At 59.2% G+C, this 60545-nt stretch overlaps 1 protein-coding gene across 7 annotated transcripts; it reads right to left on the reverse strand.

The window, feature by feature from the left end:
• Positions 1-755: 755 nt before the first annotated feature.
• Positions 756-58320, reverse strand: MYT1 (myelin transcription factor 1). Of its 7 annotated transcripts, none has more exons than XM_070051344.2 (23): positions 57825-58307; positions 41724-41824; positions 34299-34353; positions 33361-33391; positions 29751-29813; positions 28924-29168; positions 26315-27214; positions 24726-24860; positions 24045-24135; positions 23275-23388; positions 20788-21002; positions 19466-19590; positions 18825-19094; positions 15529-15683; positions 14672-14734; positions 14492-14560; positions 10701-10763; positions 10260-10343; positions 7350-7571; positions 5338-5429; positions 4773-4876; positions 2885-3028; positions 756-2545 (listed from the first exon to the last, which is right to left on the reverse strand). In XM_070051344.2, exons 3-23 carry the CDS (start codon positions 34351-34353, stop codon positions 2405-2407), a joined length of 3381 nt encoding a protein of 1126 aa, XP_069907445.1. In that variant the 5' UTR covers positions 41724-41824; positions 57825-58307; the 3' UTR covers positions 756-2404. The 7 variants fall into 7 exon arrangements, 4 of the variants coding, with proteins under 4 accessions (XP_069907445.1, XP_051685011.1, XP_069907444.1 ...); XM_051829051.3 differs by having other exon boundaries at positions 19466-19671; XM_070051343.2 differs by lacking the exon at positions 14492-14560 and having other exon boundaries at positions 19466-19671; positions 57825-58309.
• Positions 58321-60545: the final 2225 nt, after the last annotated feature.

Raw genomic sequence — 60545 nt, forward strand, 5'->3', positions numbered from 1 at the left:
TCACTGACACAGTGTGTCTCTCTCTCACTGACACAGTGTGTATCTCTGACGGAAGCATCTCTTACTGAAATGGTAAGTTATGTGTTTTCAACAGGCACTGTTCTTGATAAAGTACAGTCTGGAAGTGGCAGGTGGGAGGGCCTGCTAGGGTTCAGAGCCAGCCGCATCCAGAATCTAAGACCTCAGCCACTGGCAGAGGACCAGACAATGTGTGGTTATTAGCAGGGGGTTAGAGTTCCACCTAACACAAACCTGAAAAGACTAGGTGCCACTGCAAGACCAAAAAGTCGATTACAGTAGATCAAGCAAAAAGTAAAGGTGTGTGTTGAGGGGGACCCACTGCCTCCCACAGCTAAAACGTCCATGGGTACACGGCCCTCAGGTGTGGCTGGATCCAGGAGCGCTGAGGGGCTCATTGGCGAGCTCTCTTTTCCTCCTCCTGCCACCTCCATTTCTCAGCTCTGCCTCTTCCTACAATGTCTGACTCTCTCCTACCACAGATGGCTTCCTCCCGTGTCCAGGAAGATGGCCTTGGCAGCCCCAGTTCCACACCCCAAGCAGAAAGGCAAAACTCCTAGGAAGAACTCTGCTTTGTACATGCCCAGTCATGGAGAAGGGGCAGGGGTCAATGACTCAGGCCTTTTAGAACCACACCTTGGGGGCAGAGCTGGTTCCCAGAGGAGAAGCTAACTGAGCCGACACGGGAAGCACCCCCACCCAGCCCACTCCCCACAGACCACAGCACGGACTCACAGTCAGAGCACTTTTATTAGGAAATCACCCTACAGACACGCCACGAAGTGCTGTGGGCTCAGCGCGTTTCCTGAGGAAGGAGGGTCACAGTATCGGAGCTGTCGGGGGTGGGGCAGCTGTGAGTGCGGGTGACTGCTGAGCTGCCTGTGGGCAGCACCCTCACAGCGACAGGACTCAGCCGTGATCACCGACACACAAACGCGACACAAGGAACACACCAGAGCACACACTTGCGCTACGCTTAAATAATGACAAATACAGAATCCCGTTTGCTGTCATCTGTGCGGGAAACAAAAGAAACTCGAAAGGGAAAAAGAAAACCAAAGTGTCTTTCTCTCCATTGGACCAAGGGGGAAAAATCCCCAAATTATCAAAATTCCTCAGTTACAAAATACTTTTTTTAAAAATTCTATTATTAAAAGAATAAATAACAAAATGTATAAAAAATAACTTGGTTGCATCAAAATTATAACTAGAAGTTATATTGAGATTTTTTTTGTGGCTTATAGTCAAATAGTTATTTTTCCTTTGATTTCACTTAGTTCCCTCTTATGGTGCCCTAATGTGGGGTCGAGTTGAAATAGTATAAAATTAATAAATTAATAAAAATGTTAAATAAATAGCAAACATGAACATATGAGGTTGTGAATATAAATACTTACATCTTGACAAACTTAAACAATTTACAGAATAATTAAACTAAACTACTTTTAATTTCTTCTGGGAAGTGCAATTTCTCTACTTTTAAATACTAACTCAGAATTGCAGTCACGCTTGACTTGGACTCTATTTACACGGCAGGAACATTGTGTTTTTAACACACTGAATTAAAATTTACCTTTCTTCAAATCTGAGCGGATCTAAGAAGTGAAACCGTGGTGGTCTCCCAGTGAGTTTACCCCAACCCCCTCAACACTGTCGACCCTGACCAAGTCCAGCCAGGACCCAGAGAACGCGGCGGCCATCGGTCAGGGGCCTGAGCAGACACCGCTGCTCTGAGGCCTGGCCTGGTGGTCCGGGGCTGCAGCCCAGGAGGAGGCCGTGAGCTGGGGCCACACCGGTCTGCCCCTGCTGCCCCGAGTGCAAGGCTGATGCTGCCACGCTGCCCAGGCTGATGAGAGCAACGGTCTGGAAGGCCTACCCCTAACTTTGCCTCTGGAACATGACTTTGTTCCTCTTAACACAAAACTGAATTAAACGAAAACAGAAAACACACATGGGCCTCACTGAGCACAGACACGGGGCCTCGGGCGGTCACCCGTTCCCCCCGACACCCGCCCACTGTGCCCACGGCTGCCCTCCCAGCCTCGACAGACAGAGGAATACTGTGGTTGCCAACTCCGAAACTTCCCTGAGAACCTTGTCCATGAGCTTCACTGGAGACTGCTGGGCTACGCTTTCAGAACACAAAAATAAATGACTTTGTGACACTCAGCGTCCCCATGCGTCTGCGTGGCGAGGTCTCAGCCCCGAGCCCGGCAGGGGCGTCGCGGGGGACCCTGACTTCCAGGCAGCCCTTTGGGTAAACCGTCCAAGGCCGCAAGCTTCCAACTAGGAGTCTGTGAGTTAGGAACCCCCCAGTGAAGAGCAGGAGGAGAGAGGTCGGCGGCGGGGCTGGGCGGCCACCCCTCAGCTGCTCAGACCCGGGGGCCTAGACCTGGATGCCCCTTACGGCCTGCTTGATGCTCTCTAGGAGGTCCTTGTCCTCGGGACTCTGGTAGCACTCCTGGTTGGAGTACATGTCGGTGAGGGTGCTCACATAGGCATCGAAGTTCTGTTCACATATTGGCTCCTGGGGAGTAGAACCAGATCAGCAAGCCCTGTCTATGCAATGGAAACCCACGCAAGCCAACACCAGCCTGCACCAGCCAGGGGCAGCACAGGCAGTCACCCTCATGCCCACACCAGCAGCCACCAGTGTTCTGGTCTGTAGCAAGCCCAGAGACAAACTCATTGCCATCAGAACCAACACTGTGTTTTGGACCTGAAGCTGGTCAGGAGGGCTATAGCCATGGTGGCCACTACCTGCTGGGCCAGTCAAGCAGAGAGCACTGCCACCAAGGGCACAGGACACCCCACCCCATCCTTCCTGTCCCCAGCTCAGCTCAGAGGCTCAGAGGCAGCTGCCTACCATGTGCGGAAGGCGGATGTTGGCGAGACTTTGGATGAGGGCCTGGCTCAGGCCAGACAGCTCCAGAAACAGGGCTTCATTCTGCTCCTCAATGAGCTTGTTCTCTTCCTCAATGCTCTTCAGGCTTTTCTCCATGGAGCAGATCTGTACCAGAGACAGGGAGCGCTGCCCGCCTGTGGCCTGTCCTCCCAGGAGCACACAGGCCACATCTCCCTTCTGTCCAGGGGAGAGAGCCCTGGAAGTGGGGTTCCTGCCACCAGTGGAGGCTCTGGTAGGGCCCAGGTCCATGGAGGGAGGAGGGAAAGGCAAGGCCCACTGGAAGCAGAGCCTGAACTCAGAGACACCACGAAGGGGACACCGTGAGGGGGTCAGGGGCTGCATATCTGTGCCTCACCTCCCTAGAAGGAGCTGGGCTCAACCTGGCCACCTGCAGCTGAGCTCTTCACTTGGCCACACACCCACAAGATGGGGTCAGCCACACCCACCCGGTGGCTGGTTGGGGTGCCAAGAAACGGCCTCGCAGCTCATCTTCCACAGGCCAAGCACAGGTAAGTCCTCTCACATTCCCACCCGGCCATGAAGAGGCTTTGGGGTCTGAGGAATAGCCCCAGTCTGCCCACATCTTCCAGGAGCCACAAGGCAGGAGCTAAGCTCCCACAGACAAGGTGTGAGATGTGCTTAGACGGGAATGTGGGGTCCCTGTGACAAAGGAGGGAGGAGCGCACACATTGTCCTCATAGGGACCTTCTCAAAGGCAGCTTCCGAGTTCACCCAAAGGGAGGCTGTGGAAAAGGACTCTGTCTGCATGATGAGCACTGGCAAACCCAGGGAGAGCAGAAGCGCCACCTCAGGGAAGACACTGACGCGGGTCTCTGGCACTTGGAGAAGGGGAGGAGCCGGGGCCCTGCCACACCTCTGCCGCTACTGCCTGTGGGCCCGGGAGGACACTGTACCAACTCCCCCTGCCCACTGGGTCGCTGCTGCTTTTATACAGGGTCTTGAGCAGCAAGTGGACAGAGTGAGCCTGTTGGCCAGTGGGGAAAAGAGCAGAGAGACAAGACACATGGTGGCCACAGCCTCCAAGAAGGGGCCTCACCTCGCCGCCTTTCCATTGTCTCCTCTCCCTGAAGAGGCTCCACCCACGAGCCCTGTGTCCCCAGCCACTCCCTTGTCCTGTAGCTCCCCCTGCCGTCCAGGGCACAGCTGTGTGTGACCACGGCCCCGCACTGCCTGCTTCACTGCAGCCCTCACCCGCAGCAGGGGGTGGGCTGCATTCTCATTCTCAGAAGACTTTCACTGTTTCTTTTCTGATGAGAAACTCTCCTTTTAGGGAAATGGGAGAAAGGCTACACACAGGCTTGCAGAACCTGTAACCCTTTCCCTCTGCGGCAACAGCAGCTCTCACGGACTCTGGCTCCCTGCTGTGTTAAATGCTTTGCCCTAGAAACGCATTGGTTGTACAACAACCGCATGGAGTAGAATCCCAGGATTAGCTCCATGTTACCAACGAGGACCTCAGGGAACAAAGAAGCAAGAGATTTTCCAGCTCCCTCAGCCAGTACATGGTTGTGCTGGGGTGAACCCAGATCCAGAGCCAGGCTCTGAGGCCCCACTGCAACAGGACAACCAGGAGTAACAAGACTAGGAACACGAACGGGACCACTAACCCCAGCAGGACTGCGCCTCCTGGTGGCACCAATGCCATGGGACGCCACCAAAACCAACAGTCACGTTAAAGCTGCTTGTGACGTCACAAACGCCACCATGTGGGCAGGCGCCAGCTGCCAGTGTGCACCAAGTGCCCCTGTGAGAGGGTGCTGCCCTAACGCACAGGCAGACATTCGGGTTGGGAGGGCAGAGAGCCTGGGATGGGGGTGGTGCCACGCACCTGGGACTGCAGCTGCACCATGGCGGCCTCCATCTCCGAGTTGGACTCGTTCAGGTCTCGGATTTCCTGGTTCAGCTGCTTGATCTCCTCATCATTCTCCAGCACTGCCCCAGGAAGAAACAACGTGGGAGGGCCTCCCGCCTGACTTCTGAGCTCACGACTCTTAGGACCTGAATCCACACTGGGATAGTGCCTTAGCAACTACGAGCAAGTGTTTGTGGTCTGCCCCCTCCTGGGTCAGGGCGGGAAAGGCGCAGTCCCACTGGGAGGACAGAGGTTTGTGCAGACAGTGTTCTGGGGGAAGGAACCACAGCTCTCCACAGACCCACAGACACAGCTCCTGTGCTGCCAGCAGGCTCTTTGACCCCAGTGGCCACCAAAGCCCCAGGTTAGAGGAGGCTCAGGGGTCACACCATTGGCTCAGGGCAAGGGGTCTGTTTCCAGCATGAATATTCCAGGGGCTCTGCTTCCCTGCACCTCCCACATGCACGATGAGGTGCCAAGCCCTGGCCCCCACCCCGGTCCCCACAATCACAAGCACAGGCGTCCCTGGGAGCACCCTTACCGTCACTGGTTTTGAACTTTGGGCTGAGAGCCTCATCCCCTGAGAGTTTTCCCTTCTTTCCAGCAAAACTTGCTCTGGGACAGCCAGACAAACTGGAAGCAGAAGTCACACATCATTGACTGGCTGTCCAGGGGCACACATGGGCCAAAGGCCTGTCCTGCCTTCCCAGATGACTGCCGAAGGCCTCCCCGTGGTGGGACTGTATGCAGCCCCTGTCTGCCCTGCCCAGGGGAAGTGGCTGCAGCCTGGGCCAGGAAGGTCTCCAAGTGCATGCTGCCTGGCGCTGCCGGCCCCACAAGGTGCTGGGTGTGCATCTAGGCATTGCTCCTGAGGCCCACCCGACACACCGTGAAGCCCTGGCCCCTGAGAGTCCTTGGGAGGCAGCTGTGGCACCATTCATAGAGGACTCCTTGGACATAGAAGCCCCAGTAGAGAAGTGCATGAAGATGTGTGGATCAGTGTTCTTCTATTCAGTTCATAAATAAAATCGATTGAGGAAAGACATCCCTGGGAAGCCAAGTGCACCTCCTCTGCCCACATGGCCCAGGGCCCACAGCCTCCTCACTGGCCTTCCCACAGGCTGCAGTTTGCGACCATCCCGCCTACACACGTGGACCCAGTCTCCATTCTCTGCCAGGCGCCTGGCTCACAGTGAAAACTGAGTCCACAGCAGCTGGCAGAACGCTCTGTCTCACTTTCTCCTACCCCTGGCCCTGGCTGCAGCGCCCCCCAGCCTGCTCCTCCAACCTTGCCTAGCACTGGGACTGGTCCCAGCTCCTTTCCTAGGGCACTGGTGTCCACTCACACCCTGGGCATTTGTTTGCTCCCAGTCTGTCCCTCCTACACTGCCCTACACCTTCCACAGGGCAAGGGCTGACTGTCTTTCTGTTCTCTGTTCTACTTCCAAGGCTCAGTGCAAGTGGACTCTCAGCAAATGCTTCTCTTGAATGAATGAGTTAATCTTAGAGGGAGAGGGCCGGCGCCGTGGCTCACTAGGCTAATCCTCCGCCTTGCGGCGCCGGCACACCGGGTTCTAGTCCCGGTTGGGGCGCCGGATTCCGTCCCGGTTGCCCCTCTTCCAGGCCAGCTCTCTGCTGTGGCCAGGGAGTGCAGTGGAGGATGGCCCAGGTGCTTGGGCCCTGCACCCCATGGGAGACCAGGAAAAGCACCTGGCTGCTGGCTCCTGCCATCGGATCAGCGCAGTGCACCCGCTGCAGCGCGCCGGCCGCGGCGGCCATTGGAGGGTGAACCAACGGCAAAGGAAGACCTTTCTCTCTGTCTCTCTCTCTCACTCTGCCTGTCAAAAAAAATTTAAAAAAAAATAAAATAAAAATAAAAAAATCTTAGAGGGAGAGAAAGAGAGAGCAAGGAAGGGAGGAGGGAGGGAGGGAGGGGAAAGGGAGGGAGGGAAGGAGGGGGAAGGAAGAAAGGAGAGTGCAAAAGACAGAGACAGAGAGACTTGACATTGGCCCTAAACCCAGACACAGGGTTTCTGATGGGACCAGGCACTGACCGCTGGGCAGTCACCACAGCTGCCCAGCCCAGACAGGAAGACAGGAAAGGGCCCGGGCAGAGCAGGACCTCCCTTAACACTGGGGCAGGGGTTGGGGCAGAGCCACAGACCAGAGGGCCTGGAGGTGCATAGGTGGTGGAGGGGGTCTGGTCCCTGGATCGCTGCAGGACCTTTGTCTGAGTTCAAAGAAGAGGATCATGGGAGGAGCAGGGCATGAAAGACAGGAGACCGAAGTCCCCAGGGAGCTGGCAGCTGGTTAGAATGGGAGCATCAGGACAGGGCTGTGCTCACTCCTGCAGGGCCCCCATCGGCTGCAGGTGGGAGGCCCGGGGAGAGCAGACAACCCCCGACTCACACCACTGTCCACCCTGACACAGCAGCTGCGGTCCTCGCCCCCGCCCCCATCAGCTGCATGTTTAGGACTTGCTTCTCCCTGGTCATGCTTAGGCCAGGCTCCCTAACCTGCTGCACGGAGAGCCAGGCTCGTGGGGACAGTTACCTCCGGTGAGTGAGAAAGCTCCCATTGGCGTGGCCAGAGCCATCACAGCCTGGGGTGGGACAGGTGGGCCCCTCATTCTTCAGCGACTTCCAGGAGAATGACGAGCCGTTGAGGGACCCCTCTTTCTGCCGCCGGGCAGCCAGAGGACATCCAGATGCGCTTCGGTGAGAGGCGTATTTGCCGCTGATGTGACCGAGCCCCACACAGCCAGGCACTGGGCACCTGGACACAGAAAGGCCAGGTGAGTACAGGAGCATTGAGGATGAAGAGCCTGGAGAGCCCCGGCTCCAGCCCTGGCCACCAGAGAGCCTCAACCCTGGAGCCCCGGGGAGCAGTTGGGCCTTCCAGATGGACGTGGATTCTAGAGGCTACTTTCCCACTGCCACGTGACCTCACAGTGCACGCCACAGCAGGCCTGCAGACCACAAGAGCAGCCTGCATTCCACAACCTCCCGGCAGAGGCTGGTCCTGTAGAGGCCACAGAACTCTGAGAAAAGGCACAGCTCAGAAACACCGTAACCACGCCAGCCTTGGTTCTGGGTGTACAGGTTTGGAAATAAACACAGTGTGCAACCACAGGACCCGGGGCCAGTCCTGCTGTGGCTGGCTGGCCTCACGAGAAGGGAGTGGTGCACGGGAGGTGGGGAGACAGCCTAAGGTTCTGTATGGGGAACCAGGTCATCCAGGAACCAATGCCTGACCCCGGGCGAGATCCTCAGGCTGCAACTTTTTCGCCTCCTCTCTCCACTCAGTGCCTGCTGGGTGCTGGCTGGCACGTTTCAAGACGGGACAGAGACCCCTGAGGGCATGGCGAAGGCAGGGCAGGGGCCCTCAGGAGGACAGAGGCCACCAGGAGAGGCTTCTGCTGCCTCAGGGGTGGGTGAGGCCTCGGCAGGGAAGGAGCCATCGGCCCACCACCCCCTCACTCCTGGCCGCCCCTGAGAGTCAGCCGCCCCAGTTTCCCAGGCACCTTGGCTGGAACCCTGCTTCCTGCTCAGCCCTCTTGACCTCTGTCTTGGCTCTGTTCCCTCCTTGTCCATGCTGCCACCCAACCTCAGGCACTCCCAGGGGGCCACCGAGCCAGCCAGGGTCAAGTCCACCAGAGGCCAGAGCAGAGGCATGGCCAGAGCTCCACGGAGGCTTTGGAAGTTTCACATTCATGCCCTGCCCTCAACACCTGGGGTCCCCTGGCTGTGGGAGCCCAGAGACACAGTGGCCAGGCACAGCGCAGGCTGAGGTGAGGGTGTGGGAACAGATCGGATGGCCTCATGAGCAGCTCTTCAGGCATTGCACCCGCTGGACCTGGATCCGTTTTCAACCACTTTCTCGCAAAACTCCCCATCAGGAGGGATGGCTGGCATTGCCCGGAGCTGTGTTTACAGGGAGCATCTCAGACTCAGCTTCTTTCTCTCAAGGCCCAGACTTGAATCTTCAGAGCCACCAGGTGGTCACATACGTGGGGCGTGGAGTTGTTGGAGCTCCCACGCTGCCCAGGCACGTGATAGGGCCCAGGGGCCACGTGCTGTGATGGGGACCAGGGGCCGAGGTACGCTTCCTCTGTCAGAGGCCAGTGTGACCGAGGACAGCCTCGGGCCCCCTCTCAGGGAAGTGACCCTCACGCTGGAACCTCTGCAGACTTCCACGACCAGTTACAAAGCTGTGGCCACACCAACAGCAAAAAATTCACTGCAAAGTTTGATGCAACTTGATCCCAAATGGTGCAAACCTGAGACACCAAAGCAGGAACTGTGCTTGGACAGACCATCAAGGTCACGGCTCCTGCTGCTGGCACAGCCCTGAAATCCTGTCCCCAGAAGGCCCGGGGCATCAACTACGGCTTCTACTCCGGGCTGTAGCTGTCATTATCAATGTGCTTAAAGGTTGTGGGGAGCCCACGAAGCGGAGGCCCTAGGGGGTCCCCATCTTGCCAAGGAGCCAACAGGTACCTCACCCATCCTGCAAACATCTTCCAAAGGCACAACCCCACTTGGCTGAGGAATTCTTGTGTTTTTAAAGCAAAGTTGACAGCACATCAGAAAGAGGAAAATCATTCTCCCAGTAACTCTGAAAAACGCCGATCTTGATTTCAATCATCTGCAGCACCCCTTGCAGCAGGGTCCTCGCTAGCCAGTGAGCTCCGTGTTTGGGCCACCACAGGCGACCCCTGGATTCTCCGGAGGAAGACACTCCAGCAGCTGGTGTGCAGCACTCACAACCAACAGCCATGTAGTCTGCATTGTTGGTCTAGAATTCACTGCCCTTTCATTGTAAAACTTAAATTAACAAGATAAACAAGCCTCATCAGACCAAACAGCTGGTGGGGCTGTCCACCTCAGAGGACATGATGCTGGCCAATTAAGGCCCTCCTCTGCAGCCAAGCAGCCGCTTGGGCACAGCTGGAGCAAACTCTGAAGAGCCACCAAGTCTCAGGCCAAGTGGCCCCCCTGCAGCATGAGCGTCCAGCTGCCCTGGGCCCAGCAGGTGGCACAGCCCTGCTTCCCGTGGCCTGCTGGGCCCCACCCGGACTGAGCCAGCCCAGGCTCTCTGCTCCCCTGCCAGAGGGGCCTGGCACTCACTTTGCAGGTGCGTAGACGCAGAGCCTCTTTCCAGCCACCTCCCCGACTAAACAGCTGCACCTGAACTTTCCTCCCAGGCAAAGCCATAAACATCCCAAGGCCTCTGAGCACCGGGGGACACCTGCAGCCCAGGGCCCCACATCCAGGTGACCAAGGGTGCAGGCAGTGGGGTGCTCTGCTTTTCCAGCCCCATCAAATACCCAACCTGAGATGTCGAGCACGGGGCCAGGACTAGTGCCCCAGATACGAGAACTTCTGCATAAATGGATAGGTTTGGTGGGAGGAATGTTTTCAATCATGAAACACAGTGAGGAAGCCTGCATGGCCCACGTACTTCATCAGCTCCGGGTCCTCCTTGTCGTCCTTGGTGGGCGCCACCTTGACTCCACTTTTCTTGGCACGAGGGCAGCCCGACAAGCTGGATTAGGAAGAGGAAAAAGCCCCCTTAGTCCCAGAACAGCAGCCTGCCTGGCCTCAAGCTCCACGTCTCCTAGGGAGTGGCTGGGCAGGTCGCGCAATCTGAGGAATGGCATCTGCAGACACAGAGCCTCTCTGGGGGAGCAGTCAGCAGTGGGGGGTGCTAGCGTGAGCCCAGACTCTGACCCTGCATGGACTCATCTTCCTGCGGAGGGCACCCTAATCAGGTTCCGGAAACATGAGCAATTCAGATGACAGAGACAGAAACAGGCTCAAGATGTTGGCAACATTAGCGTCTTGCTCGGGACTCTGGAAGCCGCCCCTGCCCGCCCAGGGCCCCAGGACGCGGCAGGCTCACCTCCGGTGTGAAGCATAGTTCCCTGTAATGTGGCCAGAGCCATCACAGCCAGGCGTGGGGCACCTGTGGAGAGAAGTGCAGCTGGGACCATGGCCATGAACATGTTCAGCCCCTGCCCAGGGTCCTGGGACGCTCCAGAGGGAAGGCCTCTGGACTCAGCCCTCCAGTGAGCCCTCCCCACCTTCCCCAGCCTGGGGTCTTTCAAAAACCTCCTTAAGCACCTTCCACAGAGAAGTGTTACCAGAGCATGCCCACACCTGCCCACTGCTAGCAGTGGGGGTCTCTGGTGCTGCCCGCAGTTTCTCCAAGTGGGTTCAGGAAGAATGAGAAGACAGCAGCCAGGGGGCCCAGCTCTGCACCCCAGTACCATGCCTGGGAATTGTGGCTGGGCTACTGGGACCATTTTATCCAAAGGAGACAATGCACTCCCAACTTCGCCTTCTGCAGGGTTCTAGGCTGGACTGGAAGAATCTGGAACACCTTTGAGCCCTAACTTGAGACCATGCGCCCTTGGGTGGTGGCAGGCAGCCAAGCACAGAGTGGCTCTGTGGAGCACCTGCCACTCCAGGCCAGGCCCATGTTTGCTGAGTGCAGAATTCATGTATCTGGGGTCTTTGGCAGGGGAGACGGTGCCAGCAGGTTAAGGAGGGGAGACACAAAAGCCCACTTAGTACATCCAAAAATGTTTGATAAACTCAAAGTGATAAAATTGCACTTTAATTTTATCTGCATGGATTTTCTTAAATCACTTTTTTCCAAATTCCACTGAAGGCAAACATAAGCTCCTGCTGGTGCCAGGGTGAGGAGCAAAGATGACCTGATTCTGTCCCAACCCTCTGTTGTGCCTGCTGCTCTGCACCAGTCAAGAGCTGGTCAGGTATGTCAGCCCACGGCTGGCAGACCATAGCACGGGGGTGACCAGGCCCGGGGACACCTTGCTGTGCTGTGACCCTGGCCGTTCAACCAGCATCCACGGCATCTGCAGTCTCCTCATTCGGAGGACAGAAGCCGACTCAGCCTGGCATCCCAAGGCTGTCATGCACAGCAGGGCAGGCCCACCTCCTGGCCTCTGGCCCCTGAGGCACTGTCCTGTGCAGCTCAGCTCCCCTCATCCCTGCCCTGTGTCTTCCACATCGGATGCCTTGCTGGCCTGTCAGATGGCTGACCTGTCAAATCATTTTCCAGTCTTCATGGACTGTGCTGTGGGCAATAGGCCCTTCTGCTTGAGGACATGTCGCCATCATAGTGGCCAAGTCCACAGAGCTAAAGATGGTGGACTCCTCCTTCCTGGGTGGACAGCTGCTCAGGTAGGCTCCTACTCCTGTCCCAACATCAAGAAAGCACCCGTCGGCCGGCGCCGTGGCTCAATAGGCTAATCCTCCACCTTGCGGCGCCGGCACACCGGGTTCTAGTCCCGGTCGGGGCGCCGGATTCTGTCCCGGTTGCCCCTCTTCCAAGCCAGCTCTCTGCTATGGCCCAGGAGTGCAGTGGAGGATGGCCCAAGTGCTTGGGCCCTGCACCCACATGGGAGACCAGGAGAAGCACCTGGCTCCTGCCTTCGGATCAGTGTGGTGCACCAGCCGCAGCGCACCGGCCGCGGCGGCCATTGGAGGGTGAACCAACAGCTAAGGAAGACCTTTCTCTCTGTCTCTCTCTCTCTCTCACTGTCCACTCTGCCTGTCAAAAATAAATAAATAAATAAATAAAAATTAAAAAAAAAAGCACCTGGCAAAGCTCAGGTCCAGCACTGAGTGTGCTGGCCAGTCAGGTAGCCAGGGTGGCCCACCCAGCCCTGATGGCCATAAACTCAGCCCTAGGCCATGAACGACACCAGCTGGGGGCACAGATACACTCAGCTGTGGGTGAGTCTCAGGTGTGGGCCGCCCCACAGGACTGACAGGTGTCTGACACATGGTGCGGCCGTCCTGTGCTCCTCACCAAGGTCTGACATGGGGACAGGGAGGATATTTTACCTGGTCAGAGAAGCAGCTACGTCAGCTAGTGCTCACGGCCCCACAAACCCACAGGCTCAGCTGCAGGAACCCAGAGCCACCTCTGCCCCTCCCATCACCCACTTCTGTGCACCTTGTCTGAACAGGAGGAAGAATCCCGTCTGAAGGCTGTGCTCTGCCTCAGGGGTACCTGTGTCCCCGAACAGTGTGCAACCGTACCCCAGCTCCCATAGGCATAGTGAGCAGAGCGGCCTGAGGCAGCTGTGTCCCTGCAGCCCCTTGTCAGCCCTGGCTCCAGATCTGCCGCTGTGTGGCTAAGCAGGAGCAGACCAGTGTGGGCCCCACAGACAGGAGAGAGAGGGAGACAGGGCGTGTTGGCACCCCCAGGAATGTGGGTCCAGCCTCTGGTCTGAGGTGACTTCCCTGGAACGGCCCTGGCTGACCCAACCTTGCTGAGGCTGAGGTGTGGTCCCTGTCCACGCCAGGAATACTTCTTGTTGCTGTTTCTAAACAGGCTTGGGGTAAAGTCCATCCCAGGCTCTGACCCCACAGACGGCCTGGAACCAGGTCTTGCCAAGCGGGGTCTGGAGGGACAGAAAGGACACTGGTGACATCACCAGCTCTAACCCTGCTCTGGCCTGTAAGCTGGAAAGCCACAAACACTAGCCATAGTTTAGAAAGAGAGCAGAGTTGGGAAATAAAATTGGAAAAAAGAATAAAAGGAAGACGGCGGGTCGGGGCGGGGGGCCTGCGGCTACAGGACCCAGCCTTTCAGTGCTGGGCTTCCAGGGCCTGGCACAGAGCAGAGTGAACATGGGGGCACGTGTGTGACTCTGCCGTGCTGATCTGAAAGCTGAGAACCGGCAGGCAGAGCCCTGCCCCAGCCCGGCTGGGTGTGGCTGAAGGCTGGACATGGGGACCCACAAAGCCTCCACGGAGGGACAGAGTCGAGGCCACCGGGGCAGATTGAGATTTCTGTCCTGCCCCAAACCAGCGGCCAGCTCCTCACCTTAGAGGCACCAATGTCCCAGCTCTGTGCGGCCCCCAGGTGGTGCCAGGGAGCCTTGGCTTGGACTCAACACAGAGGCCCACGGGGGAGGGACAGCCCTGCGGAGGGGCAAACTGAGGGAGTAGAGAGGGAGCTCCTTCCTCCAAGGCCCTGCCTCTGGTGCCCAGGGCTGCATGGGCTGCGACGCCACAGCTCTCAGCTGAAGGCACGGAGACCACAGGCAGTGACAGTCGCCGACTCCAGCCCCAATAGGACACTGAGACCTGGAAACCTCTGGGTGCCTGCACCTCGTTTGTGCCGCTGTCAAGCAGGCTGGCTGGCGCCCTGCCATGGGTTAGGGCAGGGAAGTACAGAAGCACAAGCAGAAAAGCGGGATGTGGGGACAGAGCAGCACGAGCAGAGGCGAGGCGGGTCTGGGGGGCACTGGGATGGGGGCAGAGGCTGCAGGAGAGGGGAGGGCAAAGGGCCTCCTCTGTCGCCTTCAGCACCCGCTTCGTTCAGCCAGAGCCACACAGCCAGGGCCACGGACCGGCCACAGCCCACCCAGGGCTGTTCTCCAGTCTCTAGGGCAGTGGAAAAGGGGCCTGCGGAGAGGCTGCGCAGAGGCGGGGGGCAGAGCCGTGCAGGAGCTGCAGCAGCCCTGGCCCCAGCCCTGCCCTGGAGAGAGACAGGCAGCAGTGCTCAGAGAGGGGACGCAGGCAGCTGCCCCAGCAAGCAGAATCGGCCCTTCCCAGGCCCTGCCCCTCGGCCGGTCCTGGGGGCGGGGCCTTGGAGAAGGCCGATTAGGCGAGCCTCATGAAGAGACAGGAGGTCGGGGAGCGCAAACATACTTGAGGTCAGCAGAGTGGGCAGCCATGAGGTTTCTGAGGCTCTTGTCAGCAAGAGGGCAACCAGAGAGGCTGAAAGAGAAGAGACGGACATCGGGGTGAGCCAAAGAGGGGAGCAGAGGAGGAAGGAGGAACACCCACCACAAGGCTCCGGGCCAGGCCGGACCCGAGCGGGGCACGAACCTGCGGTGGGAGGCATAGTTCCCGGTGATGTGGCCGCTGCCGTCACAGCCGGGGGTGGGGCAGCTGGACAAAGGAAAGAGAGAGTCAGAACAGAGGTCGTCGGACACCGCAGGCTTGCCCAGGCCTGGCTGAGGGTCAGGGCCCCTCCCCACAGCCCTTGCCTCTCTGAGCACAAGTCTCTCCCTCACAGTTAACTCCAGGAAAAAGGAACCAAATTACAGTTGAACTTGCGGTCAGGACAGCTCTGCGCTGTAGGTGCACGTATGTGTGCCTGTGAACACGCATGAAGGGCAAGGCCTCCCTTCCACAGCCCCTGAAGCAGCAAGTCCTCCCCCAAAGGATGAGGTCCCAGACCAGAGCCCAGCCACAGCTGTCCCAGGGGAGGGCAGCCACAGGTGGAGGAGACCAACGGGACTGACCCCGAGCGCAGGTGATGCTGTGGTCCCCTAGAAAAAGTGGGGGCCAGCGGCATGTAGTGATGGCTGACTTGGTCTGCCTGTTCAACCACCTCAACCTCAAGGGCCACTGCAGGCCCCCAGGCATTGAGCCCAGGCAGAAGGCTCCTGGCTGCGGCCCTGGGGAGAGCGCCCTGCCCCCGGGACCCCTGAGGCTTCTCCCCGGGCAGACCACTTCCTTCTCCTTGGCCCTGCCCCTGCTCTGCTGTCAGCTCTGAGGGATAGCCAGTGGCTGCTCCCTGCTCCCAAGCATGTTTAGAAGGTTGAGTCAATCCCGCCATGGCACCGAGATCACTGGACAGCCCCATCTCCTGGCCCAGCAGCCAGACCAGGGCAGGGAGGCAGGGGATGGGGTGAGGACCAGGACCCGCTCCTTCCCACCCCAGGGCGGCAGCGACTTACGTGAGCAGCTCCTTCTTTATGTCCTTGGAGAGGAACTTCAGCTTAAAGTTGGTCAGGGTGACGTCCCCGGGGTACTTCCGCTCCTCGAGAGTCTCTTCGGACACTTCCTGGTCATCTGCTTCAGAAGAAGCAAAAGAATGGGCTGCTGGCTCTGACTGCAAAAGACCAGCAGGGAGGTGTTTTAGCCAGAGGTGGGGAGGCCCGGGCGCCCAAGCAAGTGGGCGGGGAGGGACCCTAGGTGGCATCCGCACAGGCCTCTCCTGGAGCCTTCTATTTGCTGGACAAGGGAAGAAGACTCAGATCCCCACTCCACGAGACACAGAACACAACCCCCAAGGGGCTGGGGGCCTGGCAAGCCAGCTGCCAACCGCAGCCCTTGGCGCTCAGGACAGAGCTGAGTGGACAGTAGGTAGCAAATGAGCTGGTAAAGTCCCACAAAGATGTGACAGCACGAGAGTCAGACAGGCACCTACAGACGCTTCCAGCCAAACACTGTGCCTGCATGGCACCCCACCACATGGGGGCGCTGCACTGTGTAGGCACGGGTAAGGAGGCCGGGCTCCTCCACCAGGCGCCCAGCTCCCACCCCAGGGCTGCTGTGCCCATGCAGTGTGTCCCTAGAAAGCTGTTCCGCCTCCTGGGGCCCAGGCACTGCACTTTTCAGGGGAGGTAACAGCCACCTCGCGGTTTCTGGGGGACCCTTCAGTGCACATCCCCCTGCAGCAAGAGAACTGCATGACCAGCAGCCGTGTCGTTATGATGGGCAAACAGGCTTGGGGAAATCCCCAGAAGACACAAGGGGCACTTTAAAAGCTTTGTGGAAAAACAGAATTAAAAGATGGTGCATTTCTAACATCCAAGCATAGCTTTCTTCAGAACACATACTGTGCCCCAACTTCAGCGGTGCATACATACAAATGCAAAAGTGCTTTGCACCAGAATTAAGTTATCATTCAACTGCATCTCTCCAGAGACTGGGAGGTGCTCCCGTATTTCACGGAGACTGCAGGTCCCAGAACAGAGGATGCGGTTTCCCCAGTATGGGGCAGGCACGACACCAGAGGCCTGGACCACCTGGGGGCAACAAGGAGGGGCTACTGCTGGGTGGGGAATGGTGGATGAAGGGGGCAAGTCAAGGAAGAACGAGGATCTCTGTGCAGAGCTGAAGGCAGGTCTGATGGGAGGTGTTTCTGGGGGTAGCCTGTGCCAAGGCGGGTCTGGCGGGCAGTGTTCCTGGGGGTAGCCTGTGCCAAGGCGGGTCTGGCGGGCAGTGTTCCTGGGGGTAGCCTGTGCCAAGGCGGGTCTGGCGGGCAGTGTTCCTGGGGGTAGCCAGTGGCAAGGTGGGTCTGATGGGATGGTGTTCCTGGGGGTAGCCAGTGCCAAGGCGGGTCTGGCGGGCAGTGTTCCTGGGGGTAGCCTGTGCTAAGGCGGGTCTGGCGGGCAGTGTTCCTGGGGGTAGCTGGTGTGAAGGCAGGTCCGACGGGAGGTGTTCCTGGGGGTAGCCAGTGGCAAGGCGGGTCTGATGGGACGGTGTTCCTGGGGGTAGCCTGTGCCAAGGCGGGTCTGATGGGAGGGTATTCCCGGGGGTAGCCAGTGCCAAGGTGGGTCTGGCAGGAGGTGTTCCTGGGGGTAGCCTGTGCCAAGGCGGGTCTGGCGGGCAGTGTTCCTGGGGGTAGCCTGTGCCAAGGCGGGTCTGGCGGGCAGTGTTCCTGGGGGTAGCTGGTGTGAAGGCAGGTCTGATGGGAGGGTGTTCCTGGGGGTAGCCTGTGCCAAGGCGGGTCTGATGGGAGGGTGTTCCTGGGGGTAGCCTGTGCCAAGGCGGGTCTGATGGGAGGGTGTTCCTGGGGGTAGCCTGTGCCAAGGCGGGTCTGATGGGAGGGTATTCCCGGGGGTAGCCTGTGCCAAGGCGGGTCTGATGGGAGGGTATTCCCGGGGGTAGCCAGTGCCAAGGCGGGTCTGGCGGGAGGTGTTCCTGGGGGTAGCCTGTGCCAAGGCGGGTCTGATGGGAGGTGTTCCTGGGGGTAGCCTGTGCCAAGGCGGGTCTGATGGGAGGTGTTCCTGGGGGTAGCTGATGTGAAGGCAGGTCTGACAGGAGGTGTTCCTGGGGGTAGCCTGTGTCAAGGTGGGTCTGAGGGGGGAATGTTCCTGGGGGTAGCGCGTGCCTAGAAGATGTATGAGAGAAGTGGAAGAGTTTGGGAGCAAGCCAAGGCCTCGGTCTACAGAGTGAACGGAGGAATGACAGGCTTCAGTGGGGGGACCCTGGGTCCTCTGAGATCCAGGCCACATCCCAGACAGCAGGTTTGCTCCTGAGAGGCCCAATCAGAGGCTCAGAGGGTGTGTTCACAGAGAGGAGGCAGAGCTTTGGGGAAATCAGCACAGCGCGGAGTCAAGGGCAGGCAGGGAAGGGACCCACTCCTCTAGGAGCCGTGTCCACGGCCGAGGCCCACGTGTGGGGCAGGAAATGGATCAGACAGCTTAGTCCTGCGGGTGAGAGGCAAACATTACATTTCTAGGCCTGCCCAGGAACACACTCCTGCCTCAGACAGGACTCCCACCCACCACAGGTACACCTGCTTCTCTGCTCAGGGCTCAGACTGGGACGGCCCCTCTTTTGGGGCCAATGCTAGGGCCCAGGCCGCTCCTTTGCGAGAGCAGGTGAGCCTGAGACCCAGATGAGGCCAGTGTGAGGGTCAGGTGAGAGAGCTTGGCTCCCCCATCCCCACCCTCCACAGGGGCCTGGTCCCACGGTCCCCATCCTCTTTGGGCAGGAAGGAGGGGGGTCCAGTTCTGCTTCCACTACAGGAACCTCAAGAGAGGGAGGGGAGGGAAGAGGGAGCCCCCCACTACCACACAAACACATGTGCCACTGGTGTCACCCTCGGAGATGGACTTGCTCTTCAGGACAAAACTCCTGGTAGCACAGCCCAAATCAGCCCTGCAGAGTGGACAACAGACACGTGACACCCACTGCCTCATAGACCACAGATCCACCACCACATCAGTCCTCTCTGGTCAGGGCACCAGGTGTGCTGTGCAGGCTGGAGGCATGCTCACCAGACCAAGGAGATGGCTCCCGTGGGGTTTGTCCATGCCCCAGCGCCACTGTCCACCACAGCCCACAGAGGTCAGACCACCTCGCCGGTAGTGGACAAGGGTGCCACTGACTGGGGGTGGGAGGTGGAGACCTAGGTGGAGAGGGGGTCCCCGAGGCTGTGCTAGGAACCCACAGTTACAGCAGCCCCCAGGCGGGCCAGCCACAGCTGCCTGAATGCTCACTCGGCCCCTGGGGAACCTACCTCCTCCTGCTCTTCCTCTCGCAGGCGACTGGGTTTGGTATAGTCCAATGGCCTGTCCCACTCATCCTGTCGGGAGGCCTGACTGGACTGGGGTGAGGTCATGGAGCTGCTGGGGGCACTGGCGCTGCCCTGGCGCTGGGAGACATCGGGAGACTTGACGCCGGGGCTGCTGCAGCTGCTGCTGCTGCTGGGGAAAGCGTTTTCTCGTCTGCGGTGTTTGTGCATGCTCAAGTCCAGGGTCCCGTTTTCGTCCACCTCGATGTCCACGGACTGCAAAGGGGAAAGTGTGCTGGAGAGGGCAGCCGTCCTCCACGGCACGCTTTAGTCAGGTGAGGCGGGGCCCAGAGCACCGGTTCTCATGGAGAGAAGGGGGCAAGCCACGCAGACGGCACCAAGAGGAGAGGGCCCCACTCCTGCCAGCACACGGCACAGGCCTCCCAGCCTCCCCGCCTCCCCAGGGCACAGAAGCCAGTGCCCCAAGACAGTAAGTGTGGGTAAGACAGGTCCTCAGGCCAAGTGAGCAGGTAACCACCAGACAGCAGGGAACCCCAGAACAAGGGCCCCTCACAGCACTCAGTGCTCCGGGGAGAACAGAGGAACGAGACTGGCCAGCTCACACAGGGTCTCTGGGTGGCACCCACCTTGCTGGGCAGATCCTGTGGCTTCGTGCTGAGGTTCTCGGGCATCTCCCAGCAGCGGGTGGAGAGGTTCAGGATGGCGGTGGCCGCCATGTGTGCAGCCTCAGCATCGTGTGAGTAGTCGAAGCCTGTGGAAGAGTTTGAAGTGCTCCTCACATAACTACTGGAGGGGCTGTGGCTGGGGGAGGAGGCCTTTGGGAAGGGTTTGGCTGCAAAAGGAACAACACCAGGCTGATGTACAACTCGAACAGAGGCGGCGGCAGCAGACACAGTAGGGGCTCAGGGGCTGGCAGGGCCCAGGGCTTGGCCACACCCGGGCAGGCTGAGTGCCGAGGGGACAGTCTCAGTTCTGGCCTGACCAAGTTTTGGCAGAAAGAAGGAAACCCAGCAGGCCCTGTCAGCAAATGCTCCCTGAGAGACTGAAGGTGGAGTGAATGGGCTGAATATGTGCAATATCCCTCAAGTAGCAAAGCTGTCAGGTCATCTCAAAGGGGCCTCATTTAAGCTGACTTTGGTGTCTCCAGTAATAAAGTAGCATCATGGTTCAAAGAAACACAACACAGGCTTAAAATTTTATCTTCTGTAGTTCTGCATGAGTGATATTCTGAGCGCCCAAATATCATGGGTGTGTTCCAGAAAGATCTACATGTGTGGAAAGAGCTCCCCTCTCCACCAGCACCACGCACTTCCCTGTCCACGCAGGTGTGTGCGCCTGACGATTGCAACCAGGAGGCAGAGAAGCTTGCCCACCGGCTGGAACCGCACCCGACACGGCCACGCGTGGAGGCCGGCAGCACCCATCAGGGACGCCAGCTCCCTTTCACGTGCGTTTCCAAGGCTAATGGGCTTGCAACCCACAAATTAGTGCAGTGAGTGGCAAGAAGACAGGAAGGGCTGTTCCCAGAGACGTGCAGGAATGACTTTTATCAATCCAGTCACCCAGAAAGTGTGTTGCTAATGTCTCAAATAACCCTTGGTATCCAGCAAACGGTCCGCAGGCAGGAAAGACAACAGCTTCCCATCAGGGACCCTCCTGGAGGCAGAGCACTGGGGTTGAACTGGTGCATTACGATGTTGGATTAAGGGGCTCCCCAGGGTAGGTCACTGCCAGTGTCTCCAGAGAGGCAGACACCTCAAGGATCTGAGTCTCTGACTTCAGCAATAGTTAGAAGACATCAGGGTTCACAGTGGGCAGGGGTGAGGAGCAGCACTCAAGGGGCAGCTCAGGCATCAGACCTACACCTGGGCCCTCCCTGCTGGCTCCTGCAGAGAGCCCCTCCTCCACTGCCCTCCCAGGAGAAATGAGCGCGCTCTTCCCAACTCACATTGAAAGGCTTTGGGTGAGGTTTCGCTGGTCTGAATCTTTGGGGCAAGCACGCGTTTGCCAAAAACCTGAGCATCGAAACTTGCGTAGTCAAAGGTAACCTTGGAGAATTTCTCCAGCTCCTTGGCCAAGTTGGCTCTGGGTGTGGCAGGGGCCACACTGGGCCGGTAGCTCCCATATGGAGGGACTTCCAGCTGCTTCACGAAGCACATGGGCCTGGGAGCAGGACAGAACGGAGAACCCGTGAGGCTGGGGCCCAGGACCCTGGTCAGGCAGGGCCCCCTCAGAGCCCAGTGAGAGGAGACCCAGGAACACATACCACCCCCACATCCTGCAACTAACCCTTAGAATCCACCTCCCAGGGAAGCCCTGTGATCTGTGTGAGGGGCCTTGAGCTAGCAGCATCCACCTGGTGGAGGGACAGCCGGAGCCGCTCCCTGGACGTCTGAGCAGCAGGCGGCAAACAGCTCAGCTCCAGTGGGTGTGAGCTTGCAGGAAACCAACAGGAACACAGTCCAGGACAGCAGCCCACCACTCGCCAGCAGAGTCTACCAACAGGGAGGGGGCTGGGTTCTTCCCAGGGAAAGTGGAAGCCAGCTTTCACTCAGGCAGGGACCTGGCCTTTGCTGTTCTCTCCTTAAAGTCAGTGGAGAAGGTCCCCAAGGGACAGCTGCACGAGTCAGCAATGGGTGTGAAAAGGCCACTGCAGACTCGGTCCATGGTACCCAAAAAAAAAAAGCTCCCGGAAGAGTTCAGGATGATGGGACAAGGACAAGGACAGGGGGAAGGCAGGTGGTAGAGGCTGGTGACCACACTGGGTGCAGAGGAGCTCCATGTCAGCTGAGAGAGGATGAGAGAGCACCCCTGGCTCTTTGCTCCTGTCGGGACCAAGCGATGACTGCAGTGGCCCACAGAACTCAGAAGGTGATGAGGATCCCCATGGTAGTGGCCTGAGAACCAGAGCCAGGCACCTAACACTGCCAGGCTACCCCTACCAGCGCTGGACCCCGTCCAGCAGTGCTTGGAGATCACAGGAGCAAGGCTGCAGGTGCCACCAGCAGAGGAGACACCAGTCCTCACGCCGGCACGGCTTTCTGAGGCTGCCTCGCCAGTGCCCCAGCCAGGACCTACCGGCTTCATGTGGTGCACACCGTGCAAGGCCTCCCCCATGTCCCAGGGCACAACAGAGCCCCACCTTGGCCCTGGCCACTGTCGCTGGTGTTGGGCGAGGGCTCTCTGAGGCCGGGGAGGACAGAGCTTGCATCAACCTCCTGAGAGAGGCTTCCGCCTGCTGTCCAGCTTTCCCAGGTGAGCAAACAGGCTGGAGACCCAGGGGCTCCCCAGAAGAGCCAGAACCCCTTCCCTGGACTTGCCGGGCTTCGCAGCTGGGTGCAATCTGGCCTTTCACCAGAGACCGAGGTCAAGGATCAGTCAGCAGCAGACAGGAAGCAGGGAGGAAAGACACTGCTTGGAGCCACCAGAGGGCAGCAGTGGGGAGAGGCTGGCGCACACACAGGCCTGCAGCACGCAACTGCACAGGAGGCCACGCATATCCCTGTCCCAGTAGCCTCCCAGGAGCCCCGGAGTGGCCAGACCATGCCAAGGTCGTCCAGCGGGGCTCTGCCAAGTGTGTGTCAGGGAAAGCAGGGGCAGTCGACCAGCCCTTGAGAGGAGGTGGCCAGCAGAAGGCCTAGCTGCTGTCCTTGCCCAGGCCAGCCAGGGATGGGCCTTGCTTGCTTGCTTGCTTGGGGAGATGGAGGTGGAACAGGGATCCACGAATGGGGAAGGGGAGATGTCCACTTCCGCAGAGAAAGGAGGAGCAGGGCTCTGCTGAGTGAGGACAGTGGCTGGAGAAGGGAGCAAGAGGGACCATGGGCACCTCACGGTCCAGGGACTCAGCCCCCCTGGGTAGAGAACAGGGAAGAGCGGCCTTGGCCAAGTGCCTGAGCCTCTGGCCTTATTTGTGACACCTGCTTCCCAGAGTCAGGTGGGTGGAGAGGATACTTGGCAGATGCATGCTCAGGGCTCCAGAAGGCCCCTTAACTGATGAGAGCTGTGTGTGTGTGCACACGCGTGTGCAAAGGCTTCCATGTAGGCACAGACACAACAAAGCATGTTAACATGCACACGCACGCAGACACCTCAGAGGCCTCCAAGGAGGCTGCCCTCTGGGGGAAAGGCCTGAACCCAGACCTGAGCTTGGCCTGGAGGGTCTCTCCCAGGACAGCAATGGAGAGAGGCAGGACAGCCAGCAACTCTGGCTCCTGGTGTCTCCACCGGTGAACCTCTGAGTTATCTCAGACACTCCTGGGGGAGCCCCTCGGCAGGCAGGGTCAGCTGCCAGTGCACTGACTGAGGTCCTGACTGCGGCCGATGGCAGCCCCTGCCCTGTGAAAGTGGATGTGTCGCAGGTGCACCTGTGCCCACTCACATGCGCAGCCTGGGAGAAACCAAAAGCCCCTTCAGTTCAGTGGCTCATCGCACTCACCTGAGGATCCGATCAGAATTGGAGCTGCTCTTGGAAGGGTCTCCTGTGTGTGGCTGCTGCTTCTCATGGGATTTGGCTAATTTTTCAGCAGCAGCGATGGGACACCCAGACAAACTAGAGGAAGGACAAAAGTCACATCTGAGCCCCCTCTCCAGGCAGCCCAGGGCCAGGAACAAGCCGCTGTTCCCGTGGGATGGGTGCTCGCATGCTCTGTGCTCCGCCCTCAAAGCGCAAGCTGCTCAGGCACCTTCCGCTTGGGGAAATCTGAAGCCACACGCGATGAGTCTCAAGCTCAGGGCAAAGAAGCCTCCTCCGCAGGGGCCTGGGTGACCCACTTGTTGCCCTGCCCATCCCCCCAGCTCCCGGGGCTGACTCTGGAACCACCTGGCTCTTGTTCTGCTGGGGCTTCCCCCAGACCACAGCCCGGGGGCAGCTTCACCTCAGAGCTCAGAGCCAAAGTCAACTCAAGCGCCAGCCCCAGGCTGCCGGGAGAAGTGATGTCATCACATCACTCAATTTGGCCTCTTTTCAAATGAAGTGACCTCAAAAGCTCTGGCGTCCTTTCAGCTGAGCATGTGCCCTGAGGCCACGGCCACCCATGGTGCTCTGGGGGCGGCTGACAGTGTGGCCCAGGGCATGGCCTGGGTCAGAGAGCACAAAGGAGCCTCGGTGGCAGGCTAAGCCCCTCCCCACACTGCAGGCCCAGCTGGATCTGCCCTGCCCCATCTCCCCCACCCAGGCCCCACCACGGCCTGGCCCAGCCCACGTACCTTCTGTGTGTGTTGCGGTTGCTGTTCACGTGGCCCTGGCCTGTGCAGCCAGGGGTTGGGCACTTCAGCACGTTCTCATGCATGGCCAGGACTGCAGGAGAACCGGGATGGGAGGAGGTAAGCCAGGAGTGGCCGTTTGAGTGGCCTGTCCAAAGGCTGCAGTGGCTTTGTAGGCAGACAGGGGACAGCAGCCTGGAGCAAAGACTCGGCAGCTCCAGGCCCAGAGCCTGCCGACGTGAGCTCCACTCTCGGCCTGGCCGAGCCCCCGCCCCCCCCCCCCCAGACTCGGCTTTAAAACCACCATCGTTTCATGTTTCCCTGCTCCGAATGGGATATTGACGGTCACTGCGTCCAACCTGAAAGTGGGACAGGATCTGCTTCCTGAGCTTTCAGAGGCCTGGGGTGGGTCACCTCTCCTTTCCCAGCTCGGCTGACACAGCTTGTCCCCTCCCATTGCTGTGTCTGTGGCTATCTCTGGGGCGCTGGCCCAGGCTGGCATCTCTAGGGGACAGCTGGGCAACTTGCATGTCCCCAGCCCCACAGGCACTCTAAGGGGTTGGCAAACACCTGGGCAAGCTGAGGGGACAGGGCCCTGGTCAGGTCCCTCCTGCCCACAATGCCTCAGCCACCACTGAGGGGGCCTGAGCCTGTCTGGGCTGACCCTGCCTCAGAGCAACTCACTCTCTGGGGGGATCCTGTCCTTGTGGGGACAGCCGGACAGGCTGCGGTGGTGCGGGTACAGCCCCGTCACGTGGCCAGTGCCGTCACAGCCTGGGGTCGGACACTTGATCTCCCGCTTCTCAGCTCTGGAAGGATCTAAAACACAGAAGACAACCCCCTTAGAGCCAGGATATTGAGTGGGGGGAGGGGACAGCTGGCGACCCCTCCCTCCTCCTGCGAGTCTGCCCAGGAAGCTGGGAGGGACCAGGGCTGGATGGGCCAGGCAGGGAGGTGACCCAGAAGAAACTGGCTCTGACTGGATATCTGTTGCAGAGCCCAGAGACTGCTCCGACTGCCCCGGGGTAGCAGGGTGTGGGCAGCTGCAGACGGCTGGGGTCCACAATGCAGAAGCCTCATCGGTCAACCTTCTGGGCGGCAGGGGGAGGCACCTGACCATATCTCTGCCTCCAGGTGTCATGCAATGGCCCCCCCGGGGCCTCCAAACAGTCATCCTCCCTAAAATATGTCCCCTCAGACAGAGGTATCCTCCAGGTCCAGCTCACCCCGAAACCACATGCCCACTCATGTACTGCGCCCTCAGTTTGTCCCACACGCCGGTGCCCCTCCTGTCCACTGTTTGGCTAAGGATCCCTGGGCCACGCCCCGTGCAGCTCTGTCACTCCTGGGCCCGGTGCTCTGTCCACACCTGTGCCTCCTGTGTTGGGCTCATGGTGCCAGCTTGGAGTCACCTCTTAGCCTGCACCTCCAATGCATCAACCAACACTCCCAAGAGCAGCCCATGGAAGGGCATCGGAGAGGAGAGGTTGCCGCAGGGCAGAGAAAGATGATGGAGGGCAGGGCAGCTTAGACCTCGGCAGTCTTAGGAGGGAGGCCACACGTCCAGATGCAGGGTCCTCAGCACCAGCCCAAGGGGCGCTGCCGGTCTGAAGCCCAGCCTGCCTGACACAGTTAGGCTGGCCGGCACAGGGAGCCTCTTGGTGTGGTTAGGTTGGCCATTACAGGGAAGAGCCCCTGCCAACCCTACACCCTGTGCCCCATGCCCCTGCCCGTGGACCAAGGAGGTACTTGAGGTGAGTGGTCAGCTCACGAGCAATGGTGGCAGTGACCACCTTCTCAGATCTCCAGGCTGCCAGGCTTACTGTTCCCACCTCCATTTCCGCCATGGCGAGGGTGCCTGGATGCCCCCTACAGCAGGCCAGAAGAGCAGGCCGCTCCCTGCGGGTGATCCAGGGATAGATACAGCCCTGTGTCTTCTGCTGGGTGCAGGGCACAGCATTTCCTGGCAGAAGGCAGTCGGGCTGTGCACCAGCGCTGTCTGGGGACTGTGGCTACGGCCTTTCTGCCTGCTGGACACCCCCATAGCCCAGCCACTGACCGCCGCCCTCCCCGCGGCTCCTCCTCGAATCTCAGCCCGTTCCTTCCCCCAGATGACCCTGCGTGGGGCAGCGGAAGCCCACTTCCTCCACGTTGGACCTCAGTCGGTGTTGCTTGTCTGTCCCCTCCCCTGCCCCACTGTGCCCACCCTGGCCTGTGTGTTCATGGTTGGACAAGAGGACGCATGCTCTGGCCCAGGTGGCGCCAGCCCTCACCTTTGCTGTAGTAGCTCTTGCGCACGGCATCCAGGGACTTCACTGCCTTCCCTGCCTCGCCGGGCCCCGGCTGGCCCTGCTCAGCCGGTGGGCAGCCCGGCTCGCAAACAGCGCGCACCTGCTCAGCCTTGAGGGCAATGGCCTGCTCCAGGAGGCCCAGGTTTCCACGGGTCATCATGTCATACATCTCAGACTCATCAGTGACCGCTGACTTCTGGGAGCGTGCATCCTCGTCCTTATCATCGTCCGAGCGGACTTCCACGATGACAGAGTACTCGGGCTTGGGACTGGGCGGCTCTGGGCGCCGGAGCTCAGGGGCCTTCTGGGCAGAGGTGTGGGAGGCGTCCTCGAAGATCACAGCAGCGGCTGCTTCCTCCTCCTCCTCCTCCTCCTCCTCCTCTTCCTCCTCCTCCTCCTCCTCCTCCTCCTCTTCCTCCTCCTCTTCTTCCTCCTCCTCCTCGACCTCCTCCTCCTCTTCCTCCTCCTCCTCCATCCCATCCTCCTCCTCTTCCTCCTCCTCCTCCTCTTCCTCCTCCTCTTCCTCCTGGTGACCTTTCTGCTTGCTGGACACCTCTCTGGCCACACTCTCCAGGGACTGAGGTCGTGGCTCCTGGGGGCGCTCGCTGGTGACATCAGCAGCCCCCCCTGCATCTCCCACCCGGATGAAAAGGTCCTTCTCACCCTCATCACTGGCGGCCCCCTCGTCAGCACCCTCCTGAAGCAGGCCTGGTTTGGACCCCTGGCCCGAGTCTTCCCCCGCCAGGCTCCCTTCGGCGATTTGGCCCAAGTTTAACAGAGAAGCTGCAATGACCCCCTGGTAGCTGCTGCAGCTGCCCTGGGAGGAGCCAGCAGGGCTGCCGACAGGGTTGGATCCAAAATGGGACTTGATGGGGCTCCTTCCTGCACAAAAGCAGAAATACCACGGGGTTGGAAGAGACCACACAGGCAAATCTCCAGGTGTTTGGCTCCTGGCACCCTCGGCAGCCCTCCACCCTGCCCTCACACACACTGCAGACAGGGACACGACACTCCACACCAGTGATCTGGGGTGGCCGTGATCTGCAGATCGCAGGGAATGCCCCGGGGCCTGAGTCTAGGAGGCAGGTCAAGAGCCGGGAGCTACTTAGAGATTTTCATTAGTATTCCTTCCCATTATGAGTTGGGCAAGAATGCATTCTATAGGGGCCAGTGCTGTGGTATAGCCAGTAAAGCCGCCTGCAGTGCTGGCATCCCATCTGGTCACCGGTTCGTGTCCTAGATGCTCTACTTCTGACCCAGCTCTCCAATAATGGCCCAGGAAAACCAGCAGAAGATGGCTCAAGTGTTTGAGCCCCTGCCACTCATGTGGGAGGCCTGGATGAAGCCCCTGGCTCCTGGCCTCCGCCTGACCCAGTGCTGGCCATTGCGGTCATTTGGGGAGTGAAGATTTGGAAGATTCTCTCTCTTTCTCTCTCTCTCTCCCTCTCCCTCTCTTTCTGTAACTCTAGCATTCCAAATAAGTAAGTCTTTTTTTAAAATGCATTTTATAAAATGGAGCTTAAAGAGCAAATCAGATTTTTTTATTTTTTAAAGATTTGTTTACTTTATTTGAAAATCAAAGTGACAGAGCAGAAGAGAGAGACAGAGAGAGAGGTCTTCCATCCACTGGGTCACTCCCCAAATGACTGCAACAGCCAGGGCTGGGCCAGGCTGAAGCCAGGAGCCAGGAGCTCCATTGGGTCTCCCATGTGGGTGAAGGGGCCCGAGCACTTGGGTCATCATCCACTGCTTCCCAGGCCACAGCAAGGAGCCGGGTCAGAAGTGGAGCAGCCGGGACTCCTGCAGGGACTTCAGTATGGGATGTGGGTGTTCCAAGCAGTAGCTTCACCGGTTGCACCACAGTAAATCACTTCGTAATTGCAAAGAAGCAAATAAACTCATGTTTTCAAAGCATCAAAATGTAAGTGTTTCAAGCACAATAACTAGGGTGCAGGGTGCTCAGGAGGTGCAGGAGGAAAGCCGGCCCTGCCAGGCGCCCTCAGGGGAGGAGCCGGGACCTCCACTCCACAGCCCCAGGGCGCGAAATCACCAGAAGCCCTCCCTTTCCCTTCAGTGTGGGCTGGGGAGGGGCTTGCGGAGGGGAGTTGGCAAAGGTTGGACCTTGGGCCTCACTCGGCCCCGGGGCACTCAGAGGACACAGGAGCTCCCTCTGGGCAGTGTCCACCACGGTTGAATTCCCTAACACAGCCAGTCCTGGGGTCCCACGGGGAAGCAGGACCCCCACCCCAGCTTCCCTGGGATCCAGAGAGTGCCCCACCTCTGCCCCAGGTACTCTCCCAGAGGGCCAGGCACGACAGAGTTTGTCTGAGACCCCCCCACACAAGAACAGCTGTGTGACCCGTCTGTGTCTCGCATGCACAGACACACCTGCTGCCTCTCCCACGCACACAGTGTCCACACACCCCCAACGCCTTCACGGCCTCTCCTCCAGGAAGCCCAGTTCATGTCTGACAAGGCGAGCCTTGTTCTCAGGGGGCTCCTCTGACTCACAGTGAGCCCCCCTCCCAGGCCGCACTCCCCAGGGCCACACTGAGCGCCCTTTATCTGTGGGAGGAACAGTGACAAGGCACCTGCAGCTGGCTCCAGGCGATGAATCTCCTCCTGTCCCAAGCGCTCAGCCTCGGCCTCCGCGGCTCCTTCCGATTCCTCGGAAACAGAGGCGCCCTTCACCTCGGTGTCTTCACTGGCGTCGCTGTCCACGCCGTAGCCCTCGTCCAGAGCCAGCTTCAGGGGGTGGGACTTCCTCTTGGACACCAGGTGCTCAGCCTCCGTGCCCTCCAGCTTCCTCTTCTTGGCCAGGGGGCAGCTCTGCAAGCTGGAGGGAGGGTGGGCCATGGAGGGGGATGAGACAGGGTCAGGCCCCTCCCTGCCTCCAGCCCTCGGCAGCCACTCTCAGTGTTTGTATTTGGCTAAACTGAACCAGCTTAGCTTGTGACTTGAACAGACAGAAACGCTCCTGCTGTGTTTTAGCCACATTTCCGCTTCCCTTGAGCAATCAGAAGGCCCGGCCAGCCCAGACTGCTCACTTCTGAGCCGCCCCCCATGCACCCCAGTCTGGTCTCAGCACTCGCTGCTCCACCTCCAGGCTCCCCACCACCCTCAGCACTCCAGGGACTTGGGGGGGGGGGCCACACAAGGTCATGTGGGATAGCCACATAGACGGCCATGGCAGCAGGGCACACGGCCACTGAGGGGCCCGGGCCTGCTCTGAGCCCTCCCACGGGGACTCATCTATCCCTTGCCCAGCCGCCCAGCACACTGCAAGGCCACCCCAGAATGTGATTCAGCCTAGAAGAGTCCATGGCTGCCTGGCCCAGAAGCCAGACAGAGATGGAAGGTTTTTAACCCTCAGCTGCCCAGAGTGGGAACCCCCAAGTCCTTCCGAGGGGCCCCTTACCTTCGGTGCCTGGAGTACTTGCCCCGAACATGCCCTGAGCCCGTGCATCCTGGGGTGGGACAGCTGTGGGGACAAGCAGGGGAGGGGGCCTCAGTGGCAGGACCCGAATCTCAGCCCCAGCCCAGACCCTGACCTGGGAGCTGTCTCCAAACAGCCCCTCTCAGGATGGCTGCCAGCACTTTGCTAAGAATTAATGAAACAAATGAATGGCTCATTACGGTTTTACGAGTGTGCTTGACTAAAGATCCTCGTGTAGAAGAGCAAGGCTTCTAACACCAGCGTCTCCTGGGTAGCTTCCTTTTTCTGGGGCTGGGTCTTCCCGCTAGCAGCAACCAGGTCTCCATGGGCTTGGAGACAAGACCCTGAGCAGGGCCCCAGAACCCAGCACCCTCTTCTACCGAGGACACTTGGCTCAGGGCTGGCCAGAATCCAGAGCACACAGCAGGCAGATCTGTGCGGCCTGGGACCACTGAGGGCAGTGACCGCTGCATTCCTTGCCAGACAGGGCCTTTGTCCAGCAAGCTGAACTGAGTCTGACCGGCAGGGAGGGCTCCATGGCCCACACTGCAGGCCCCCAACTGACAGGGACACAGTGGTGAATGCTGCACTCACTGCCAACAGCTGGGTGTGAGGCAGGAAGCCAGGAGGGCCAAGGTGTTGAGAGCTGCTGGTCCTGCCTCAGGGGAGGACCCTCGGGCAGCTCAGGGAGAGATGCTGGCCTCATGCACTTCCCCCCAGGACTGGCAAGGACAAGGGGGATGGAGGCAAGACCCCCGCAGCCTCCTGCCCTCAGACATCATCTGTCTCACAACACATCCAGACTAGCAGGGAGCTCTGGAAACTTCTGCAGTGGCCACACACAGCCGTGGCAGCGGGAGCAGCACTGGCACAGGCACAGTGGGGAAAGAGTGCCACAGAAGCACCAGTAAGGCCGGGCTCCGGCCCTCGTGGCTGGGAGGAGCCGGTGCCGTGTTACCAGAGCTGGAAGTGGCAGAGCCCGAGTTGCCTGTGGGTGGACAGGGCCTCCCTGGACAAGACAGGCCTCAACCCTACAGGATTTCCCACATCTCCTCAGGCCTGGGAGGGATGACTCCGGCTCAGAGAGGAAGGCAAACACCTTGTCCTCTGTACAGATACCCTGACTGCTTCTAACTTGATAGACCAGGGGCCCAACTGGCCACGCAGGCCACACGCACTGACCGTGACCGGGGCAAAGACAAGACAGCAGGCGCCTAAGGCCCACCCCAGCCCCAAGTTCAACAGCAGCCACTGGGGGAGCAGGGACCCTGGAAAGCTCCCCGCGGCCTCTGGTGGGGCTGGTGGAGCTGCCCTGGGTGATTCCAGCTGAAGGAGAGGGGAGCGAGGGGATGGGAGGCCATGAAGGGGCGGGGGGAGGGCAAGCTTCCCCTCCAGACAGCAGAAGGCCCTCTGGCCAGTCTGTTCTGAAATCTACGTCCAAATTTGCTCTCCCGCTCTTTCCCTCTCTCTCTCTCAAGAACTAGCTTTGAGACTTCTCACAAGAAAGCTCCTTGTTATTAGAGATTTGAAGCCGAGGCCCCAATTAGCCGATTAATCACTGAGTTAATCAGGCAATTAGGTGACAGCTGCTGTGGAGGCCTGTGGGGCACTGGCAGTACCCCGATCACGTCACCTGCTCCAACCATCCGCCCCAGCTCAGGAGAGGCCAGGGCCCCACAAGGCTCCGAGGGCCAGGACTGTCAGCCTGTGTGAGTGGAACTGGCAGGGCCACTCTGGGACAGGAAGATGGAGACCCCTGCTCACCCAATAGCTGGCCTGAGACCCAGCATGGGCCTCAAGAGCTGCGATGCTACAGACACCAGCCTCAAGTCTCCTGGTGAACAAGCTCGCCTAGGGGCAGACCCAGCGTGGTCTCCGCCAATGCCGTCCATGTGCCTAGTGCAGGGACACCGGGGTTCCCAGCCTCGTGAAGCTCTCCCCACCATGAGAGACATGGGAGACAGACCCACGGCCGAACCTCGCCCTGCCACTCCATGACAATACCCTGCATGCCCAGCCCTGGTTCCTGTGTGAGACTGAGGGGGACCCAAATGTGAACACCAGGGTGCAAGGAAGCCCATCTGAGAGAGGAGTCCCATTCCCACTGCCACCCTTGGAGGTGGGGGTGCTGGCTTCCCTCCACTCCAGCAGGTGGAAGTCTCCCGTGCTCACTCGTGGGTGAGGGGCTCAGGGAGCAGGGACCAGTTGCAAGGAGTTAGGGGCCTCCTGTGACTGCCTGGGCAGGCCAGCGACACACGCTGCGGCACCATGGCCGTCCCCGAGGCCCTGTGAGAGCAGAGGGCCTAGCTGACGGCTCCATCCACTCCTCCACCGTGTGAAGGGAAACGCCAGAGCACTCCAGTAGGCCACAGGGTCCTACTCATTATGGCCGAGCCTCTCCTCGCTGCCACCCAGAGACAAGAGGCTCTGAGACTCTGGCTGAGCCTGCACGTGGAGCAGTTCTAACATGGGATCCAAGCATGGAATGTGACACCACTGTCCCGGACCACAGCCCCTGTGCCGGCACCCACAGCACCCCCTGGTTTCTCCATGAGAACAAGTTCAAGGACAGACTGGCAGAGGCAGCAGAAGGCAGGTGCATACCCAGTCCCCTCTCTGCAGCGGCTCAGGCCTCCCCTGGGAGGCTAAGAAACAGACACTGTTCTTCCTGCTGTCTCAGAGTCACAGGGGGACACCCGCCCTCAGCCGTGGCCACGGCAGACTGCGGCTGCTCAGACCCGGCTTCCTCTGCCCTCGGGCCTTCAGCCTTTGTCCACAAGTGAGCCCCCACCTCTGTGAGTGCCACTTGGCTCAGGAAGGTGGCGCTCGCTCCCGGCCCTCAAGCATCCCAGGCCCTGCAGTGGCCTGGCACACGGGGCCACAAGGCTTGCGTCCACCCCGATCCTGGGACTCCGAGTAGAGGGAGTGACTCAGCTCTTTGGGCTGAGTCTGCCTCCTCACTGCACTGCTGGGATAACACCACCGCCAAGCAGCGCTCCCGTTAGAATTCTGAACACCTCTGGACCAGGTCAGTGCAGCAAGACCAGGCCATTTCCACCTCCTGGACCCGCTCTCTCCAGGATGTGGCTTCCTTCTCCACTTCTGCACAAGGGGGATGGGGTGAACTTTGGGGTCTCTCAGTGCCCTGGTCAGCGGAAGCCATTTCCACCCAACAGCAATGTGGTGAAGAATGACACAGGCAGAGGGGATCTGCACCCCCGGGAAGCAGGGAGGCAGCATCACAGAGCTGTCGGCCCTGCCCTGGCCTGCGGGCCCCCAACACAGATACCCTGGGACATCTGGAGGCAACAGGAGACTCGGGCTGTGGGAGGCCATGGCGGGCCTCTGACCATCTGACCCGGGAGCACTCGCAGAGGGCAACATATTTACTGCTGGTTTCGGGGCCCATGTTTCTGTCATGAGGCCAGGACATCTGGTGGCTGGGGCCAGACCACAGGTGGGAAAGCCTAGTCGGGGTACAGACAGCTGAACTCAGGGCCAGGTGAGTGGCAGCCTCTGAGCTCCCTGCCTGGAACGGGCAAGACCCCCAGGGCCGCGGGGGGTGTTCAGTGCCACAGGAATGCTTCCTTACCTGAGGTCTGCGCCTGTGGTCTCTGGGGGTCCTGAGCAGGAGACAAACAGGGAGAACAGGTGGGAGTTAGAGTTAGAGGGGCGTCACCCTAACAGCATAAAGTCAGTCAAACAGCTGAGGGACTTGTGGGAGGACCCCAGTGAGAATCAAGGGGCTTCTCTAGGGGACCCCCTCTTTCCAGACCCGAGAGCCTCATCCAGGTCAGTGCAGCAAGCTGCTTCCTCAGGAAATCTGGGCCCTCAGAACCGGGGCAGCAGCCCCACCACTACTGGCAGATGGAGGTCAGCCTTGGGCCAGGCTGCTCGCCGGGGACAGGCCCTGCGGCAGCACAGGTGGCCCTGATGGGGCAGGTGCCAGGGAGGAAGGACTGGCCATGGGGTCAGGGTTCAGTCCTGAGAACAGCAAGGCCCAACCTCCTCTTCTCCCACCAGCACTCGGGCTGCTCTCCTGGGGGGAAGGTGCCGGCGGCCTTGCATTGCCAGGAGGCAGAAGGGTCCCACGACCAGGGCTGCCTGTGACATCAATGTCCCATATGCGCTCCAATTCCCATCCAGCTCTGCTAATGGCCTGGGAAAGCAGCGGAGAACAGCACAGGTGCGTGGGCCCCCGCTTTGACATGGCCCAGGCCCTGCCATTGGGGCCATTTGGGGAATGAATCAGCAGATGGAAGATTCTTTCTCTGTCATTCCACCATTCACATGCATGCAATGAATCTTAAAAAACAAAACTCAGAGTCCCATACCACTGCCCCAGCAGCTCCACCTGGGTGAGTTCATCTGGGCTGGAGGCCATGAGCAGCCCTGAGGTGGAAGATGAAGAGGCCTGAGGCCACAGGGACCTGCCAGCCTCAGGTTTGTGCTGGGGGCGGGAGGCTCATACTCTGAGGAAGGGGCCTCTGCAGCTTCAGAGAGATGGCAGTGTGCAGAGGCCAGACTCACCTCGGAGGGCCTTGGATCGCGTGCGAGCTCGCTTATCATCGTTTTCTAAGCTCATCTGCAAGCAAAAAATAGCTGCGGCATTAATAAGAACACCCAGCAGCCCCACCCGAGCCGCCAGGGACCTAGGCCCTGCTGCTTCCCGGTCTGGTGATTGACCCTGAGCCTGTGACCCTACGACCAGCATGACAAGGACAGCAAAGACCGGGGTCTGGGCCAGGAGAGGGGCTTGGGGGGCTCAAGGTGCCCAGGGGTCTCCCCTGCCTCTCCCCAACCTCAGCAAGAGTGCCACAGTGCCACTACCCCGCTATCCCCAACTCCACTCCTGCCAGCAAAGCTGGAGTATGGTCAGCCCCACGAAATCCTCATGAACTTGGTGTTCCATAATACGAGGGCTGCTGCTCACCTGGTGGGGCAGAACTAAGGCGCCCCCAACAGGGCTGGGTTAGCTGACTGCCTCGGATCGCAGCGTGAGAGCCCTGGCCCTGTGCCTGCTTCCCGTGGACTCTTTCTTCCACTCAGCAGGTGTTCATGGCCTAACACACTAGGGTCACCTGTCAGAACAGGTGAAGTCCCCACCACCTCCTCCTCTGACCAACTCCAGGTGGACAATGCTGTCCTGCAAAGGAGAGCCCTTAGAGGGGCAGTCACAGAGAGGACGGGGGGGTGCTCCAGTTGAGCTCTGCTAGGACTCTGAGCCCCCGGGGCACACACGGATGGTATTGAGAGAGTGGACACACAGTCCAGTGGCGAGGTCTGGGAGGCTGGCCTGTGGGAGGGCCTTCAGTCCCTGGGCTGCCTGGGTCCGACCCAGCTGTACTGCCTGCTTCCTGGCACACATGTGACCCATCCTTGGCATACACGCCTCTGCCCCCACCTGCCTGAGGCCAAACCAGCGGGGGTGCTCGAGCTGGGACTCGAACCTCGAAGAGCGGAATTAAGTAGATCTCTCCACCCTGTGCAAGCAGCTCTCCTCCAGACTCCACTGCACTGGGAGAAGCTGCCCAACACATGGAGACGAGGGTCCCAGTCGCCCAGGACGAACATGGGCAGGCAGGTGAGACCCCAAGGTTGTGCAGAACAGCTTCCTCCAGGCAGCAGGACTAGGGGCAGATGTGGGCCACGCCTCCCCGGAGGCCCAAGAGGAGAATGCCAGCCCCGGCCTCGCCACCTGTCCTACGTGGTCAGGAAGGGGAGGGCCCAGACGCCAGAACAGCCAGGGCTCCCTGTGTGAGGTGACAGAGGGAAAGCCGCACAGCAGGGAAGCCGCAGAGGAGAGGAGGGGAGGGCAGCGGCCCCAGAAGCCCTGGTTTTAAACAAGGACTTGGGCGATAAAAGCCAACAGGAGACAAATGTCCATGGCACCACCTGGGAAGAAGGGAAAAGGAATCCCCCATAGTGAGAGGGAATTTGCAAAGTGGACCTCCCCATGGGGAAGCATAACATATAATGATTTATACGATTTGTTAAGGAGGAAAAATCAAAACCTGCGTAATTTATGCAACCTGTCGATGGCCGGGCTGTGGAGCACAGCGCTACGAGCCGTGCCTTTATTACAGCCTTCCAACAGAACAGAGACAATTACTGTAATTTCTACTTTTAAAACAGAGGTTCCCCATGGACCAATGCCTCACACTCAGAGTAGAGAGAGGAGCAGGTGTCAAAGGGGCTTCTTCAAATGTCGCCCACTCTGAGCCCATGCACGGCGCCTTCCGATGCTGGCCACACAATGAACCTCATGCGTCTGATTGCCGGGCGCCAGCATTCAGCCGAAACACTGCCTAGAGCTCTTTCTCCCCCCGTCAGTTTTCCCGAGGAAACTGGCAAGCATTCTGCTGGGTGCAAGCGTGCCTTGGCAATTTGGGTTTCCTGTGGGTGAATTATTCACAGAGCAGAGCAGAGAGCGATGCAGGGACGCTACGGGCGCTGTTTGCCGAGCCTCCCCAGCGCTGCCGAGAGCCGCGGCCTCCGTCTGGCTCAGTGCCTCTCGCCCTGAGGTGTAGCTGCGTTCTCAGTGCAGGCAGCTTTGGTTCTAAGCAGGGAAGAACCTGAGCCCCAGGGGGCAACACCGGGCTCTGCACGGCGGCAAGGGATTTCTGAGTGCTGGGGACCGGGACACACCGGCAGCGGAGGGGGGACGCTGGTGTCTGGGCTTCGCGAGCTCCCAGAGGCGGCAGCACCACTTGGTCTGCTTCATCTTCCTCCAGAGAAGGGCCCAGAGCGTGGCAGAAGGGGTTCTCTGCTGGCCTCTTGCCTGGACGTGGGGCCCTGGCTGGAAGCCAGGCTCACTCCAGCGCTGGCTCGGGGGCAGCCCTGGGCCTTTCTGCTCGCACCCCACAGTGACTCTAACAGCAGCTTATCCATGCAAAGACAAGGACACAGGTCTCAATTTCTCACTGATTTATTTTTTAAAAAGCCTTCACTTGATCCAAACACAAACCAAGCAGGCCCCATTTCCTCGTACAGCTCTGAAACCATCTGGCAGCCTCTCCCTGACGGTGGACAGCCCCTCTGTGGAGACAGGCTGAGTTCATTCCCACACTGACAGCAGACGGCCCCTCCGTGGAGACTGGCCGAGTTCATTCCTGCGCTGACGGTGGACAGCCCCTCTGTGGAGACAGGCCGAGTTCATTCCCACACTGACAGCAGACGGCCCCTCCGTGGAGACTGGCCGAGTTCATTCCTGCGCTGGCTGCAGGGCCCTGGGCTCTTTCTGCTTCTCCATCTGCAGCTTCCCTCCACCGTGGGGAGCCCGTCTCACAGCTCGAGTCAGTGTCTGGATAGTTTGCCTTCCCCAGGAAAATCATGAAAACCAGGAGGAGGAGTGCACCCTGTCCAGCCACATCATGGTCTCTTCATCCACCCGCCCAGCCTGCCTGCTTGGAGCCGTACAGACCGGTCACACACAGGACACTGCTGACGCTTTGCTCCTTTCTGTTTCTTTGTGATGAAGTCAGAGTAACCAGGTGAGCTCTCCTTAAAAACACGCAGCTCTCACAACGACCCTGCACGGCGCCCCGCCACGGCCAAGTTCCCTCAGTCGGACGTTTGCAAACTCAAACTCAGGACAGGCATTGTGGCGCAGTGGGTTCAACAGCCACTTGTGAAGCTGGCATCCCACACAGACACTGGTTCAAGCCCCAGCTGCTCCACTTCTGCTTCAGCTCCCTGCTGATGCACCTGGGAAGGCAGCAGAGGCTCAAGCCCTTGGGTCTCTGCACCCAGTCCTGGCTGTTGCAGCCATTTGGGGAGTGACCCAACAGGTCAGCAGATGGAAGACCCCCCTTCCTCTGTGTCACTCTGCCTTTCAAGGAAATAAATAAAACTTTAAGCAAAATGGAAAACACAGTCAGCAACCGCAAAATTTGCGGATTGTTTTGTGTACTTAGTGTGCTGCTGTCAGAGTCAGGACACAGGAACCAGCCACTCATGTCCAGTTTTAAGGGGAAACGGTGGCCCCGCTGCCAGGAGTACTGGGCTCAGAGGCTTCCCTGGAGACCCAACGGTGCCACTTCCCCAGCGGCCACCTCTGCCCCACTCCCAGGCCTGGGTCAGAGACTCCTGTGGTGAGCCCTGGAGGGCGGCCCCTTCCCCTCACGCCTTTCCCGCTCACTCAGGCTGCCTCTTCTCTCCCTCCTGTGTCCTGCCTCTTCTCAGGGTCTTCAGAAAAGAGGAGCTGCCCCCTCCATCCCGCACCTCACCTACCACTCTCCACATCTGCACCCACAGCCGAGGGCTGACCAGCGGGCAGAGTCCTTGCTGAATCCTGACCCCACCGGGAGAGTTCCTGGCCCCGGCCAGCACCACCTCACCAGGCCAGCTCTGCCTCCTCCTCCTATGACACATGCAGCCGTTTCGGTCCTGGACTTGATCTGGAGGCGCTCACCCATGGGTGTCCCCAGTGGACAGCAGCTTAGACCACGCTCCTCAAGGGTGGCTGGGCGGGCAGATGGGTGGTGACAGTGTGTCCTGGGGACAGTGGAAACACCTCTGAAATCCTGGCACCAGGGAGGCAGAGAGGCCGAGCCAGAGGGGCTAAGCAGAGAGCACTGTGTAGGTCCCAAGCTGAGGCCGGGGCGGCTCTGGGCCTGCAGACCCCACAGAGTCAAGGACACAAGGGAGACACAGAGCTTTGTCTTACTTAAAACGTGTCTCAACAGCCAGAAAAAAATGGAGAATTAGAATGGATTCGAGGGGGCCGGCACCATGGCGCAGTAGGTTAATCCTCCGCTTGCAGCGCCAGCATCCCATATGGGTGCCGGTTCTAGTCCCGGCTGCTCCTCTTCCAATCCAGCTCTCTGCTGTGGCCTGGTAAAGCAGTAGAAGATGGCCCAAGTCCTTGGGCCCCTGCATCCGCGTGGGAGGCCCAGAAGAAGCTCCTGGCTCCTGGCTTCGGATCGGTGCAGCTCCGGCCAATGCGGCCATCTGAGGAGTAAACCAACAGAAGGAAGACCTCGCTCGCTCGCTCTCTCCCTCTCACTGTATATAACTCTACCTCTCAAATAAATAAATAAAATCTTAAAAAAACAAAAGGATGGGTTCAAGACTACTCCTCAGACTCACGAGATTGTGCGGACTCCGGTGCCCGTGGGAGGAGTGAGCCTCTTGCGTAACCTCCAGCAGTGGGGGAACCAAGGCTGGCTCCCACGAGACCACAGGAAGCCCCTGCCAGGAGGAAGGGGAGGAAGGGCACGGGATGAGGAGGGGCAGGGGGCTCTACCAGCCCTTGTGTACGACCAACAGGCTCCCTCTCCCGGGGTCGGGGGAGGATGAGGGAGGGGTCGGCCCCTGGTTTCTCTCGCTGTGTGCATCAGGAGCCACAGCAGCTGTCCCGTCACAGCTGCGAAGCCCCGACACAAACAACACTGGTGATGTCCCCACACCCCCACCACTGTGCACTTAGCAGAGACTTGCTATGGGTCTTTCCCTCTCTGTCTCTTCCACACAACCACCTGCCTGCTACGCAGCAGCCCACAAACCAGACGCCACCAGCCTGCTCCCGCGGAGCCCCAGCACACACACTGCTTCCCATCCACTGGGGCTTGCAGGCGAAACCAAGGCCCCCACGCCCCTGCACCCCTCAGGGAGCCATCACAGCGCCCTCTGGCTCCTCGGAGCTTTGGGGGATGCCTCACTGCATGTCTGCAACACTCCTGACATCTCAGAGTGTAGCCATGTGTAGCCTCCTCCACAGGGCTAGAGAGGGTGCCCCACGGTGTCCTTTAATGCAGAGGGGTTCTCCTGACACCTCTAAGCATGGGACCCCACTTCACATCAAACCCAAATTTAAAATTATAACTTCACAGCAGACGCTGACATAAATGGGCTTTCTACCTGCCCAGGGTAGAATCCAGCAATGCTACAGGAAATGGAAGAGGAAGTCCACACCCAGTGTCCGCTTCCCTCGTCCAGCTGTCTTTGCCCAAGTTTCCCCAGGAGCAGGAGGAAGTGCTGGCCAAACACCATCTGATTGACTTCCTCTTTTCTTCTGCAACTCTGCAGTCAATACTGAACATCCAGGAGTTTCACTCTTCAGGGTCAAGGGAGGTTTAAGAAGCTGCTGTCAAAGCCGGCACTTTGCCGCTCCTGAGCTGTCCACAGGCGTGGTGCTGAACTCAGAGGCACACAAGCCCAGGCCCTGGGGGTGTCTGTGCCACTGCCCTCCTGCTCTGGCAGTTTCCTGTCTTCATCCTGAAAGCCTGGCCCCAGGCGGTACCCCTTCTGCATGATGCTGTCCCACCATGGCCACCACTCACACTTGGCATGGCCACCTTCCTGACTCCCTCAGTCAGAAGAGACTTGGGCCAGCCCCAGTCATGGGCAATCAACCCCTGCACACCCTCCGTCCTTCTCTGGTCACACCTTGTCTTGACCCCTCTGCTGAGAAGACCACTTCTGCCCCAGATGAAAGAGCTTTGAAACAGCTGTGCCACTGGAAACCCGAGTGAGGCCCCGGCTCCAGCACAGTAGCCGCCGTTCAACACTCGGAGCCATCCACAGAGGGGCCCGGATCACCGGAGCTTCTTGCGCCAGGGAGGCCTCAGGTTCCTCCTCCCGCCCCAATGTGAGGCCTGAGCGCTGTGAGCCCAGGACCCCCAGCCGCATACCAAGGAACCATCATGGCTGCAGGATCTCGTGCCAGTGCAGGCTGTGGACCTGAGGGCCAGGAGAAGCTGAGACGAAGCCACGAGCCCAGTGGCCAAGATGAAGGTTATTCTAATGCAATAGTTAAAGCACAAGCAATAAAGTGATCAACAAAATACCAAACTGTTAACTCTAGATGAGATCAATGTACCCAACTGCCTGTGTCTCAGGCTCCAGTGCCGATCAGCAGAGTCCCCATAACCCTTCGGGAACCAAAACAAGGGGAGGCGCTAACCTGGGCAGCTGTAACCGGCCCACGAAATGCACATTCTCATCACCAGGCTCAAAACAGGAATTCAGGCTTTGAGAGTAATCTACAAGCACCCGCATCCCAAACCCTGACGGCCTCCCTGGCCGCCCCAGGGGCCACCACCCTGTGCCATGCCCTAGGCCACAGCCTGGCTGCTGGATGACAGCACAGAATCCGGAGTCTGAGAAGCGCTACCCCCAAGCCTGTCAGGGTCTCTGCTTCCATCTCAGGGTCACCTGACCTGGGGACCTGGCCTCACCGCATGCTGGTGGGAAGTTCTGGAATGAGACCACTGGCGGTGGAGAGTAGACGCTGTGGCAGATGTCCTATCCAGGGGCTACGTAGTGTGCTGGGCAGGTGGAAGCAGGGGCCACCTCCACCAGGAGCCAGGGGCATTTGGTGTGGTAGTTAAGACGCACCTGGGACACCTGCATTCTGTATCAGGGAGCTTGGGTTCAAGTCCTGGTTCCCTTCCTGATTTCAGCCTCCTGCTACCGTGCAGTCAGGAGGCAACAGGTGACGGCTCAAAGGTTGGGTCCCTGCCACCCACCCGGAGACCCAGAATGAGTTTCCAGCTTATGACTTGGGCCTGGCTCGGGCCCAGGTGTTACAGGCATTTGGGAAGTGAACAAGCAGATGGAAGATCTCTGTCTGTCTGTCTCTCTGTCTTTCAAGTAAAATGAAGACAAATGATAAATAAAAAGCGGGCAGCATGAGAAAGGCTGGCACCACCAGCCTTGCCTTGGAAGACGGGAAGGAAACGCGGCCCACAGGCCTCCAGGGTTCCTGCCAGCAACGTCTGTGTCAGCCCTGAGGGGGTTCTCAGCCTGCCCAGGAAACGCAGGGTGAAGAGAGAGCAGGCTGAGCCGTGGAGCCCAGTGTGATCCCCAAGCAAGCAGGTGGCTGGGAGGTGGCTCTGCTGGTCCACGAGGGCTCCAGGCAGTTCAGAGTCGCTTGTACATTCTTTAACTTCCCTTGAATCACCTCTAGGCTTTGTGGAGCCCGGGACAGGGGCTGCCTTCCCCGTGCCTCACCTTGCTATGTCTGCCCAGGAGGGGCCTCGCGGTCCTGCAGCTGCTGGCCTGGTCTCCGTGTGTCCACCTCTGACTCAGCAGCTCACCCCGGAACTCATTTTCTGAGGGGTTAAAAAGATTTGTGTCAGAAAAGCAGCACTGGCTTGTGGGGGGGCAGGGAGCACTGGCCACAGCTTTACATGGTGCCACTGGCCACAGCTTTACAGAGCACTGCCGCATCCCTCCTCTTGGAACCAACCGGAAGGCAGATGTGGTGGTGGCCTCGTTGGTGTTCCAGGGACAAGAGAAAAACCTCTCTCTGACTTGGGAGCCTCTTATAAGCTTCTGGCTCGTGCACTCCCTCCACCCTCGCCCTCACACAATTGCTGCACCCAGGGGCGATGTCCACTGAGGTGGACAGGCACCAGGGCAAGTCAGGTGGGAGCCACTGGAAAAGACCTGGCATTTAAATCCCCAACTCTGGATTTGCCAACTGGTGAGCGACTGCTTGCTCGGCTTCTCCAGGGACTGGGACCAGCTTTGAGGCTGTCCAGCCTCCCGTGAGGAGCCCGGGCCCCACCCTCACTCCGTGCCTGTCTGCAGCATCTTTTCTGTCCTGTGTCTCTGCTTTTCCACAGCGCAATGCCTCCAGTTAATATTTAATCCCTCACATAAATTCACGCGTCTGGGCAGAGGCAGAACGCGTCCGCTGGACAGGACAAAGAAATGCATTGTGTACCTATTCCCAGCACGTCACTCCCTGTTGCCATGACAACCTGCTCTCTACAACTGTGGAGTTTCAAAGGAAGGTCGTTAAGTAGCCACAATAAAAACAGGAAATGAATATTCCTGCAGCCTGCGCTGCTTCTGAAGCCAGGGAGTGCAGGCTCAGGCTGCTGTTCTCCAGCCCCGGGCTCTGCTCTGAACGCTGTCCCTGGAATTCCAGCACCGAAGGCCCCAGCACCTTCCTTAACTGGTTGTCAAGGAGATGGCATAAAGCCATGTCTTCAGGGGATGGATGGCTGACACGAGGAGTTGGCACCTACTGTGTGCCGCCCCTCCGTGAGCGGTGAGTCTGCTGCAGGCCAGTGCTGAGTGCAGGGGGCTGCCCTGTGCCCCCAGCACTTTCCCATAAGCCGGGGTCTCGGCCCTGAGGGCTCCACCTGTACAGCAGAGCCGGTGCCAAGTGCCACCAGGTGAAAACTGATTCTCAAACCTGTGATGGGCACGTGAGGGCCGCACTCGGGAGACAGGACAGATGCTGCACGCGGCAGACAGGCCAGCAGCCTCCCCCCAGGTGTGCAGCACGAGGTGGAGCCTGCCACAGGGGCCTGTCTCCTCCCCCTGACGCTCCTGCTCCAGGCCTCTCCTGTTCCCCTGCGCAGCTCCATGGGCCTGAGAATCAGCTGCTCCCCAAAGAGCTGCTCCCCCTCCCAGCTGCAGCAAAGCCACCAAGAACAGAGCAGAAGCCTCCCCCGCAACCACAGCGCTGGTCCCCAGGGCCGGCTCAACCGTGACGGGACCCTGCCTGCCAGGACGCAGCCCCCAACCACAGCGCTGGTCCCCAGGGCCGGCTCAACCGTGACGGGACCCTGCCTGCTTTTTCCAGAGGACTTGCTGACAGTCACCACAGGCACTGCCAGAAGCCCAGCCAAGGGCGCCGGTTCTCCATACCCGGCCCCCCGCATGTGGCCAGGTCTTGCCCCACGGACTTGGTGCTCCACCAGACAGGATGTCCTGGCTGGACGCACGGTGGAACAGCCCTGGCATGCGCTGAGACTCCACACAAGGTGCACAGGCTGTGGGGTGTCACTTCCAGGAGTCCTGCTTGCTCTGCACATCCCATGGCAGGGCCAGGAGGCGGAGGAGATCACAATCACCGGCAATCGAAGTAAGAAGGGGGCCTTACTTTGGGTCCTGTGGTCTCTGCTCACCAATGCAAACAGGAAACAGACCCCAGAGGCTCCATGTCCTGAGCCAGTGGGGTAGCAGGTCACTTAGGGGCCGCCCGCAGGCTGTGGGCTTTGGGCCCTGGTGTCTTTGCACCTCAAGCCGCCTGATCCCCGCAGCAGCCCCAGGCTCACTTGAATGGGATTCTGGGTGGCAGCCAGTGCCTCCTGGGGCCATGGGGAAGGGAGTCGTCCTCCAATGAGCCGGGGAGACGCTCAGAACCGAGCCCAGGGCAGCCCATCCTTCTCCTGATGGGGGTGCTTTCTCCAGCTCAGCAGCATGGAGGCTCTGGCCCAGGACACACAGTCCCAGGGACAGCAACACAGGCCTGGAACCAGCGTGCTGGCTGCGCTGCTCGTAATGGGGGACAGCCCCCACAGCCCACAGACAGGCTGAGCCTCCCCTCGGGCGTGCCGACCCCACCACCTCGTGGAGGACCCCACTCGGGCCCCCTCTGCAGCTCCTTGACTGTGCCTTCAGCTGATCGCTGGGACAGCGTGTCCCCCTCTGCTCGGCTGGCAGCCCGCCCAGTTTGGGGACAGTTCTGGTTCAACACCACGCTTCAACCCCACAGCAGGGCCAACAGGAAAGCTGAGGCGGAGGCCTGGTCTGGAGCGGAAAGTCCCTGGCTTCAGGGCCTTCTCTGGGTTTGCATCTCTGGTGACCATGGGCTGCCCACCCTACAGCATGAGGCGGGGCAGAGACGGCCACTGGGGCGGAGTCCACATCTCAGTTCCCTGTGCACCCCTCACGTAACACGCACTCAGCATGGAAGCCACTGCGCTCATGGGACATAGGGGCCCCAGCCCTCCCCTCCTCCACCCTGTGTATGGTGGGGGGAAGGGTCTCGCCTCCCCAGCAAGCCAGCCTCCCCCTCTGGATCCAACACGCTCTCCTCCCACTGTCACGCAGAGGGTCCGAGGAGCATCCACGTGGCCTCATTCCCCCAAAACATTCAGCCTGGGCCCCAGGTCCCGCCGGCCGCCTCTCAGTCCCCACCCAGCCACCTTGCCTGAGGCCGAGGCTTTGCTGAGCGCAGCGTGCACCCGGGCCTCCTCCTGCAACGGCAATCCGTGTGCTGCAGCCTCGCCACACACGGCCGCCAGTGCACCCCTCCTCTGCCACAAGTACTGGGCCTGCCCCAGCCCCGGCTCTGTCCCCACACCTCCCCCGCCAGTGGCCATCAGCACCAGGACCCTGCTGTCCTCACACTCCCTGCTTTCCTCTCCTCCTCGGCCAGCAGCTGGGGCCATCCTAGGCCCAGACCTGCCAAGGTGCCCTCTGAGTCACCATTGTGGCCACTCCCTCTGTGTTGCTTTATCTGCAAAACAAACTGTGTGACAATTCCAGGAACATACAGCACTCAAAACAGTGTTATAGCAGATCAAAGTTGGAGGAGCCACACTTCACCCACAGCAGCAGGGCAGCATGGGCCTGGAGTAAAGACCAACAAGGAGGTGAGCGGGACAGAACTGCGTTCACGGCCACTGGAGTCCCAACGCACTACGTGAAGGGAAAAGTGGTCTCCGCAGCGCTGGTGACCGGGCCTGTAGGACGACGCTGGGTGCACACAGCTCAGCACAGAGCGAAGCTCCTGGCCTCGGGTGAGGCGGCGCTTTCCTGGATGTGACAGCAGGAGCACAAAGCCCTAACAGGAAACACAGGGGCGTTGTGGTGTGGCCGGTGAAGCCACTGCCTGCAGCTCTTCCTCACCCTGGCTGCTCCGCTTCCCACCCAGCTCCCTGCTGTGGCCTGGGAGAGCAGTGGAAGATGGCCCAAGTGCTGGGGCCCTGCACCCCCCTGGGAGACCCTGGCCCAGCCCCGGCCACTGCAGCCAACTGGGGAGGGGACCAGCAGTTGGAAGATCTCCCTCTCTCTGTTTGTCTCTATATATTACTCTGACTTTCAAAATAAATAAGTAAATCTTAAAAAATAAAGAAAGCACTGATACTTTGGCCTTCATCAAAGTGTAAAACTTTTATTTCCCTTTGTTCTTTTTTCCTTTCATTTTTATTTATTTCAGAGACAGAGGGACAGAGAGGACTCACATATTCCCCAAATGCCTGCAATGGACCAGTGCTAGGCTGGAGCCCGCGCTGGGAGGCAGGAATTCCATCGGGTCTCCCACACGGGCGCAGGGATCCAAACACTTGAGCCGTCACTGCTGCCTCTCTGGGTCTGCAGCGACAGGAGACTGGGTCAGGAGCAGTGCCAGGGCTCAGACCCAGCGACTGCCGTACGGGACCCAGTTTTGTTTACTTTTTTAAAGAGTTCTTTTATTTATTTGAAAGGCAGAGTGGCATAGAGAAAGAGACAGACAGAGACAGAGATTTCCTAGCCACCGGTTCATTGCCCAAATGGCTTCACCAGCTGGTGCTGAGCCAGTCCGAATTCTGGGTCCCAGAACTCCATCCGCGTCTCCCACACAGGTGCTTGGGCCCTGCACCCGCATGGGAGACCAGGAGGAAGTACCTGGCTCCTGGCTTTGGATTGGCACGGCGCACCGGCCTCAGCGCGCCGGCTGTAGTGGCCATTTGGGGGGTGAACCAACGGAAAAAGGAAGACCTTTTTCTCTGTCTCTGTCTCTGTCTCTCTCTCTCTCTCTCACTCTAACTCTAACTCTGCCTGTCAAAAAAAAAAAAAAAAATTTTTAAAGGGCTGTTCTTCAGGGGCCAGTGCTGTGGTGTGGCGGGTTAAGCTGCTGCCTGCGCCAACGGCAACCCATATGGGCACAGGTTCCCGTCCCAGCTGCTCCACTTCAGTTCTTTGCTGACGCACCTGGGAAAGCAGCAGAAGTTGAACCAAGTAATTGGGCTCCTGCACCCTCAATAGAGATCTGGAGGAAGCTCCTGGCTCCTGACCTCAGCCTGGTCCAGCCATTTGGGAAGTGAAACAATGGAGGGAAGATCTCTAACTCTCCCTCTGTTTATCACTCTATCTTTCAAATTAATAAATAAATCTTTAAAAATAAATGAGTAAATAAACCACTGTACTTCAGCCCACACTATGGTAGAGGCTTGCACTCAGGACAGAAGCCTCCCAGAACTCCACAACAAAAACAAGTAAACCAGCTTAAAAATGGGCAGACACTTCTCCAGAGATGTTGCAGGAATGGCACACCCACCAGCCCTCACCAGGAAAATCCAAATCCAGGTCAGGAAACCTGACTTCACACCCTCTGAAAAGGCTGTTGTGTGAATTAAAGAGCAAAGAGACCACAGCAGTTGCGGGTGAGGACTAGAGGCCCAGGAAGCCCCGCTCACTGCTGGTTAAAGCAGCACCAACCGCTGGTGGCTCCCTGACACGGTGCCCGGAGTTATCCCACAGCCCAGCAGCTCCCAGGAGAGATGAGGACATGTCCACGCAAAGCCTCACTCACAACTACTTACAGCACTGTTATTCAACCAAGCAGACAAAATGGAAAAGCCCAACTGTCCACCGACACTGCGGGGGTGACACGGGGAATGTGCTCCTCACAGAGGCTGCAGACCAGCTAATGAGTCTCTGACCTGGCCAGGACGGGCCACGCCACAGACAGGGAGTGGATGCATGCTGGCCGAGGGCTGGGCACAGGGCAAACGACTTCTCATGGGCATGGGATCCTTTTGGGCATTCAAAATCGTCCAAATTTGCTGTGGTGAGAGACACACAACCCTAAACACGCTAACATTGCTAACTGTGAGTTGCATGATGGGAAAATTATATTTCAGTGAAATTGTTTCTAGAAAGTCAACAGCACACTCAGGAAGCCTGTGCGTGAGAGACACAGACTCTGACAGGGTTCCCCCAGCCAGAGATGAAAGCACCCCAGGGTTCTTGGCACCCAAGGCTCAAGAACAGGGGCCCAGGGACCAACTCTGAAAAGGGGACACCCTGGGCAGTTGGGGTTCAGCAGCTTAGGCCGCCTTTTAGAGCACCACTTCCCAAATCACAGTGCTTGTTTAGTCCTGGCTGCTCCCCTTCCAGTCCAGCTCCCTGCTGATGCCCCCAGGAAGCAGCAGACGGTGGTTCAAGGGCTTGGGCCCCCGCACCCACGTGGGAGACCTGGATGGAGCTCCTGGCTCCTGGCTTCAGCCTGGACCAGTCCTGGCCATTGTAGCCATCTAGGGACTGAACCAGTGAGCAGAAGATCTCGCTCTCTCGCTCTCGCTCTCTCTCTCTCTCGCTGTCCCTCTGCCTTTCCAGTAAATAAATAAACCTTTCAAAGAAAACAAGAGAGGATGCCCTTTGCAGCGTCCTGCCCCACCTGGAGTGGCAACACCCAAGAGTCAGACGCATCAGGTGCTTCAAACCTCAGGGACCGTAGGGGAAGGAGGGCGTTGTGTCTGGGGAAGCATTGGGCAATACTTGCATCTGCGGACAGGAAGTGCCTCCTGCCATGACGCAGAAGCCCTCGTCCTGGTGCACACGGGGGCCAGGGGCCACCCTGGGCACACAAGGGGGACAGGGGCCAAGGGCTGCTCCAGGCACACACAGGGGATAAGGATCCACTCTGGGCACACATGAGGGCCAGGTATCTGCTCTGGGCACACACGGGGGCTGGGCTCCTCTCTGAGCAGAGACAGGGGCTGGGGATCCACTCTGGACACACACAGGAGCCGGGGATCCACTGGGCACACACGGGGGCCGCGGATCTCCTCTGGGCACACGTGAGGGCCAGGGATCGGCTCTGGGCACACACAGGGGCAGGGGATCCACTGGGCACACACAGGGGCCGCGGATCTCCTCTGGGCACACGTGAGGGCCAGGGATCGGCTCTGGACACACACAGGAGCCGGGGATCCACTCTGGGTACATGGAGGCCAGGGATCGGCTCTGGGCACACACAGGGGCAGGGGATCCACTCTGGGCACATGGAGGCCAGGGATTGGCTCTGGGGATTCCTGCACAGAACCTCACATTGTGCAGCTGAGTTCTGTGAGCTCAAGTCCTGGACAGCACGGCCACTGCCTGGACCCCAGGCTGGGCTACCTTGGACTCCTCAGCAGACATGGAGTCTGGGGTGCAGCAGGAGGAAGGGAGATGGCTGTGAAGGATGTGTGACGGTCTGTGCAGGGCTGAGGGGTCTCTAAGATCCACCCTCTCCCACCCCAGCCCCCAGGAAGCTGCCGCTGGCCAACGGCAGACAACTGCTTCTGCACAGCCAGGAGGAACACAGCTCCCACCTGCTCCAGTTCCAGGCCAGGATGCGTCAGCAGCTCATTGCACTGGAGCCAAGGGCTGCAGCCAATCCCTCCTGACAGCTGACCCAGTCACGCGCTCCATGCTCTGCCTGTGACTGCGTGCATGTGCACGTGTGTCTGCCTTGCGTGTGTGTGCCTATGCCTATATTTGTGCGTGCGTGTGCCTGTACGTGTGTGCTGTGGGGCGGTGCCCAGGGCATGGAGGAGCTGCACAGCCTGCTCCAGGGTTGCTCTCAGGCACAGAGGATGAAAAAGGGGACCTGAGAGGAGCGGGAGCCCCCATCTCACCACACGGAGGAAACCCTTTTCCCCACTCTGCGTGGTTGGGAGAGACTCAAAGAAATTTGCCCAAAAGTGAACGAAACAGCACAAAGATGGGACATACAGAGGAAAAGCAGAGTGAGACCAGACAGAGAAAGACAAGAAAATGGAAGGGAAAATACGAATTAAATAGTTCTTCAACTTCTCAGAAATAAAGGAAATTATATTTTTCAATTAAAAGGCCCATCAAGTGCCCAGCACAGTGAATGGAAAAGACCCACATCCAATAAGCCCAGCGCTGTGAAATCCCAAACCACCAGAAATACAGAAAGGACCCTAAAAGCTTCAGAGGGAAAGCAGTCCCCCAGGCAGGCTCTCTGTGCCCCCCGCAGAGCACAGTAGGAAGCTAGGGTCGCTGGGGTTCCCGGTCACCGGGCAGGGGCGAGCAGAAAGCCATGGGGAGTTCCCACTAGCTCGGCAGCCGCCATGAAAAGGAAGTGCCTAAAGGCAATGCTCAATAACACCCAAAACCCAAAAAGGCCACGATCACAATGGCCAACAAGAGTCGAGGCTATGGTGGGGGCTGGCAGCCTACCCCACAGGACGCTGTCCCATGTCATCCAGTCAGCCCCATGGCCCTGGGGAGAAGGAGCCCCACTGCCCTGCCAGGCCTGGCCTGGAAGACACAGGGCTGCCCTGGAGCAGGCAGAGGGGTTGATGCAGGGAGGGGACGGATCCGATGGTGAGTGCAGTAGGGGAACAGGAAGTCAGAGCCCAGCATTGACAGAACAGGGTGTGTGTACAGTGCGTGTGGTTTATATGTTTGTCACACGTGATGTGTGTGCATGTGGGTGTAGTGTGTGTGTAGATATGTTCATGTGTTATGTGTGGTGTGTGCAGTATGTGTGGTTTATATGTATGTCATATGTGATGTGTATGTGTGCTGTATGTAGTCTGTGGTGTGTGTAGAATGTGTAGGTATGTGCATGTATTGTGAGGGGTGTGATGTGTGCATGTAGTGTGTGTGCAGGTGTGTACATGTGTCATGTGTGTGCATGTGTGGGTCCTGTGCTAATCACTATTTTCTAGGGCTCTGGACCCAGGGCTGCGAAGGAGCCAGAGAGAAGCTTGGTGTACGAGGTGACCACCCCAGGACCTGAGCACCAGCCCAGGCCGACGGCCCCAGGGAAGTAGAAAGGTTAAAAAGTCAACAGTCTGACAGCTTGATGGGAAGGAGACACGTCCTCCTCTCAAAATAAGCAGGAGGGTGGCCCCTTGTGTCCACGTGAGCCAGGGAGGTGGCACCTCGTGTCCACGTGAGCCAGGGACGTTAGTCTGGGGACAGCCAGGATCCGATGCCAGGAGAGCCTCATCCCTGGTGCTCCTGACCCACGGAGGCCCAGCCCAGAGCAGCGCTGGACCCAGAGCCACAGGACAGGGCCACGTGGCACAAGCCCCTGCCCCTCCTCGGACAGGGAGCTATGACGCTGCCAGGGACACCCAGGGCCATCCAGGTGTGGCATCCCGTGGGCCGCCCTCTCCCATGGTTCTGGAGAAACGTCTTGTGCGGACTGAAATGTCTTTGCTTTAATGTGTCGGGGTGGAGAATGGCATTAAAATAAAGAGGTGGAAGCAGGACCAAGGGCCACCCTCAGGCCAGCTCCCCTCTGTCCCTCTGGGCTGGGGCAGACCCCAGGCAGCCACAGAGAAGCCCCTTCCACCCTGCTGCGAAGCCCTCCAGCTGGGGGATATGAAACAGCCCAGAGCCCAGGGGGGTGCCCCTCCCCTCACCCCACCCCCTTCCCCACACACCTGGCAGCTGCCTAGGCTTCGTCCCTGGTTCAGGGGAGTCTGGAGGCAGCACGCCCCACCCCCCACCCCACCCACCCACCCTGCCCTGGGACCAGCTCTTGGCAGGAAGCACAGACAGGGCTGCGGGAAATCAGGGCACGCTTGCTCTTTTCCTCTCCCTTTTTTTAAAGCTGGAATCCAGAGGGAAGGAGAATGAAGACTTGCTGAGTGGAGCAAAGACAAACCTGCTTTTGCTGAGTTTAGGTGAAAATGAGAGAAGAGAGAGGTGGGGGCAGGGACTTGGCAATTCTGTAGCTTTGCACATTTCTCTCATTATTTTGCTTCTAAATCAGCCTCGCTGGTACTTTCTCTATTCAATAAAAGCCAAATGCAAGCCCTGTCCCCTAATCTCTCCAACAGCAGCTCACTGCTGAGAAAATAATACAGATGTGACTTCCAGCCTCACACGCTTTCCTTCCATTTATATGCAAATAGTGACCTTTCACCCAGGCTGTCTCAAAGAAGTGTTTCCTTAAAAATGCAAATAGCATGTTGCAGGCAGTGACTGTGGCTGCCTCTTTCTTATATTATTATCATTATTTCTTTTAACCTTACCAGAGCTGCAAACAACAGCTAAACTGCTCGCAGTAATGACAACTTTCCAAACCAAACCCTAGGCTGCCATCCCAGGCTGCCAGCAGGGGCGGGGGGCGGCGGTGTCCTGGTGGGGACTTGGCTGGTGTCACCCTGCACCTACCCAGGGCTGCCAGGCTGCACCCCCAGGCAACCGCCCAGAACCCAGGGAGCTACACTTAGCGCACTCTGCTCCACCCAGACACAGCCAGAGCGCCCCCCCTTCCCCCCTACCCGAGTTCACCCACCACAGGGACACCATCCCAAGACCCCGCACACTCCCACCACCAGGACACGGGGACTGGAGGGTGGTTCCGGACCAGGGCAGAGCAGACACAAGAAGGGGAGCTGGCCCCTTCTGCTCCCATGGCACCCACTGACCAGGCCAGGCCACACAGAGATGGCTGGCCAGGAGCCTGACCCCCAGTGCTGGTGGACGACCAAGTTGACCTGCTGGTTGCGATCAGAGACACCTCTTGGGACCAGGCCCGACTAGACTTGCAGGTGGGGGTCCTGGGACACAGAGGGGTGAGAAGGGGCTGGAGGGTGCAGACTCCTCCCCACGCACTCTGTCTGGATGCAGCACAGGACAGGTGAGTTTGATCCTGGACCACAGGTGGGACTGGTCTCAAGGACATCCTCCCTGGGACCTCTGCGAGCTCCTCCAAGGGCACCCGGGACCCCCGGGATCCAGAAGCGGCTCTGGAATTCTGCTGCGGCATTGCTCACCCTGCAACCAGATGCTTCTCCTGAGCAGAGCTGCCCAGCTCCCCGCCCAGCGACAGGGACCCTGAGCCGCCCCGGGACCCGTCCATACCAGCTCTCCTCTGCAGCTCAGGAAGGAGGGGCCCAGGGCCTCAGACCGGCCACTGAAGCAGGAAGATCCTGGGGCCTCAAGGCACCTCCTGGTGACTTTTTTTTTTTTAAGATTTATTTATTTATTTATTTATTTGAAAGGCAGAGTTAGAGAGAGAGAGAGAGAGAGAGAGAGAGAGCGAGCGAGCATGCACTTCTATCTGCTGGTTCACGCCCCAGATGACCGTGACGGCCAGGGCTGAGCCAGGCTGAAGCCAGGAGCTTCTTGCGGGTCTCCATGGGGTCACCTGGGCCGTCCTCTGCTGCCTTCCCAGGCCATCGGCGGGGAGCTAGGATGCAAGCAGTGGCGTCAAAGGCAGAGGCTGTACCTGCCCCATCACAGCACACCAGCCCTGGGTGTGTGTGATGACTTTGGTGAGAGTAGGGACCCGGACCAAATTCCTGTCTGAGGGAAGAGCAGGCCCCAGGCGCTGCTCCCTGGGGAGTTCAACTTCAGCCCATCGGTGCTCGAGCCCACTACACTGCCTTCCAGGCTGAGAGATACGGCTGCGTTTCCAGCCTGGACGTAGCGTGCTCGGTACACAGAGTGCCAACACTGACCAGGCCTTGGAGAAGACACTTAACACACATGGCGGGGGTGGGGGTGGGTGGGCGGTGACATGCTCAGCTGGAGGAGCTAGCAGAGGAGAAGCCCACCAGGTCCTGCAGGCCACGAGGCACCCCTGGCTGGCACCAGCTCCCACCGTCGTCAGAGGGCTCTCCAGGGGGAGGTGACCCAAGCACAAAGCCCAGGCCCTGGGGAGTAAAAGGAGCTCCCTGTCCAACCACGGGGTCTGCACATAGAGGCTGCAGGGGGTTCCCAGCCAGGCAGGCCGAGCCCATCAGGGAAGATGGAACAGCACCAACGCCCGCAGCTGGCTCCTCGGGGAGCACACGGCAGGGGTGCAGCCGGAAGTGGACTCCTGACCTACAGAACTCACCAGGATGGGAGAGGGCAGAGTGCCTCCACTGCTGGTCTGTGTGCGGGGGGAGGGCAAGTGTGCCCTGGGGATTCACCAGGGCAAAGGGTGAACGCGGACTCAGTGGAAGAAAAAACCCAAACCACTGAGAGGAAGCAAAGTCAGACAAACGCTCTGGGTGTGGGGTCCCAGCCCGACTTCCACTTCAAGCCACGGCCGGGAGCACACGGCCTCCTCTCTTCCCCCTGCAAATGTCCCACCACCTGCCCGCAAAAGTCAGGCCCTGCCCTGAGGGTGTCCAGTCCTGGCTGCAGCCTCTCCCCTCGGGCCAAGCAGGATGGTCCTGGGAGACAGAGAGCCGGACGCCACAGGCTGAGGGCCTTGCCAAGGGCGGGGTGTGAGGAGACACATGAGCGCAACCTGGTGCAGCATCTGTGCTGAGCCTGGAAAAGGAAGCAGGAATGGGAGACCTGGCAGACGGGCTGGGGGCCCTGCAGGTCACACGGCCATGGCCTTCTGGGGAGCTGGGCTGGGAGATGAAGCCCAGCTACACTGCTCCCTGCAAAAACTAATTAGCTCCTCGGTGTTGGAGCCCAGGGCACAATGACCCAAGTAAAAACAGCACAGGTGCTTGTTTGCCCCTCGAGAGCCAAACCATGATTTCTGTACTGCCACTCAGATCACAGCCCAGCTGCAATAAAAAAAAAAAAAAAAAAAAAAAAAAAAACCTCCAAGTTCTGCTTTGTTCTATGCAAAACGCTGGGGCACTTGGCGTAGCAGTAGGATGCCTGCTTCCACGCTGGAGTACCCAGGTTTGATTCCTGGCTCTGGACCCCCAAACTCCTGCTTTCTGCCGACACAGTCCCTGAAGGCAGCAGCGATAGCTCCTGACACCCACAGGGGAGACCTGGTCCCCAGTCCAGCCCTGGCCCAGCCACTGCTATTGCAGGCCTCTCTCTCTCTCTCTCTCTTCCCCTTTCAAATAAGTGAAAATACATGCATACATACTTTGGTAAGGGTGGGATGTGTGATGAATTCTACAATTCCACGTGCAAGACAATGACCGACAAACCAACCTGAGTCACTCCAGGCTGGGGCCCCGGGACCTGATGCCTGGGGAGACCCGAGCACCTCACATCTGTCCCAAGCACAGTTCCAAGTCTTCTCAGCACCGGCCACACTCTCAGGCCAGGCCAGAGTTCCAGATCAAACCCGGCACAGGGACCCCGCAAACAGCGCACCCTGAGCGCCTGGCCTCAAAGCCACACCCCTGAAAGTAGGGCAGGCGGGGAGGCCCTGAGGCCCCAGACTCCCTCCCGGAGGGCGGGGCTAATCCTGGCCGAGGCCTGAGCTGGCCAGGGCAGATTAAGGTTCTTCCTCTGATTAGAATAACGCTGTTTTTAAGAGCAGATTCTAAGAAAGAAAACAGCCGGGGGGGGGGGGGGGGGGGGACGGGACGTGCTCAGGTCCATCACACTGAACATGAAAGGATGACGTTTCCAAACTCTGCTTTCCGCTCGAGGTATTTACTAATGTGTTCTCTCTGAAGCAGGCTCAGGGGAAGCCCGAGATAAGAAACATTTTAATTCAGGGAAAAGACTTTTCCTTATTTTTGTTTTAAGCTTTTTGAAGCAGCATTTAGGGGGAGTGGGCAGGGGCCGGGGATGCTGGCACCCATGTGGGCGCTGGTTGAGTCCCGGCTGCTCCACTTCTGATCCAGATCCCTGCTGATGGCCTGGGAAAGCAGCAGGAGATGGCCCAAGTGCTTGGGCCCCTGCACCGTGTGGGAGACCTGGGTAGAGCTCCTGGCTTAGGCCTGGCCCAGCCCTGGACACAGCTGCCCTTGGAGTGAACCGGCGGATGGATACTCCTCTCTCTGTCTCTGTCTCTGTTTCTCTCTCTGTCTCTGCCTCTCTCTTTCTGCAGCTCTGCCTTTCAAATAGCAGATAAATCTTTAAAAAAATAAAAATAAAAAAATAAAGTGACATTTGGGAAAATCTGGACACCTACAAAAGACAGAAAATACGCTGAGAAGCTGGAGAGGCTGCACAAAGCCCCCAGTGGAGCCTGGGCTCGGGGTCTCCCATCAGGAGCTGCTGTCCCCTCTGGGAAAGCCAACAAGGCTGCTTCCCAAAGGCCACTCTCCTGTAAACGTACAACATTCCCTCTTCTGTTTTACTCAAGAGTGACTCAAGGAAGGAGCAGAGAGGGCCCTGGGGGACGGGGAGGGGGAGGACCCCCGTCTGCACCAGAAAGGCCAACAGCAGGGGCTCCCTGGAGCTGTTGGAAGTGGAACCAGCAGGGCATTCCGTCTCCAACGTGCCCAGTAACTTCCACGCCTGGCTGGCCGTCCAGTGTCCTGCTTGCCGAGGATCAGGTGACCACCAGCAGCCCTGCCCACTGAGCCTCCCAGGCCCTGCTCACACCAGTTCAGCGCTGACCCCACCCTACCTCCACCCAGACAGGGGAGCCAACCGCCCCAACCAGGCCTGCCTCACTCTTCCGGAGTGGATATGCTTGGTGCACCAAGTCCATCCAGAAGACCTCTGCCCCCACCAGACTGCCCACAGCCACCACACAGCCTCTTGGGCCCAGCCATCTCTCGTTCATCTGCAGGCCCCTCTCCTGGTGAATTTGTCGAGTGCTGACCGGTGTGAACCAACATCCCAAACAATCCAGCTGTCGCCAGCCTGGGCAGCACCAGGAAAAGTGGTCAGCTGGGCCCTGACCCAGTCTCCCTGATGTGGTTGGTGCCGGCCACACACGCAGCCTCACCTGTGTCACTGCGTGCATGTTCAGTGACCCCAGTCTGAGGAGGAAAGGGTGGGAGGGGCACAGGCAGCACCAGGGAGAGCACCCACCAGGGCCAGGGGACGGGCCAACCTCCAGCTGAGTCTCCCAGGCCAGCCTTGCCCTGACATCCTAACCACGTGGGTACCAGGGGTGTCTGGAGCCAGTGCGTTACTCTGGACATCAGGGCTGTCTCCAGATGTCTGGGCAACACCTGGGGTAACACCAGCCCCAGTTGCACTGCAGACAGAACAGCCGCCGCCTCCCCTCCCCACGCCCCCGCCACCCTGGGTGAACTCCCAGACCCCCATCTGGGCTCCGCAGCCCAGAGCATCAGGGAGGGAAAAGCCTCTGTGTCCAGCTCCCGGGAGCCCCTGCCCAGACCACGCAAGGTCAGACACTGCCCAGGTGCCCGGGGCTTAGGGAGCCCTGTAGGGACCTCAGGCGCCAGGTCCAAGAGACAGAACCGTTCATAAAGCTGCCTCCTCTTTGAAAACAAACTGCCTCCTCCGCCTGACCCAGCCTCCTGCTCAGGCTCGGCCACGGCCTCGTGAGCAGCAGTGTCCAGCACCACAGGACTCCAACCCCGGCTCACCACTCTTTTGTTTACCGCTAATTAACGGGGCCATATGGAAGGGGGTGGTCATCGTGGCCCAGGACCAATGGGAAGGGAGCCCTGGTGGCCAGCAGCCTGGGGCCGAGGGTGCCTCTCCCAGTCGGCAGAGTGGGGCTCTGAGGGGCCGCTGGGCTCGGCCCTGTCCGGCTTCTTGCCTTTTGTTTGCTCACCCAACAGCCGCAGGGCACCCCCAGGATCTCTGTCATGTCTCCTAAGCCAGGGGACAGAATTCCTCACCCCTCTTCCCAGAGGGCCGCTGTGGTAGACACTGTCCAAGCCTCAGGTAGCCACAGAGCTGGGTCTCAGAGGTTATGTCTCAGGAACTAAACACCCAACTCCACCAACCAGTGCTGTCCACTGACGCAAGGTGAGGCAGAGGCGAGAAAGGCTGTCGCTCAGACAGGGCCAGTGGCGAGAGCCCACCCCACGGTGTCCTTGTTGGTGGCGCGGATTTGTGAAGAAAGAAGCAAACTCAGGAGTGCACAGCCCCAGAACCACTGCGCTGCGCTGCCCGCATCGGCTCAGACCGGCGTCCGAGCCCACTCCAGTTTTCAGTTTAAAAATCAGTGACGCAAACACGACAGCAGCCCCACTCCCCAGGCCCACAGCCACAGGTCAAGGAATGGCCGGTTCCGTCCCCAGCGCTCCAAGCCCAACCAGACCAGACAGCCGCTCAGGCAGCCACAGGGCGCACACAGCCAGCCGCTCACGGCAGTGCCTCTCCTCGGTCCCTCGGGTGGGGGTCACACCAGAGACGCCCCCGGCCCGGCCCCTACTGCAGGGGGACCTGCTGCTGCCGAGGGGCAGACCGATTGCGCCTCTCCTCCTCCAGAAACGCGCACAAAGTTTCTGCCGTGGCCGCGGCTCCCCCTCCCCCCGCAGCGCTCCTGTCAGACGCACAACACGTTCACCAGCGGCTCGGCTCGGAGAGGCAAGGGCAGCAGCCGCGGCTGGCGGGCGGGGGAGAAAGCCGCGGCGTGCGGGGCAGCTCCGCGGCTGTGGTCCCCACACGGGCTTCTCCCGCAGAAAAAGCCGTGGCCGGCTGCGCGCAGCTCCCCACCGCACCCCGAGGGCACAGCCCGGCACCGGAGCCCGGAGCCCGTCTTTGTCAGCGCTGACTTACCTTCCCCAGCTATTGTCTGTCCTCTTTCAAAATGACATCACGGAAAGCAATCATGAAATTTACATGGGGGGTGCACGGTGGCCGGGGGAGGAGGGGAAGGCAGCTGCCTCCCGTCAGCGGTCACATGTGGGGAAGCCGGCGTGCGGGTTTCCATTAAACGTCCTCTCCGCGTAGTGTGCGAACTCCTAAGCCAGCTAAAGGCGACGTCTCATTTACTTAATGACCGCTCTCATTAGCGGCGGTGGCACGGGCTGGCGAGGAGGCTCCTTTGTAAATACGCTACCCATGAACCCTTGGGGCTCCAATATATCTGTTTACTCTCGGAGGTGAAATAAATTTACAGTATAGCATCAGAGAGATGGATCTGCGGAACTGGGGGTGGGGGGTGCCCAGGCCGGCGGAGCCTGTGACCCCTGCTCTGAGCCTCAGCTGACAGCAGGTGCCCGCGTGCGCCCACGCTGACTCGCCATCAATATGCAGCAGGATCAGAGTTCTTTTCATGCAAAACGCACGGAAGGGCAGGGAGCCTGGCGAGCTCGGCGCTGCCCCCCTCTGCCTCCCCTGCCAGTGGTTCAGTCCAATAATTCCTAATAGCACCAACGAATGACAGATGCCCGGGTTAGCAGGGCCACAGCGAAAGTGCTCGGCAGTATTTATTGCTGGTTAGGAATATGCCCTCCCATCATGAAGAAGGAGCCACAGAACTCATTACTCCAACGAGCCTGGAGAGTGACGCGTGGCTGAGCACCCGGGACTTACATGGAGCTGCGTTCTCACAAGTGCACAAACGTACCTACGCCACAGACTGGAAAAGCAGAGTCACCCACACAAAGAGCAAAAGACGCTTTCCTGTTGTCACGCCTTCCCCTTATGATTTTTGAAATAGTAAAACTGTCCCAAAGAAGCCGTGGGGTCGCTGAGGCTCCGGCGCTGCCCAAGCACAGGGGCAGCCACTGTGTGCGGAGTTCTTAAAACTGTCAGAAACAAGCGACCCAGCGGGAAGCAGAGGAGAGTCCGTGACACGCACAGCGGGGCGCCCGCTGCCTGCACACGGCCCGTCCACGTCCCACCCTGGGGGAGCCCGAGGTCCCCACACGGGAAAGGTGCAGCTTCCTGCACTGACCCCCGTCGCCATCAGGATTGCCGGGCACACACGGAGCTCTCAGACACCTGCAGAGTCTCCCAGCACGGGCCAGCTGCAGTCGCCGCTGGGAGACTCTGCACAGATTTCAACAGTGAAACTCAGTGGCCCCCTCAGTCATCTTTAAAGGGCCCAGGCCACCAGAGAGAGGAGCCGTCCGCAGCCAGAGCGTTAGCTTTCTTTAAGACAGCACGCTCTGGAAATCCCAGCTGATTTTCAAGCAGCTGGCTATGAGAGAGGATAAGTGGCTGTTTTCAACGTGCAGCTCGAGTTCTACACATCAGCCAGGGAACCACACCCCAGAAGCAAGTGGGTCAGGTTCTCACACACAAACACCTTCTGGTCAACAAAGGAGCACGAAGTGCAGGCCTGCCCTGGCTAGACCGAGGCTGACATCACTTAGCCAAACGAGAGCCGTGTCTACGCTACTGCCTGCCTCTCTTGTCCTCTCACGCGCTCAGCTGAGCTCCCTCAAAGCCACCTCCATCTCCTCTGCTCACTATGAGCACGGGGGTGTTTCATACCCCAAGCCCTTGGCACTCAGAAATGCTATTAAACTCTTATCGGCAGGCTGCAGGCGCAGGGCAGCCCCGCAGCCATTGTTCCATGGTGCAGATAGAATCACAGGGAGGCGGTGCTGAGCCAGCCGATTCCCCAACAATACCAGTGCTTGGTGAAGCCGCGTAACTCAGATTCGAGCAGCCAGACTCCGGGAACAACGACGTAGCCGAGGCGGCCGCAGGCAGCAGGGCCTCGTGGGGCATTGTTGTTTTTCAGGTAATGAAAGTCGTCTTTGCACAAACCCAAGTCTTTCAGCAGCCCCACATCCCACCTCGAGCCCCCATATCCCCCAGCAGAGGCGTGTGGCTCCGGTAGCCCAGCCCCACCTGGGCCTGAGCTTGGAAACTTCAAATCAGTGCCTGTCTGGCAGAGCCTAGAGCATGCTGGGTCTCCCCGGAGAGCATCAAGCAGTGTAAGCAGCTTCAGAGGAGGCTCAGAAACCCCCACGGACACCGTGACGGGGGAGGAGCCAGTGCCCCTCAGCCCCAGGAGGGGGCCAGGCAGCCAGCACACGGCGCTGCCCGGTCAGCACTTCGGACAGCGCCCGGCCCACACCTCAGCTTTGTTCTGGGCTCAGCAGAGAGAGGCGGCTCCAAACCCAAGGGCAGCAGCAAGGGGCAGCCTAAGAACTTTCCTACCTGGGGCCACAAGCTGTCAGCCTGTGTTAAAACCGTGGGCATTGTCTCCCTTCTCCAGGACTAAGCTCGGGGCACACGGCTGCCTGGCGGACTCTGGGGGACCAAGGGGTTGGCGAGATCCAAGAAGGACTCTGTGTGATTGCTGAGGGGGAAAAGGAGGTTTGCAACCCAGACTTGGGGCTGCAGACCCCTCCCCGCCACGAAAATGCTTTGTGTGAGCTGGCGTAGCCGTCAAGGTCCTCGAACGACCCACGGTCCCTGTGCAAAGCTGACAGAGACACCGAGTGTCAGGTCATTTGCTTCATAAAAACTCTTTCAAGTAATTTCGGCCTAAACTTTCTGCATCTGTAATTGGCACCACCTTCTCCGGTGACCAGCTGG

The sequence above is a fragment of the Oryctolagus cuniculus genome, chromosome 11 (assembly GCF_051225735.1).
Source record: "Oryctolagus cuniculus isolate XC-2025 breed Fujian yellow rabbit chromosome 11, ASM5122573v1, whole genome shotgun sequence".
Taxonomy (NCBI): domain Eukaryota; kingdom Metazoa; phylum Chordata; class Mammalia; order Lagomorpha; family Leporidae; genus Oryctolagus; species Oryctolagus cuniculus.

Bases quoted from the DNA above. Each gene is read 5' to 3' on its own strand.
- MYT1 (XM_051829052.3), bottom strand. From the start codon at position 34,353: ATGAGCTTAGAAAACGATGATAAGCGAGCTCGCACGCGATCCAAGGCC. The intron at 24,136-24,725 runs GTGAGTTGCTCT...GTTCTCCTGCAG, and splicing joins GGACAGGATCCCCCCAGAGA to TCCTGGCCATGCATGAGAAC. The intron at 4,877-5,337 runs GTAAGGGTGCTC...TTCCTGGGGCAG, and splicing joins AAAGTTCAAAACCAGTGACG to TGCTGGAGAATGATGAGGAG.